General features: G+C 45.7%; 8 non-coding genes across 8 annotated transcripts; 6 read left to right on the top strand and 2 right to left on the bottom strand.

Moving 5' to 3' along the window:
• Positions 1–12,539: 12,539 nt before the first annotated feature.
• Positions 12,540–12,611, top strand: trnag-ucc (transfer RNA glycine (anticodon UCC)). Its single transcript has one exon. It is a non-coding gene; the product is annotated as a tRNA-Gly (tRNA).
• A 10,168-nt stretch (positions 12,612–22,779) lies between these two features.
• trnak-cuu (transfer RNA lysine (anticodon CUU)) lies at positions 22,780–22,852 on the top strand. The gene has a single exon. It is a non-coding gene; the product is annotated as a tRNA-Lys (tRNA).
• A 78-nt stretch (positions 22,853–22,930) lies between these two features.
• trnal-cag (transfer RNA leucine (anticodon CAG)) lies at positions 22,931–23,013 on the top strand. Its single transcript has one exon. It is a non-coding gene; the product is annotated as a tRNA-Leu (tRNA).
• A 7,791-nt stretch (positions 23,014–30,804) lies between these two features.
• Positions 30,805–30,878, top strand: trnas-aga (transfer RNA serine (anticodon AGA)). The gene has a single exon. It is a non-coding gene; the product is annotated as a tRNA-Ser (tRNA).
• Positions 30,879–33,558: 2,680 nt separating this feature from the next.
• On the bottom strand, positions 33,559–33,641 carry trnal-cag (transfer RNA leucine (anticodon CAG)). The gene has a single exon. It is a non-coding gene; the product is annotated as a tRNA-Leu (tRNA).
• A 1,283-nt stretch (positions 33,642–34,924) lies between these two features.
• On the top strand, positions 34,925–34,997 carry trnav-uac (transfer RNA valine (anticodon UAC)). Its single transcript has one exon. It is a non-coding gene; the product is annotated as a tRNA-Val (tRNA).
• A 661-nt stretch (positions 34,998–35,658) lies between these two features.
• trnaw-cca (transfer RNA tryptophan (anticodon CCA)) lies at positions 35,659–35,730 on the bottom strand. The gene has a single exon. It is a non-coding gene; the product is annotated as a tRNA-Trp (tRNA).
• An 8,397-nt stretch (positions 35,731–44,127) lies between these two features.
• On the top strand, positions 44,128–44,199 carry trnae-uuc (transfer RNA glutamic acid (anticodon UUC)). Its single transcript has one exon. It is a non-coding gene; the product is annotated as a tRNA-Glu (tRNA).
• Positions 44,200–67,745: the final 23,546 nt, after the last annotated feature.

Raw genomic sequence — 67,745 nt, 5'->3', positions numbered from 1 at the left:
AGCGCCTCAATACCGAAAGAGCAGAGACTTAACACATTCCATCATTCAACCAATAGAACAGAACAAGTGACTGTGTAAAATATGTAGGGACAAAAAACAATTTTCCAAGTACAGCAGCAGAGTTAACACCGATTTACACCATTAACAGCTGAGATAATGGCTTACCTGGAACTCCAAATGCTGCAAGAACTGGATAATAAATAAGTTCTATCTGATGGATTACTGGATATTCCATTTCTGTGAGAAGCACTGACTTCTGTTACCCTGGAAACCACAGATCCAGCAGGCACTCTGAGCTGATCCATTCCAACAAGCCCTGATTTATACAGGGGATAAGTCTCCACTGACACGGTTATACTCCTGATCATTGCTGTTAGTTACAGTCAGTTTAACAAACACATTATATCAGCAGCTTTGACTCCGCTGTAAATAATGTGGTGAATAAAACACAAACATCTCAAAGTCCACGATATTACTTAGTCAGATCTCTCTCAGGAATAAAGTTTAAATCTGATCTCATACAGGACTGATCCAACAATAATAAACGGCTTCATTTACAGCTTTTATATAACTATATTGACCATGTTCACTCCTGGTGATTCATTTATAATTTAGACAGATGTCTCCGCAGTGTGCACTGAATCCAGGGACACAAGCAGACCCGTTTCACTCTGTTCCTGCAGTTTCCCAGTTAAAATATGAATTGCGAGTCTCTGACACGAGGACAGTTAAAGGGCAGGTTGAGGATTGCAGCCTAGAAATGACTGGGTGATATTAGGGGACGGACACTGAACATGTCATATTGACATTCCTCTCTCCGCTATTTTACTGCAGATGTTTACCCGTTTATTCTACATTGGTTAACGGTTCCAGTAAAATTGGTCCCGTGTAACACCGAGCTGAGCCCATGACCCTTTTTGACCTCCATCACAAAGGCCCCGTAATTCCCTCACCCGCCTCCATTCCTTCCTCAGCCCTTTGCCATTGAAACCCTCATCAATGCCTCTGTCCCCTCCAGACTCAATTCCTCCAATGCACTCCTGACCGGCCATTCAACCTCCACCTTCTTTAAACGTGAGCTCGTCCAAAACTCTTGTCCGTGTCCAACCAGCACCAGGTCCTGCTCGGCCTCACTGACCCTCACTGGCTCCCAGTTGCATATTCATTAAATTTAAAATTCTCATCCTTGGGTTTAAATCCCTCCCCATTTCCATACCGACAGACAACCCACCCGTCAGCATCTCATTCATCGGAAACTGGCCTCTTTTGCTGGGACTCACCTCACTTGGTTCCACTCACCTATCTGATCAGAGCCAGAAGAAGCTTCTCTTCCCACCCTATCACCGTTATCTCTGATGTTTCTAAAGGTTCAATCCTTGGCTCCCTCCTCTTCCTCATCTCCATGCTGCCCTTTGGTGACACAGTCCGCAGACATGGACCAGCTTTCAGATGGACGCTGACAAAACCACCGCCTCTCTTGACCCTTCCAATATATTTGTGTTGCCAGACCCACATTCTGTTTTAGATGAGCCTCCAGTTCCTCCAGTTAAAAATTGGGAAGTCATGATCTTTGGCCCCACAATCTCCACATACTTGCCAGGGATTCCATCCTCACCCCTAGTTTTTTGATTGGTGAGTCACTTTGGATTCCAATCTCCTCAGCCTTTAGTTTATTTTTATTCTTTCTCACACTTGAATCCATCAGGGCCTCACCCCTCCCTATCTCTATAAACTACCAGTTCCGGAAGCCCCTCCCAAACATTCCGCTCCTCCACCTCTGGCCGCTTGTGCATCTGCAGTCCATTTGTCCTACTTCTGACAGCGGTGCCTTCAGCCATATCCACGCTCCTGAATGCCCTCCCTAAGCCGCTCCATCTCCATTCCTCCTTTCACGTGTCAGACGTGGCTCAGTGGGAGCAGTCTCACCTGTGAGATAGAAGTCTGTGCATTGAAGTCTAATTCCAGATACTTGAACATATAATCCCGGCTGACACTGCAGTGCAGTCCTGAGGGAGCACTCGACTATCGGAGGGTCACTACTGAGGGAGCACATTACTCTCGGAGGGTCAGTACTGAGGGAGCACAGTACTCTCGGAGGGTCAGTACTGAGGGAGTGCTGTATGGTCGGAGGGTCAATATTGAGGCAGCACAGTACTGTCTGAGGGTCAGCAGTGAGGGAGTGCTGCAGTGTCGGAGGGTCGGTACTGAGGGACTGGCGCACTGCCGGATGGTCAGTGCTAAAAGAGCGCAGTACTGTCGGACGGGCAGTACTCTGGGAGCGCTATACTGTCGAAGGTGCCGACGGTACGATATTTTAAGCCGAGGGCCCATCTGCCCTCTCAGGCAGATGTAAATGATCCTACAGCAATATTCGAAAAAGAGCAGGGGAGTTCCTTCCAGTGTCCTGGCCAATATTTACCCCTCAACCAATGTTTATAAAACCGACTTTCTGGCCATTTATCTCATTGCAGTGTGTGGGAGCTTCATGTGCGCAAATTGGCTGCCACGTTTCCTACATTAACACAGCGACTACTCTTAACAATGTACTTCATTGACTATTTAGGGACGTCCAGAGGTCAAGAACGGCGCTTGATAAAAGCAAGTTCTTTCCTTCTTTCAGACCTTCCAAGAAACCCGTCTCTTGCTCAAGTTTTTGCCGTCCTTCCTACTATTTCCTTACTTGGTCAGGGGTCGTCGAAATTCTACTCTTGAAAACCAATCATATCCCCTCCGATTCTCCATTTACTTCTCCTCCTTTTACATCCTCCCGAAACCCACTCTTGACCAAGGTTTTCGCCAGTCCTCCTGATATCTTGTTATTCCTTTTACTTCTCCGTGAATCCGCTTGGGAATGTTTATTCCATTAAAGGCGGTCTGGGAATGCAAGTTGTTGTTAACTTTCATTGGAATGTGTTCATTAGTTGTCCACTGTATGAGCAAAAGTAGTTTCTGGGATCATATTCTTGTACCAGAAAGAAATTTATATCAGAGACAGACTTGCTCACATAAATAAACATTGGAAACTGCTCGTGGACACCGTTTTATTCGAACAACATAACTTGGTTTATGTTCAGGCATCGCATTGAAATCGGTTTGTACAATCGTGAGGGAACCTTTAGGGGAACCTTGATCTAATAGGAGACAAGCAACACTGACTAGGATGAAGGTTTATTAGTTATTTGCCTTTTTACTCCATGATTATAACCCGTTTTACTGCTCCCTGGGACTGATGACTATGATGAAGATTTATTAGTTACTCTATTCGGTTAAACCACATAGTTCCAGAGCAGTTTCGGTGTCCCATTATAGAAACAACATTAAAGCCATAGGGAGAGCACAGTGTAGATTCATTCGAATGAGGCCAGGGAAGGGAAACTTATTTGGAAAGACTTGAAAAAACAGGATTATTTCCATGGGAATAGAAAGGACGAGGCTTAAATCTTAAAAAAACAGTCCATTCGGCCCAACTGTTCCATTCCGGTGTATATGCTCCACACGAGCCTCCTCCTGACTTCATCTAACTCTTTCAGAATATCCTTCTGTTCCTATCTCCCTCGTGTACTTATCCAGCTTCCCCTTAAATACATCTCCACTATTCGCCTCAACTACTCCAGGTAGGAGCAAGTTCCAAAATTCCATCCACTCTCATGGTTAAAAAGTTTCTCCTGAATTCCTTATTGGGTTTAATAGTGACTATTTTATATTGATGAGCCCAAGTTTTGGGCGCCCCACAAGTGGAAAAATCTTCCCTCCCTCTAACATATCAAACCCCTTCCTAATTGTAAAAACCTCTATTAGGGCACTCGTCAGCCTTCTCTTCTCTAGAATAAAAATACCCAGCCTGTTCAGTCTTTCCTGATATTTATAACCTCTCAGTTCTGGTATCATTCTAGTGAATCATTTTTTGCACCTTTTCCAGTGACCATGTATCGTTTTTATAATATGGAGACCAGAACTGTTCACAGACCTGAAATGTGAAGACTGTTTCTCTCTCCACAGATGCTGCCTGACCTGTTGTGTGTGTCCAGCATTATCTGATTTAATTACAGTTTACATAGACTGGTCTAAACAAGCTCCTGTACAAGTTCAACATAATATCTCTGCTTTTCAATTCTATTCCTCTAGAAATGTTTGCATTTTTATGGCCTTCGCCCCTCAGCAAGATCGCCAGCTTGCCCCACAGTATGATGGCCGCCTTGCCCCTCAGTATGATGGCCGCCTTGCCCCTCAGTAAGATGGCCGCCTTGCCCCTCAGTGAGATAGCCACCTTGCCCCAAAGTATGATGGCCGGCTTGCCCCTCAGTATGATGGCCGCCTTGCCCCTCAGTAAGATGGCCGCCTTGCCCCTCAGTAACATGGCCGCCTTGCCCCTCAGTAAGATGGCCACCTTGCCCCTCAGTAAGATGGCCGCCTTGCCCCTCAGTAAGATAGCCACCTTGCCCCAAAGTATGATGGCAGGCTTGCCCTTCAGTATGATGGCCGCCGTGCCCCTCAGTAAGATGGCCGCCTTGCCCCTCAGTAAGATGGCCGCCTTGCCCCTCAGGAAGAGAACCACCTTGCCCCAAAGTATGATGGCCGGCTTGCCCCTCAGTATGATGGCCGCCTTGCCCCTCAGTAGGATGGCCGCCTTGCCCCTCAGTAAGATGGCCGCCTTGCCCCAAAGTATGATGGCCACCTTGCCCCTCAGTAAGATGGCCGCCTTGACCCTCAGTATGATGGCCGCCTTGCCCCAAAGTATGATGGCCACCTTGCCCCAAAGTATGATGGCCACCTTGCCCCTCAGTAAGATGGCCGCCTTGACCCTCAGTATGATGGCCGCCTTGCCCCAAAGTATGATGGCCACCTTGCCCCAAAGTATGATGGCCGCCTTGCCCCTCAGTAAGATGGCCGCCTTGCCTCAAAGTATGATGGCCACCTTGCCCCTCAGTAAGATGGCCGCCTTGACCATCAGTATGATGGCCGGCTTGCCCCTCAGTAAGCATTGCTGGCTCCATTTTGTTTTCAGTTCAGGGCGGGAGTGAATGGTTCCCTGTTACCCACTGTGTACTGTTCATGTCCAGGAGCTGACACTGTTCCATACATGGGCCGTAAAGTACCGAGAAGGAGAGACACACTGAGAGAGGCATTTTGTTTAAATGTAAAGGCACTGATTTTTTTACAGGTGTCTGTCTCAATTTTGTGTTTATTCAGGGCCACCATTTTGTGTCAACACAGCACTGGGACATTTATTACAGAGCAGCTCTCCTCACTGGGAAATAAACGCACTGTACAGAGGACAGGAAATATAAAGTGAAACACTGATACAGGTCTGAATGGAGATCAGAAATTGAACAGATAAAACACAGGTGCAGATCTCGTTGTTATGTTTAATAACTGTTTTTTTTATTCGTTCATAGGATGTGGGCGTCGCTGGCGAGGCCGGCATTTATTGCCCATCCCTAATTGCCCTCGAGAAGGTGGTGGTGAGCCGCCTTCTTGAACCGCTGCAGTCCGTGTGGTGAAGGTTCTCCCACAGTGCTGTTAGGAAGGGAGTTCCAAGATTTTGACCCAGCGACGATGAAGTAACGGCGATATATTTCCAAGTCGGGATGGTGTGTGACTTGGAGGGGAACGTGCAGGTGGTGTTGTTCCCATGTGCCTGCTGCTCTTGTCCTTCTAGGTGGTAGAGGTCGCGGGTTTGGGAGATGCTGTCGAAGAAGCCTTGGCGAGTTGCTGCAGTGCATCCTGTGGATGGTACACACTGCAGCCACTGTGCGCCAGTGGTGAAGGGAGTGAATGTTTAGGGTGGTGGATGGGGTGCCAATCAAGCGGGCTGCTTTATCTTGGATGGTGTCGAGCTTCTTGAGTGTTTTGGAGCTGCACTCATCCAAGCAAGTGGAGAGTATTCCATCACACTCCTGACTTGTGCCTTCCAGATGGGGGAAATGCTTAGGGGAGTCAGGAGGTGAGTCAATCGCCGCAGAATACCCAGCCTCTGACCTGCTCTCGTAGCCACAGTATTTATATGGCTGGTCCAGTTAAGTTTCTGGTCAATGGTGACCCCCAGGATGTTGATGGTGGGGGATTCGGTGATGGAAATGCCGTTGAATGTCAAGGGGAGGTGGTTCGACTCTCTCTTGTTGGAGATGGTCATTGCCTGGCACTTATCTGGCGCGAATGTTACTTGCCACTTATGAGCCCAAGCCTGGATGTTGTCCAGGTCTTGCTGCATGCGGGCTCGGACTGCTTCATTATTTGAGGGGTTGCGAATGGAACTGAACACTGTGCAATCATCAGCGAACATCCCCATTTCTGACCTTATGATGGAGGGAAGGTCATTGATGAAGCAGCTGAAGATGGTTGGGCCTAGGACACTGCCCTGAGGAACTCCTGCAGCAATGCCCTGGGGCTGAGATGATTGGCCTCCAACAACCACTACCATCTTCCTTTGTGCTAGGTATGACTCCAGCCACTGGAGAGTTTTCCCCCTGACTCCCATTGACTTCAATTTTACTTGGGCTCCTTGGTGCCACACTCGGTCAAATGCTGGCTTGACGTCAAGAGCAGTTACTCTCACCTCACCTCTGGAATTCAGCTCTTTTGTCCATGTTCGGACCAAGGCTGTAATGAGGTCTGCAGCCGAGTGGTCCTGACGGAACCCAAACTGAGCATCGGTGAGCAGGTTATTGGTGAGTAAGTGCCACTTGATAGCACTGTCGACGACACCTTACGTCAATTTGCTGATGATTGAGAGTGGACTGATAGGGCGGTAATTGGCCGGATTGGATTTGTCCTGCTTTTTGTGTATGAGATTTTTGGACTGGTATGCAATGTGTATCTCAGGCTGCACTAATAGAATTGATACTCTATCTTTAAATCTCATTCTACGAGGACATTCTGAACAAGTATCTAATTTGTTTCTCAGGTTTACTATCTTTCAATATTTCTCAATCTGATACTCTACCTGAGTTTTGGACTTGTATGCAATTTGTATCATATGATACACTTTTCGAATGGATATTGCATGTATTAAAGTCATGTGTGTGAGAGTTCTGGGCTCGTATTCAATTTGAATCTCGGGGTACATTATTGGGATTCATTCAGTACCTTTGAATCGGGTACCATGTGTGATTTCTACCTGGTATTTAATTCGTAGCGAATGTTGCCCTATTGTGAGATTGACACAGTGCCTTTCACTCTGAGTGTGTGATTTTGGACTGGGATTTTTGTATCTACCTGTCAGCGGGACTGAGTTAGGGGGAAATGGAACAGTGTCTGCCTCACCTACTCTGCTTGACTGTTGGATTGAAAATGTGTCTCTGGAAATTGTGATCAGTGTGGGACTGACTACTCCTGCTGTCTGAGACTGTGGAACTGATGACCTGTCTGTGTCTCTGTGCTCTGTGAGTGATAATATACTTACTGTGTGTGAGAAGGAGCTGGCTGCACTGTTCCTTCTGCCTCGGGTGGAGGAAGCATCACATTTATTCTGGATCGTTCAAGGGTTTGCCTGTGGAAAGAAAATTATCTCTTGTTACTCAGGAACATGTGAGGTAGAAAATACAGAAGTGATCAGTTTAATATCTCTCTTAATGATCATTTTGAATATCCACAAATGAAATCCAGTGATACAAACAGTGTCAGTGTCTGACTCCACTGCAGTACTGCAGCAATCAGCTTCTGCATACCAGGTGTGTTGGGCTGTTTTATAACAATTTAATGACATCCAGACACGGCCCAACCCATGCACTGATCCATGAATGGGACGACCCGATGGGGCAGGGACCTTTGCACAGGTCAGGTTTCTAATCCCCTCTCCCATGGGACTAACCGTTCAATCGAAACCAAACAGCCGCTGTTTAAAATGTGTCCTTCACACTTCTCACCTGATGCCTGCAATAGATGCTCTTTGTATAACTCCCCACATCCTTACTGTCCGGCTCTGTTTCCACTCTTCACTGTCCAATAACAATAAACAGGGTGAGGCTGGAACTAAACCAGGACCATTCACTCCTGGTTTGGGGAGAGAAAGCAGCAATGATTTTAATAGCAGGTTCTGCCCATTCTCTCTCCCTTCCCCTGGACACACCCTGTACACACACAGCCCGAGAATGACCTCTCCCTTCCCCCCTCTCACTCCATGTTCCGGGACCAGTTCCTGATCGACTCCGCCTCTTACAAACAGCCCCCGGACTGCCCCTGAACTTCCCCCGGACTCAATGCCGATCTCTGAGCCCATCTGCGGACACGGTCCCGAAGCGATGATCTGCTGTAACGAGGCTGCTCTTTGCTCCCTTCCCCCGGGGGCCGTGATCTCTCCATTCCCGACTGTTTTAAACCATCTTCTTCCGCTCACTGAGGGAATGGCGCCCACAATTCCCAATCCAAAAATCGATGGAAACTTTCCCCAATTGGAATTTTTCCGAGTCTGAGCAAAGGAATTGGGTCTGGGGGAAATGTCAGAGGGAATGGGGTCCACAGGCAGTGCAGGAACAGGCACCAGAATGGGAAACAGATGGGATTCCACCAGTGCCTAACGCTGGAATCCAGACTGACTTTACAATCTCCAACTATTAAACTAGATGTTTCCATCCCTGCTGTTTCTCTCGGAGTCTTTTGATGGGAAATGCCTTTCAGAGATAAAGTGAGCGGCTGTGAAATCAGCCAATGGATTCTCTTCATTAATGGCCCCTATAATGTGTGACTGAGAGAGGATTTCTCAAACCAATCCTGGAGAAACATGGGAGGAAAGTGGGAGTCGGTGTATTTGCTGGGACCGTGTAGGGTTAATATCAGGCAGCAACAGTCGCAGATTAATTTAACCGGAGTGAAACTGTCGGTCACTGAGAGTAATATCGAACAGCCCTGAGCTGTAAAACTGCAGATAGTACAACAGGCATTAGAGGGTTAAATGTGACCCATTGTTTCTGTCCCTCTCTGTACTGTCCCTGGGTGTGGGATTAATAGTGTTTCTGACCCTTGTACAATATCAGTGAGAGATGAGATTGCATCTTCTGTCTCTCCAACGCGATCTTTCTGGATAAAACGGCACTTTCCCGGTAAGTCTGGATCTAATACTGTTAACGTCTGTCTGTCACTGTGTCTCACCGCTCTCTCTGTCTCTCTCACCGTGTCTGCCTCCCTCTCTCTCTATGGTGCTGTATATGAAGGTGGATACTGCTATTGAGCGTGATTTGGACACAGATCGGAAGTGTAAGACTGATACTGTCTCTCTCTCTCTCTCTCCCTCTGTTGCTGGACCTGAAAGTGGGATACTGTCTGATATAAAATAGAGAGAATGAGATGTCCGGGCCGGGCCTCACTGTAACTGGGGATGTGTTCGGCTCCAGTCCCAGTTCATGGTCATAATCTTTTCACAGATTCAGGGCGAGTGTCTCTGTGAGACGGTAACACTGGTGGAGAAACTCCGCGTCATAACTCAAACCCCAACAGATGAGATTCTCCAAATAAGCTGGAATAAGGTGTTTGTGAAACGCTGAACCCGTCTGGGAGGGGATGTGTGGGGAGATAGAACAGGGAAACAGACTGAAATGGAGGAGCCGAGTTGACTTGTTATTGAATGGACTGTATTCAGACAGGAATATTAACGATTTCTCATTGTAACGGGGCTTATTTGAAAGCTTCGGGTTTTGGGAACCCTTGACTATGAAGCCCGGGTCTGTCAGGGTTTGTGCGGAGCGCTGAGGTTCGGTTCTATTATCGATAAACGGTTTGAAACTGTCGGATGGAGAGAACTGGAGGTTGAGTTGGAAGATCAGATGCCGCTCTCCGCTCTGTCACTCTGACTGTCTCCTCCCCTCCCGATTTCTCTGCTTAATCCCCCATATGGAACCAAAGCGGGTCGGTGGACTCTAAACACGGTTTACTCGTTAACAGGACGAAAGGCGAGTAATGTTCCTGATCTCCTGGGCACCAGGCAATTCACTGTTATTTGTTTCTGTACAGAGTTACATTTCAGAGACTCCCCAGTGAGTTTGATGCGTTATGTAAATAATCCAACAAAATAGAACAGAAACAGAGCGAAGCGCTGAATTCCACAGATGTAGAAAGGTTAGTCGAGCAGTTCTGGTGATTCTTTATGAGCCCAGCATGGCAAGTAGTTTAAATAAATACAAGAAACCTGGTGATGTGTGGGCTGGGGTCTATAAGTCACCGTTTAATGTACCGGATTGTGGTCACTGCCCCGACTCCAGTCCCATTAATTCCTCATCTCGTCCACAACGAGACAAAAGCAGCTCAAAGCCTCACTGGTAGCTTGATATCAGCGTCTCCCTTCAGACAGTAACCAGCCCTTTCACAGATACAGAGGGTGGCTCTGAAAAGAGCCTTTACATCCAGTTACATTGAAACTGGAGCACAGAAACAGGCCATACGGCCCAACTAGTCTATGCTGGCGTTTATGCTGCTCATGAGCCTCCTCCTTCCTTACTTCATCGAACCCTATCGGCATATCCTTCTATTCCTTTCTCACTCATGTGCTGATCTATCTTCCCCTTAAATGCCCCGATGTTATTTGCCTCAGCTACTCCTCGTAGTTGCAAGTTCCACATTCTAACCACTCTCTGGGTAAAGCAATTTCTCCTGAATTCCCTATTTAATTTATTAGCGACAATTTTATGTTTATTACCTGAAGTTTTGGACTCCCCACAAGTGGAAACATTTTCTCTACATCTATCCTAACAAACCCTATCATTATCTTAAAAACCTCGATCAGATCAACCCTCAGTCTTCTCTTTTCTAGAGAAACGAGACCCAGTCTGTTCAGTCTTTCCTGATAAGAATATCCTCTCATTTCTGGTATCATTCTTGTGAATCCTGTTTGCACCTTCTCCAATGCCCCTATGTCTATAATATGGAGACGAGCCCTGTTCGCAGTCTTCCAAGTATGGTCTAAACAAGGTTCTATACAAGTTTAACATAACTTCTTTGCTTTTCATCTCTATCCCTCTAGAAATGAATCCTAGTGTTTGATTTGTCTTTTTATGACCTGATTAACCTGGGTCGCTACTTTTAGTAATTTGTGTATCTGTACCACTAGATCCCTTTGCTGCTATATCCCGTTTAGACTCTTATTATCCAAGCAGTGTGTGACCTCCTGATTCTTCATTCTGCAAGTTTATTAATGTCCTCTTGCGTTTTGATGCATTCTTCCTTTGTATTAACTAAATCCCCCAATTGGGTGTCGTCCACAAATTTTGGAATTGTACTTCCGATTCCCGAATCCAAATCGTTAATGTAAATTGTGAAGAACAGTTGTCCCAGCAACTGGAATTCCACTTCCCACCTTTTTGCCAGTCTGAGTCGCAACCCTGAAACTCTATTCTCGCCTGTCAATTTTGTAGCCAACTTCCTATCCATTCTGCCACCTGACCTGACTCCACTTGCTCTGAACTTAGCCATGAGTCTGCAATGTGGTACATTATAGAAGGCCTTCTGAAAATCCAAATATATCACATCTACTGCATTAAACTTGTCTACATTTTCTGTTCCTTCTTCAAAGATTTCAATAAGGTTGGTCCTGTCCTTTGGGTTATCAGATTAAGCCTTGGCCGGTTTACTTGCTCTTGGAGCTCACAATGCTGGTTTTCTTCGGCAGCATCACGGCCTGGATATCAGACAACACCCAGAGCGATGGTCACCCGTCCCGGCAGCTTGTTGAGCTCCTCGTCGTTACGGATGGCCAGCTGCAGGTGTTTGGGGATGATGCGGGTCTTCTTGTTTGTCCCGGGCCGCGTTGCCGGGCAGCTCGAGGATTTCAGCCGTCAGATACTCGATGCACAGCAGCCAGTTAGACCGGGTCTCCGGCACCCACACGTTCAGCATAGTTCCCCTTTCGCAGGAGCCTGTGAACACGGGTAACAGGGAACTGCAGTCCGCCCCGGGATGAGCGAGACTGGGCCTTGGCCCGAGCTTTACCGCCGGTTTTTCCTCTTCCAGACATTTAACACAATCTCACAAACACTTTCACAAAGAATGAAGAAATCCTCCCGCACTCGCCCTTCTTATACCTTCTGGAGGAGTACAGTGGGGGCACTTGTGATGAGTCTCTCTCAGAGTGTTTACACTGCCCGCTCACCCTCACTGATATTCTATCTTTGAACTGCTGTAATATTGACCATTAGTAATATTGCTGCTCCTCCTCCTTTCCCTATTTCCCTGTCCTTTTTAAAGATCTTATGGACTTGAATATTAAGCTGCCAATCCTGCCCAATTGTTCGTCAGGTCTCTGTAATGATTTAATGGAATTATTTAACTTTACTCAATCGCTGATATGAGCTGTGGTAAAATGTATTGCCAGCTGGTCAAGTATTGCCGGTATCGACAATCTCTTCAGTCCGATTTCAGTTGAAGAATTACTGGCTGGTGTGGAATTTCCATTGATTGGGGGTTGGCTCAATCTCCTGGGCGGAAACAGGAACTGCAACAGAGCGAGAAACTATCCGTCAGAAACCAGTTCAAATGAAGAACAAAATCCAACAGCCTGCAGTGTCGGATCAGGATCTGATGTTTGGCAACTATTTTATTGTTGATTATTTTTAGCGATGGCGGTATAGTGGTGATCATAGCTGCCTTCCAAGGAGTTGACCCGGGTTCGATTCCCGGCCATCGCAGTTAAGTGTTTTTATTAGTTTATTTCCATCAGAAACTGTTAAGTTTACAATCGAATTTGATGCAGTTCAGTTGGATATTGTTTCCAAAACATAGTGCAATTATAGTAAAATATTTTCAACCTTCATTTCTTTTCCCGAAAGAAGCAAAAGAGGAATAACATGCTGGAAATACTGATTTACCAAGGGTCGAATGAGAGTGAGGAAGGGAAATGATCTGTTAGCCTTTATTGGAAGCGTGTTGGAATATGAGAGTAAGAAGGTCTTGCTGCAATTGTAGTATGAGGAAATATTGTGTAAAATTGGCCAATTTTCGGTGGAGTTTAGAAGAATGAGAGGTGATCGCATTGAAATGTATGAAATTCTTAGACGGCTTGACAGGGTCGATGCTGAGAGTCTGATTCCCCTGGCTGGAGATTCAAGAACTCGAGCTCATGGTCTCAAGATAAGGGGTCGGCCATTTCGGACCGACATGAGGAAACATTTCTTCACTCAAAGGATTATGAATCTTTGGAATTCTCTACACCCCAGAGGGCTGTGGATGCTCTGTCGTTGAGTTATATTCAAAGCTGAGATCGATAGATTTTTGGACTCGAGGGGAATCAAGGGATATGTGGATCTGGCGGGAAAGTGGAGATGAGATCGAAGATCAGCCATGATCTTATTGAATGGCGGAGCAGGCTCGATAGGCCATATGGCCTATTCTGCTGCTATTTCTTATGTTCTTATGTTGAGAGTTTATTTCCAAGTGTGCTGACGACAATAATTTATGATGTGGAGATGCCGGTGATGGACTGGGGTTGACAAATGTAAGGAATCTTACAACACCAGGTTATAGTCCAACTGTTTTATTTGAAAATCACAAGCTTTCGGAGGCTTTCTCCTTCGTCAGGTGAGTATGGGATTCCATGGAAGGTGACTGCATTTATCGTCAGAGAACACAACCTGGTGATTACAGATAATCTTTCCAACTGCCCGTTGTCAAGGCAATCAACGTGTTCGGACAGATAGATGTAACCGACAGGACCACCGAATATACAAACGGCCAGAACAAAAGACAGAGAGAGAGAGAGAGAGAGAAACTTCCGAAAGGAAGAGAAAGACAGAGAATGACCCGTTGTATTAATAACAGAGAACTTATTTTCGCTGGTGGGGTTACGTGCAGCGTGACATGAACCCAAGATCCCGGTTGAGGCCATACTCATGGGTGCGGAACTTGGTTATCAATTTGTGCTCGACGATTTTGCGTTGCTGCATTTCTCGAAGGCTGCTTGGAGGCGAGTGTAAAGCGACCATTGTGAAGGGCAAGGTTGGGCTAATAACTGGGGAATTAGCTCAAATAGTAGAGCGCTTGCTTAACATGCGAGAAATAGCGGGATCGATGCCTGTATTTTCCCTCACTTCTTTATCTTGGGGTTTTGCAGCGAAACAAAAATGGTGTCAGTTTTCAGCAAATCCATGACCCACGGAAAGCCAAAGCTTCGATAAAGAGAACTCAAGGGGCGATAAATCATTTGGTGTGCTGCAGTCAGCAAAAGTTTTTGATTTTTGTGTTAAGCAAAGATGGAAAGATGAAGTGAGACATGGAAAAAGCTTCACAGGTCCTGATATCTTTTCTGTGGTTTGAACTCAGCATTTCCAAAGATAATAAAACTGATAAATTCCCTGCTGTGTGAGGAGCGCACGAACGGTGGAGACTGCCAGGCAGCACTGACAAGTTGGTCAGTTTACAAGCTATCTAAATTCATAAAGTCATGGACAGTTTGCAAAAACAATCCAGTCAGGTTGGAGTTGACCAGACAATCTTCTGATTTGTCATCAGACACGATATCCGCTGCTCCAATGGCCTTGGTTGTGCAGAGAAAGTAGCAGCTCACACTGCCACAGCGCTGCGGCATGTGCAGGAACCGAGTCAGTCTCGGTCATGCACACGTGACTCCACGAGTCCGGGAGTGTCAAAAGGCGCACAGTGAACATTTACCAAAGAGAGCAATCTTTGTTGCTTGCCTTCGATCGTTCAGCTGGTACAGCGGAGGACTGCAAAACAATTAACAGATAAAAGTCATCCTTAGGTTTCTGGTTGGAACAAGCGAACGTGCTTTTGGAGTAAGCAGAAATTAGCTCAATGCCGTTTTCTTTACTTTACAGACAGCCAAAAGCTTAACATGTTGGCGCTGAGGCACAGGAGACCTCCTTTCCTGTCTGAAACCAAAAGCTTTTTGTGTCTGTCCGAAAACGGCTGTTTTGCTCGAGCGCTCGCTGAGCATGTGAAAAGTAGCGGGATCGATGCCCGCATTCTCCACTCACTTTTTTACATTGGGCAATTGTCCCGAAACAAAAATGGTGTCAGTTTTCAGCAAATCCAGAACCCACGTCAATCCTCAGCTTTGATAAATAGAGATCAAAGAGCAGCAAATCTTTTGGTGTGCTGCAGTAAGCAAAAGTTTTTGATTCTGGTATTTAGCAAAGATGGAAAGATGAAGTGAGACATGGAAAAAAGCTTCACAGGTCCTGGTATCTTTTCTGTGGATTGAACTCAGGATTTACAAAGTTAATAAAACTAATGCACTCCCTGCTGTGTGAAAAGCGCACGAACGGTGGAGACTGCCAGGCAGCACTGCCAATTAGGTTAGTTTGCAAGCTATCTAAAGTCATAAATAATGGGCAGTTGGCAAAAACAATCCAGTCCGGTCGGAGTTGTCCAGACAATCTTCTGATTTGTCATTAGACACGATATCCACTGCTCCACTGGCCGAGGGTGTGCAGAGAAAGTAGCAGCTCACACTGCCACAGCGCTGCGGCATGAGCAGGAAATGAGTCAGTCTCGGTCATGCACACGTGACTCCACGAGTCCGGGAGTGTCAAAAGGCGCACAGTGAACATTTACCAAAGAGAGCAATCTTGGCTGCTTCCCTTCGATCGTTCAGCTGGTACAGCGGAGGACAGCAATACAATTAACAGATAAAAGTCATCCTTAGCTTTCTGGTTGGAACTAGCGAACGTGCTTTTGGAGTAAGCAGAAATTAGCTCAATGCCGTTTTCTTTACTTTACAGACAGCCAAAAGCTTAACATGTTGGCGCTGAGGCACAGGAGACCTCCTTTCCTTTCTGAAACCTGAAAGCTTTTTGTGTCTCCCCGAAAACGGTTGTTTTGCTCGAGCACTTGCTTCTGCTCACCAGCAGGGAGTGCCTTTGAGTAACAACGCGTCAAACCGCGCTCACTTTCAGGCAAATAAGCCTTCCATCAGTCAGACAGACAGACAGACAGACAGAGCTCTCGCTGTTTCCTCAAGCTCGGGCTGCTGTTCTTTTCCGATGACCTTGTCTGCCTTCCGCAGGCTCGGGCTCTTCTCAGCATCATTCACGATGACTGTGCCTTCCCGTTCTGCTGTTACTCAATTGCGAACACTCGTTACCGCGGATTGGAGCAAAGTATTGAATGCATTCAGGGAGTTGGCACTTCGCGGCGCTGCCTGGAGACGAATGTTAAGCGATTATTGTGAAGGGCAAATTCACTGCCTCAACTGGGGAATTAGCTCAAATGGTAGAGTGCTCGCTTAGCATGCGAGAAGTAGCGGGATCGATGCCCGCATTCTCCACTCACTTTTTTACCTTGGGCAATTGTCCCGAAACAAAAAGGGTGTCAGTTTTCAGCAAATCCATTACCCACGTGAATCCTAATCTTCGATAAAGAGAGGTCAAGGGGTAATAAATCTTTTGGTGTGCTGCAGCAAGCAATAGTTTTTGATTTTCGTGTTTCGCAAAGATGGAAAGATGAAGTGAGACATAAAAAAAGCTTCATGGGTCCTGGTCTCTTTCTTGCGGATTGAACTCAGGATTTACAAAGTGAATAAACCTAATGCATTTCCTGCTGTGTTAAAAGCGCACGAACGGTGGAGACTGCCAGGCAGCACTTCCAATTAGATCAGTTTGCAAGCTATCAAAAGTCATAAGGTAATGGACAGTTCGCAAAAACAATGCAGTCAGGTTGGAGTTGACCAGACAATCTTCTGATTTGTCATTAGACACGGTATCCACTGCTGCATTCGCCTCGGGTGTGCAGAGAAAGTAGCAGCTCACACTGCCACAACGATGCGCCATGAGCAGGAACCGAGTCAGTCTCCGTCATGCACATGTGACTCCACGAGTCCTGGAGTGTCAAAAGGCGCACAGTGAACATTTACCAAAGAGAGCAATCTTTGCTGCTTCCCTTCGATCGTTCAGCTGGTACAGCGGAGGACTGTAATAGTATTAACAGATAAAAGTCATCCTTAGCTTTCTGGTTGGAACGAGCGAACGTGCTTTTGGAGTAAGCAGAAATTAGCTCAATGCCGTTTTCTTTGCTTTACAGACAGCCGACAGCTTCACATGTTGGCGCTGAGGCACAGGAGACGTCCTTTCCTTTCTGAAACCAAAAGCTTTTTGTGTCTGCCCGAAAACGGCTGTTTTGCTCGAGCACTTGCCTCTGCTGATCAGCAGGGCGTACCTTTGAGTAACAACGCGTCAAACCGCGCTCACTTTCAGGCAAATAAGCCTTCCATTCTTCAGTCAGACAGAGCTCTCACATTTTCCTCAAACTCGGGCGGCTGTTCTTTTCCGATGACCTCGTATGCCTTCCGCAGGCTCGGGCTCTTCTCGGCATCATTCACGGTTACTGTGCCTTCCCGTTCTGCTGTTGCTCACTTGCGAATACTCGATACCGCGTATTGGAGCAAAGCATTGAAAAAATTCATGGAGGTTGCAATTCGTGGCGCTGCTTGGAGGCGAGTGTAAAGCGACTATTGTGAAGGGCAAATAGATCCGCCAAACAGGGGAATTAGCTCAAATGGTAGAGCGCTCGCTCAGCATGCGAGAAGTAGCGGGATCGATGCCCGCATTCTCCACTCACTTTTTTACCTTGGGGAATTGTCCCGAAACGAAAATGGTGTCAGTTCTCAGCAAATCCAGAAGCCACGTCAATCCTCAGCTTCGATAAAGAGAGGTCAAGGAGCAGCAAATCTTTTGGTGTGCTGCAGCGAGCAAAAGTTTTTGATTTTGGTGTTTAGCAAAGATGGAAAGATGAAGTGAGACATGGAAAAAAGCTTCACAGGTCCTGGTATCTTTTCTGTGGATTGAACTCAGGATTTACAAAGTTAATAAAACTAATGCACTCCCTGCTGTATGAAAAGCGCATGAACGGTGGAGACTGCCAGGCAGCATTATCAATAAGGTAAGTTTGCAAGCTATCTATAGTCATAAAGCAATGGACAGTTGGCAAAAACAATCCAGTCAGGTAGGAGTTGTCCAGACAATCTTCTGATTTGTCATTAGACACGATATCCACTGCTCCACTGGTCTCGGGTGTGCAGAGAAAGTAGCAGCTTGCACTGCCACAGCGCTGCGGTCTGAGCAGGAAATGAGTCAGTCTCGGTCATGCACACGTGACTCCACGAGTCCGGGAGTGTCAAAAGGCGCACAGTGAATATTGACCAAAGAGAGCAATCTTGGCTGCTTCCCTTCGATCGTTCAGCTAGTACAGCGGAGGACTGCAATACAATTAACAGAGAAAAGTCATCCTTAGGTTTCTGGTTGGAACTAGCGAACGTGCTTTTGGAGTGAGCAGAAATTAGCTCAAGGCCGTTTTCTTTACTTTACAGACAACCAAAAGCTTAACATGTTGGCGCTGAGGCACAGGAGACCTCCTTTCCTTTCTGAAACCTGAAAGTTTTTTGTGTCTGCCCGAAAACGTCTGTTTTGCTCGAGCACTTGCCTCTGCTCACCAGCAGGGCGTACCTTTGAATAACAACACGTCAAACCGCACTCATTTTCAGGCAAATAAGCCTTCCATCAGTCAGTCAGACCGACAGACAGACAGAGCTCTCGCTGTTTCCTCAAGTTCGGGCTGCTGTTCTTGTCCGATGACCTCGTCTGCGTTCCGCAGGCTCGGGCTCTTCTCGGCATCATTCACGATTACTGTGCCTTTCCATTCTGCGGTTGCTCACTTGCGAATACTCGATACCGCGGATTGGAGCAAAGTATTGAGGAAATTCAGGGAGGTGGCAATTCGTGGCGCTGTTTGGAGGCGAGTGTTAAGCGACTATTGTGAAGGGCAACTGGTCCCGTTACGCAGGGGAATTAGCTCAAATGGTAGAGCGCTCGCTTAGCATGCGAGAAGTAGCTGGATCGATGCCCGCATTCTCCACTCACTTTTTTCCCTTGGGGAATTGTCCCGAAACAAAAATGGTGTCAGTTTTCAGCAAATCCAGAACCCACGTCAATCCTCAGCTTCGATGAAGAGAGGTCAAGGAGCAGCAAATCTTTTGGTGTGCTGCAGCGAGCAAAAGTTTTTGATTTTGGTGTTTAGCAAAGATGGAAAGATGAAGTGAGACATGGAAAAAAGCTTCACAGGTCCTGATATATTTTCTATGGATTGAACTCAGGATTTACAAAGTTAATAAAACTAATGCACTCCCTGCTGCATGAAAAGCGCATGAACGGTGGAGACTGCAAGGCAGCATTACCAATAAGGTAAGTTTGCAAGCTATCTATAGTCATAAAGCAATGGACAGTTGGCAAAAACAATCCAGTCAGGTAGGAGTTGTCCAGACAATCTTCTGATTTGTCATTAGACACGAAATCCACTGCTCCACTGGTCTCGGGTGTGCAGAGAAAGTAGCAGCTTACACTGCCACAGCGCTGCGGTCTGAGCAGGGAATGAGTCAGTCTCGGTCATGCACACGTGACTCCACGAGTCCGGGAGTGTCAAAAGGCGCAAAGTGAATATTGACCAAAGAGAGCAATCTTGGCTGCTTCCATTCGATCGTTCAGCTAGTACAGCGGAGGACTGCAATACAATTAACAGAGAAAAGTCATCCTTAGGTTTCTGGTTGGAACTAGCAAACGTGCTTTTGGAGTGAGCAGAAATTAGCTCATGGCCGTTTTCTTTACTTTACAGACAACCAAAAGCTTAACATGTTGGCGCTGAGGCACAGGAGACCTCCTTTCCTTTCTTCAACCTGAAAGTTTTTTGTGTCTGCCCGAAAACGGCTGTTTTGCTCGAGCACTTGCCTCTGCTCACCAGCAGGGCGTACCTTTGAATAACAACACGTCAAACCGCACTCATTTTCAGGCAAATAAGCCTTCCATCAGTCAGTCAGACCGACAGACAGACAGAGCTCTCGCTGTTTCCTCAAGCTCGGGCTGCTGTTCTTTTCCGATGACCTCGTCTGCGTTCCGCAGGCTAGGGCTCTTCTCGGCATCATTCACGATTACTGTGCCTTCCCGTTCTGCTGTTGCTCAATTGCGAACAATCGAGACCGCGGATTGGAGCATTGAATGCATTCAGGGAGGGGGCAATTCGTGGCACTGCCTGGAGACGAATGTTAAGCGATTATTGTGAAGGGCAAAGTCACCACCGCAACTGGGGAATTAGCTCAAATGGTAGAGTGCTCGCTTAGCATGCGAGAAGTACTGGGATCGATGTCCGCTTTTTCCACTCACTTTTTTTACCTTGGGGAATTGTCCCGAAACAAAAATGGTTCCAGTTTTCAGCAAATCCATAACCCACGTGAATCCTGAGCTTCGATAAATAGAGGTCAAGGGGCAGTAAATCTTTTGGTGTGCTGCAGTCAGCAAAAGTTTTTGATTTTGGTGTTTCGCAAAGATGGAAAGATAAAGTGAGACATGGAAAAAAGCTTCACGGGTCCTGGTATCTTTTCTTTGGATGGAACTCAGGTTTTGCAAAGTGAATAAAACTAATGCATTTCCTGCTCTGTTAAGAGTGCACGAACGGTGGAGACTTCCAGGCAGCACTTCCAATTAGGGCAATTTGCAAGCTATTAAAAGTCATAAAGTAATGGACAGTTTGCAAAAACAATCCAGTCAGGTTGGAGTTGACCAGACAATCTTCTGATTTGTCATAAGACACGGTGTCCACTGCTGCATTCGCCTCTCGGGTGTGCAGAGAAAGTAACAGCTCACACTCCCACAACGATGCGCTATGAGCAGGAACCGAGTCAGTCTCGGTCATGCACATGTGACTCCACGAGTCCGGGAGTGTCAAAAGGCGCACAATGAACATTTACCAAAGAGAGCAATCTTTGCTGCTTCCCTTTGATCGATCAGCTGGTACAGCGGAGGACTGTAATACAATTAACGGATAAAAGTCATCCTTAGGATTCTGGTTGGAACCAGCGAACGTGCTTTTGGAGTCAGCAGAAATTAGCTCAAAGCCGTTTTCTTTACTTTACAGTCAGCCTACAGCTTAACATGTTGGCGCTGAGGCACAGGAGACCTCCGTTCCTTTCTTCAACCTGAAAGCTTTGTGCATCTGCCCGAAAACGTCTGTTTTGCTCGAGCACTTGCCTCTGCTCACCAGCAGGGCAAGTGCACCTTTGAGTAACAACACGTCAAACCGCACTGACTTTATCACGAACAGAAGACAAACACACGTCTTCGTTCAAAAACCACCCTGCAGGTGGACACGGAGTGAGATAAACACAGGGCAGAGATGCAGACAGTATCCGGAAACATCGGGAAGTAGACAAGAGAAATAGATTGAGCGCTTTGTTATCAGAAAAATGTCTGAACCTCCACGGTCAATGAAAGGGCTTTTGTTGGTCGGTTTCCCATTGAACCGGATAATTCGGGAGAATTTGGTAGATGTTTGGTTTGGTTCCCTTGACCCCACCAGCGGAAAAGGTTTATCGATCCCACCCGACAACTCGTTTTAAAAGCCACTCTGTCCAAAGCAAATGTATCCTTCCAGATTAAAAGGGAATAAAACTTGAAAAGAGCGTCACTGTGGATCAGTTTTCTCTCACTAAAAGTAAACTGTTTAATGAAGTAAAATATGCACTTTCCAAAGAATCAGGGAACAGCCACTGTCTCCCTTTTTGGCAGGAGAAGAAAATCGATGTGGATGTTTATGGAGACCAAGTTCCAACATAATGTTCCTACCCGGAATCGAACTGGGGACTTTTTGCGTACAAAGCAAACGTGATAACCGCTACACTACGGAAATGGATAATATTTCACTAAACAATGGGCAACTGAATGGTGTCCTCTCTCTGCTCGCAGTTGGAATGTGTTGTTTCAAGTGCAGCAAGAGATACAGACAGTGGCTGTTCCCCCTTTGCTTTAAAAACTATCAGGGTGGTGGGTTTGAGCCCACGTTGGGCGAGTACCGTTTTAAACTTTTGTGCTGCTTCCACCGGTGAGCCCCAGCTCTGACACTTCCCCCACCCGCCTCTGTCTCACCGCGCACGATGGGGCCGCGCCCGGGCTGAATCTCTCCAATTAGGTTTCCGCCCCTGTCGCAGCATGAAATGGTCCTTATCAAAGTCACAAATGATACCCTATGTGACTACCACCTTGATAAACAATCCCTCCTCATCCTTCTCAAATACAATATCTCACCGAGCTGTTATGCTGTTAGACTAGTTTCCTCTCTCTGCTCTTATTTGGAATATGTTGCTTTTCCGTCTGACAACACTTGGTATCATCGTATTATGTTAGTCCACAAGAGGAGATCATTCGGCCCGTCGTGCCTGTGCCGGGTCAAACGCACATTTTCGTTCAAAATTCGTTCAGGAATAGATTGAGTGCTTTGTTATCAGAAAATTGCCTGAACCCCGACAGTCTACAGTTTTCCACCTCGATATCAACCACACGGCCTATTTTTGTGTCACCCGCAAATTTCTTCATCATGCCCCCTACGTTTAAGTCTAAATCGTTAATGTATACCACAAAAAGCAAAGGACCAAGTACCGAGCCCTCAGGCACCCCACTGGAAACAGCCTTCCAGCCGCAAAAACACCCATCGACCATTACCCTTTGCTTCCTGCCACTGAGCTAATTTTGGATCCAACAAGCCACATTCCCTTGGATCCCATGGGCCTTTAATTTTTCGATCAATCTGCCATTTGGGAATTTTTCAAAAGCCTTGCTAAAATCCATGTCGACGACATCAATTGCGCTACCCTCATCGATCCTCCTTGTCACCTCCTCGAAAAATTCAATCAGGTTAGTCAGACACGACCTCCCCTGAACAAATCCATGCTGACTGTCCTTGATGAGTCCGTGCCTTTCGAAGTGACAGTTTATCCGAGCCCTCAGAAATTATTCCAATAATTTGAAATGGAGTCTTTCTCCTGGTTGCTGCAATAACAGACAAGGCGATTAAAGTAACCATGCCCGGCTAGCTCAATCGGTAGAGCATGAGATTCTTAATCTCAGGGTCGTGGGTTCGAGCCCCACTTTGGGCGAGTGCGATTTTCAAATTTTATGCTCAGTTCACTGACCAACAGTGCAGAAATAATGCAGAATGGAATATGCATTCGGTAGTCAGGATGGCCGAGCGGTCTAAGGCGCTGCGTTCAGGTCGCAGTCTCTTCTGGAGGCGTGGGTTCGAATCCCACTTCTGACATTCCTTACTTTTACTAAGACGTGAAAATATTTTATTGGTGGATTGGGCTGCAGCTGATTTTTCGACCAAGTTGAGTTGCTCCTCCCACAAAAGCAACTGGCTTTGTGATGGAAATGTGACTTGAGAAGTTTCAAACGGTGAAATGTTTGACATATTAATGACCTGGACAAAGAAATAGAACAGCAGTGGGAAACATTTAAAACGGTGATCAATAGAGTCCAGGAGAAATATATCCCACTGAAAAGCAAGAACAAACTAGCCAGAAATGACACACCAGGGATGAATAAAGAAATAAGGGTAAAATTGAAACTGAAGAAAAAGGCACACACTGGACAATAAAAGAGAGAGGGGAATGTGAAAAGACTGGGAAAGAAGTCTAAAGAACTATTGGAAAGGCAAAAAGGAATATAAAAAAAAGCAAAGTATTCGAGACACAACAACAGCCAAAGAAAATTTAGGACAGGAATCGGGTCACTTAGCGAGACACACGACAAACTCACAGGCAATGACAGCGAAATGGCAGAAATATTAAATAATCACTTTGCTTCAGTATTTACCAGGGAGACTGGTATTGTGGGCATGGCAGTAGAAGAAGAGATCAAAAAATATGTAAAGACATTTAAGATGGAAAGCGGGGAGATAATTGATAAACTAATCAAACTCAGAGAGGAAATTTCCTGTTAGGAGCCTAACCAGAGTTTCAAACCGCTCAGCCACGCTAATTTCCGTATTACTGTTCAGGAGCTCATTTCACAGGGACACGATTACTGCGCTCCATTTAGGGAGGCTCAGTGAAAGGCGGAAATTGATCTATTAATCGAATCATAGAATAAGACAGCGCTATTCGGATACCATTCGGCCCATCGTGCCTGTGCCTGCTCTCTGAACGAGCTGTCCAGTTAGTACCACTCGCCTGCTGTTTCTCCATTGCCCTGAAAATGTTTCCATCCAAGCGTTTATCCAATTCCCTTTTGAAAACTGTGAGTTAAGAAAAACAATATTGAAAGGGGTGATGGGGTCTCTGCACCGTCGATGTAGAGTGTGTGATGATTGAAGTTATCAAGATGGTTGCTTTACACATGGTATGTTGTGCAATCATCCTGAAATATCTTCAACATCCAATACAAATTGAATTGCAAACCTGACGGACAAACACTGGAAAACAAGTCACGAGTGAACGCAAATCATCTGGGACCCGTTTTCAGCCTCACGGCACTTTAAATAAAGTGAAATAACTTTGCATTGAAAATATTTGGAACTTGCATCTGTGCCTTTATCTGTTCCATTTGTAAAAGTTGCTGGTGTCTGATGATGTACACGCCTCTGCTCCCTCCATTGAACAAGAAAGGAGGTGTTTGACGATGACGGGACCTGTTGCTTATGAGCTCATCCTTTACATTGAGTGGGTTCGCGTTTTTTAAACGGCGTCAGCTTTAGCCCAGCGGTGAACTTCACAACAAACAAGTTCGACACCGTCTCACCGCGGGCATTGACTGACATGTTTATTGTTATTTCTTTCAGACCAAAATGAATAGTGACCGTGATTTTAAATTTGCACTAAGTGATTTTTAGATAGTCGCCTTTAAATGTTTCAAAGGCGACTCCTAATTTATGATAGTCCGGCCATTTCACCAGCCGTGTTGAAAACAAAACATGTCTCTGCTTTTCGCGTCTTTTTTCGAAAGGCAAAACATATATTTCCCCTGGCCTCTGAAGGATGGACAAGTACATTTCAGAAAGCTGAAGCAAGTTCACCGAGCTTAAATCGTCTGACCACGTTAAAGGCAATGTATACAGATATATATGCAAGTAGTTGCTGCCTGTTTCTGTGGTTCTCTTTCTTCTGTGTGTCCATCTGCAGGTCGATTTTGAATCAATACCAGTGTTCGTGTCAGTTTGTTGCATGAAATAAATGAGGGTATCAGGCGCTCCCCTCCCTGCCACTGGGTCGGTACTGAGTCAGGTTTTAGGCCAAACACCTGTTTCTTTTCTGTGAAAAAGCAATTAAAACCTTCATTCGAGAATTATCCAGTCTCATGTGAGCGGTGAAAGAAACAGTGACCCCGATGTGATGTGAACACGCAGACTTTTGATCTGGAGTCAGAACTTTGCGCCACGCACTCTGAAGACAGGATCCAGGATGTTATTGTCTGTATGAATGTTTCTCAAACATCGTTTCATTTATCCCACCTTGGTTGAATAGATAGGACTGACCAAATTTCCGCCAGGTCCCACCGGGTGTGGGACAGTATTGGAAGCAGCCTTCACCCCCAATATCACGGGTCTTTCATCGCCTGCTCTCAGCGGGCTGCAAGTTATGGACTTTGTTCACATTTCATCAGCAGTGTGAATCGTTAAATATTCACTCATTTTTAATGGGAACAAGGTTTACGCCCGGTTTCGAACTGGGGACCTTTCGCGTGTTAGGCGAACGTGATAACCACGACACGATGGAAACCTGAAGCTTGCAGTCCCGTGCTCGGGACATAACGCCTCAGCCAAGCTGATTTCACAGGGATACATTTACTGCGCTGTATTTCGGAAGGCTGCAGAGAAGGATCGGTGGCGATGGTCAGGCAGGGAATCCCAGAGCATCGCGCTCACACAAACATTTCACTGTTTTTCATGTGCCTGATATCCGACCGCAGTTTGAACTGTAGCGAATCCGGCATGCTCAGATGACATTGTTCACAGAGTGTTTTCTTGCAGCCAAATCACACATTCGAAAACTTGAAATGAGATTACGAGATCGGAGCCAATTAAAGTGCTCCCAGTTACTGCAGATCAGGAATTAAAACCTGGCACCGGCTTCAGGACTATCAGAATGAGGCAATGAATCCGAAAGTGGGAAGAGAAAGGTGCAACTTTCGTCCCTGGGTGGGCTCAAACCACCAAAGCTTTTGATTAACATCCGAACGCGCTAACCGATTGCGCCACAGAGACCACCCAATACATGTGTTTGCAAGATACACGAAAGCAGCTTGTCACCTTGCCAAATTTACAGCCACAGAAATGCAATTGTCCACGATCAGTGTTACTTTTCCAGAAGCAAAGGATGGGACATTGTTTGTGGAAACATGGAAACGATCTGGTCTCGCTCACAGCATCGATATCACCGCCAACCAGCTCTCCTGCAACCGGCGCGCCCACCGGTGTTTTGTCTGTTACTCAGCAGCACTGTGGGAGAACCTTCGCCACACTGACTGCAGCGGTTCAAGAAGGCGGCTCACCACCACCTTCTCAAGGGCAATTCGGGATGGGCAATAAATGCCGGCCTCGCCAGCGACGCCCACATCCCATGAACAAATAAAGAAAAAGTATTCTAAGCGTCCTGACGCTGATGTCAGGTTTTGATCCCTGATCTGCAGTAACTGGGAGCGCTTTAAATGGCTCCGAACTCTTAATTTCATCCACAACATCAGAGTAACTGTTCCAGGAGGACATGCCGACTCAGCTGCGTCTTGGCCGCCTGTCTGGTCAGTCTTTTATTCGCCTCCAATTCCGTTTCCCAAAGCGTATCTGCAGATTCACAAAGCTGTTTGTCATTTCGGTTCCTTTCGATTTGTCCAGCTCCCGACTGGCAATAATTTGCAAACCTGGTTGCAAACCTCCGCCTTGCATCGTGTCCAGGGATGGGTTATGTGGAGAGACTGGACAATCTGGGATTGTTCTCCTTCGAGCAAAATAAGGTTAAGGGGAGATTTAATGGAGGTATTCAAAATTATGAGGGGATTTTGATAGAATGGATGGGGAGAAGCTGTTTCCATTGGCAGGAGGGTCCATAACCAGAGGATGCAACCTGCATTTGTCGAGCGCCTTTAACGTAGTAAAACGTCACAAGGTGCTTCACGGGAGCGTTATTGAACAAAATTTGACACGAAGCCACATAAGGAGATATTGGGACAGGTGACCAAAAGCTTAGTCGAAGAGGTAGGTTTTAAGGTATGTGTTAAAGGAGAGAGAGGCGGAGAGGTTTAAGGAGGCATTTCCAGAGCTTAGGTTGCTGAAGGCACAGCCGCCAATGGTGGAGCGATTTAAATCGGGGATGCGCAAGAGGCCAGAATTGGAGGAGCACAGAGATTTTTTTTATTCGTTCATGGGATGTGGGTGTCGCTGGCAAGGCCAGAATTTATTGCCCAAACCTAATTGCCCTTGAGAAGGTGGTGGTGAGCCGTCTTCTTGAACCGCTGCAGTCCGTGTGGTGAAGGTTCTCCCTCAGTGTTGTTCGGTAGGGAGTTCCAGGATCCAACGGCGATGAAGGAACGGCCGATATATTTCCAAGTCGGGATGGTGTGTGACTTGGAGGGGAACGTGCAGGGTGGTGTTATTCCCATGTACTTGCTGCCTTTGTCCTTCTAGGTGGTTGAGGTCACGGGTTTGTGAGGTGCTGTGCAAGAAGGCAATCGAGTAACAAGTCGAGCAATGTATTCCGCTCAATCATTGATCATTCCATTCAGATCTTCTGCTTTTCAGCTGCACTTCCCCCCAAACATTGCAAATAATTTTGCTCAGTATTTGTTTCGCTTGTTGAATATTTTGTTCTCCGGCTTAGCCAGATTAATATTTCATTTCAATTATCAATGACAGGGAGCAATGAACAATGAACTAGTGAGCAAAGTTTCGTTTATTATTAAAAAGCAGTGATTCCGAAATTATCCAGGCTGATATGAATGGTATAAGAAGTAGTGATTTCGACATGATTTAAATACGCAGCCTTCAGAGTCAGACGCGCTACCGTTTCACCACGAGGTCTACTGATGGCATAGATTATATATATATATATATATATATATATTATATATACTTATTATATACTTAAATATATATGTTTGATGCAGTGTTCCCTTGTGGTTGGGAATAGTTCATTGCACAAAAATAATTCAAGTCTGTGAGACATTTAATGTTTTTTTAATCGCCATTAATACGTTCTGTTGCACACTGAAGTAAATGCTAACTTGTTTGCCAAGTGACAATTAAAACGTCAATAAATCTTTGTGTTTTGTATGTCATGAACTTTTATCCCTTCCCGTTTTACATACTGTATTTTAGGAGTCTGCTTAAAAGTGTTTAGTGCTTATTATACCAGGAATCTGGTGTAGCCGTTGTTAAATTAAAAAAGGTTTGTAGCCCCTTTCATGCATGAACAAACTCGACCCTGAAGGTTTATGGGGAGCACGTCCCAACAACATGCTTCCCTCCGAGGTTAAATCGGGGACTTTCTGCGTGTAACTGGTGAACATGATAACCGCTGCACTATGGAAATGAGAAACTTTTCGTTCTTAGCTCTGAAGGAAGTGTCTCGGGAAAACATGTACTGTTGACTCTCTTTGCACTGACTCTTTTCACGAATATTTCATCGATCGAAACTCTCCAATTCACAGGGAAAAAATGTCAGTCATTAAACTCCCGAATTAGCCCCAAAATCTATCAATCTCAGTTTTTAAATTTTCAATTGACCCCCAGCCTCAACTGCTTTTTGAGGGAGAGAGTTCCAGAATTCCACTCCCCTTTGTGTGAAGAAGTGCTTCCTGACATCAACCCTGAACGGCCCAGCTCTAATTTTAAGGTTATGACCCCTTGTTCTGGACTCTCCCCACCAGAGGAAATAGTCTCTATCTGCCCTGTCAAATCCTTTAATAATCCAAACACCTCAATTAGATCACCCCTTAATATTCTGCACTCAAGGGAATGCAAGTCTGGTCTTTGCAACCTGTCCTCATAATTGCTTATCAAGGATAGCCAACAAAAAGGGTTTTACGACGGCTGGCTCTTTAATGCGTTCGGTTTTGTCAACGGGCTCGTTGGTCTAGGGGTATGATTCTCGCTTCGGGGTTGTCTGTCCAAATATTTGAGAGGTCCCGGCTTCAAATCCCGGACGAGCCCTTATTTTACTCTTCAACTTCTAAAGACAGAAAAGTACCCAAATCAACCCACATGAGTGAAACAATTCCAATGTTTCATCCTATTCCCAAACACAACTGCCCAACGTGGTTCTGATGAAAGGTCATTGACCTGAAACATTAACTCTGTTACTCTCTCCACAGATTCTGCCTGACCTGCTGAGGGTTTCCAGAATTTTCGATGTCATCAGAGTATCACTTCCCTCATCACCGAACTACACTCCTCCACTAGATGCAGCCTTGTGGTGCAAGCAGGCTCCTTCCGCACAGCCAGGTGTTCTGCTTTAGGCATTAATTATAACTATAACTTTGGAACTTGTTAGTTAAAACATATGGCCTTGCCCATTGACCAGAGAGCAGAATGGTGTTTGTCTCTCACCAGTGCAGCCCTTTCCCGCTTCGTCAGCTTGGAATGATACGTAGCTATCATACATATCTCACACCTCTCCTGCTTCCCTGTGAAGCTGGTAAGACGAATAGCACACAATGCTGTCTGACACACATACACACCAGCTCTGAATGATTTAAAGGCCTTGTTATGATTGTCAGAGAATTGTTTATATCAAAAGGATAATTAAACTTATGAGTAATATGATATCAGCTCCGATCCAAGAGTTTCTGGACTTCAGAATCTACTCGTCTCTATATTAAACATATGCATGCATATAAAATGAAGCAAATCTGTCTGATGATTGTAGTTTCGTTCTCCCAACAGAGATTTATACTTCCTTACTTAAGAGGCAAATGGTAAAGGTTAATATTAATTCAATATAAAGACTAATTCTTTCCTTACAATACAGATACCCCAAACTAATATAACACTTCAAACTGATAGAGCTTCTCAAATTAAAAGAGTACCTCAAACTAATACGGTACCTCAAGCTAATACAATACCTGAAACGGATAGAGAATCTGAAACTAATATAATACCTCAAGCTAATACATCATCTCAAACTAATAAAGAACCTCAAACTAATGCAGTACCTCAATCAAATACAACACCTTAAACTAATACAGTACCTCAAACCGATACAGAACCTGAAACATAAATTAATACCTCAAACTAATACAGCATCTCAATCTAATACCGTATCTCAAAGCAATAAAGTACCTCAAACAAATACAACAGCTTAATCCAATACAGCACCTCAAACTGATGCAGAATCTGAAATTAATATTTTTTTTATTCGTTAATGGGATGTGGGTGTCGCTGGCGAGGCCGGTATTTATTGCCCATCCCTAATTACCCTGGAGAAGGTGGTGGTGAGCCGCCTTCTTGAACCGCTGCAATCCGTGTGACGAATGCTCTCCCGCAGTGCTAATAAGTAACAGACAAAGCAGCGATTAGCGCGCCGTTTGCAGGAGAGCTGGTTGGCGGTGATATCGATGCTGTGAGCGAGATCAGACCGTTTCCATGTTTCCACAAACAATGTTCCTTCCTTTATTTCTGGAAAAGTAACACTGATAATGGACAACTACATTTCTGTGGCTGCAACATGAAACTTTGGCCAGGTGACACGCTGCTTTCGTGTATCTTGCAAGAAACCGCACCGGTTGGTCTCTGTGGCGCAATCGGTTAGCGCGTTCGGCTGTTAACCGTAAAGGCTGATGTTTCGAGCAAGAAAGCACTCAATGAACAATATCATCTGCGCATGCCATTCGCAATAGTTTAAACTGCGGTCGGATAACAGGTACATGAAAAAAACAGTGAAATGTTTGTGTGGGCGCGATGCTCTGGGATTCCCTGCCTGACCATCGCCACCGATCCTTCTCTGCAGCCTTCCGAAATACAGCGCAGTAAATGTATCCCTGTGAAATGAGCTCCTGTACAGTAATACGGAAATTAGTTTGGCTGAGGGGTGATATCCATATCACAGAGCTTGAAGCATCAGTTTTCCGTAGTGTAGTGGTTATCACGTTTGCCGAGAAAGCGAAAGGTCCCCGGTTCGAAACCGGGCGGAAGCATTTTGAAACCTTGTCCGCATTAAAAATGATGAAATATTTAACGATTCACATTGCTGAATGATGTGAACAAAGTCCATATCTCCCAGCCCTGTTCATGCAGTCCGCTGGGAGCAGGCGATGAATGCCAGCGTGATATTAGGGGTGAAGGCTGCTTCCAAGACTGTCTCACACCCGGTGGGATCTGGCGGAGATTTGATAAGCCCGATCTATTAAACCAATATATGAAACGGTGTTTGAGAAACATTCAAAAAATATAATAACATCCAGGATCCTGTCTTCAGAGTGCGTGGCGCAAAGGTCTGACTCCAAATCAAAAGGCTGCGTGTTCACATCACATCGGGGTCACTGTTTCTTTCACCGCTCACATGACACTGGATAATTCCCGAATGTAGGTTTCAATTGCTTTTTCACACAAAACAAAACAGAAGTTTGGTCGAAACCCTGACTCAGTACCTACCCAGTGGCAGGGAGGGGAGCGCCTGACACCCTCATTTATTTCATGCAACAAACTGACACGAATACTGGTATTGATTCAAAATCTACCTGCAGATGGACACACACAGAAAAAAGACAACCACAGAAACAGACAGCAACTACTTGTATATATATATATACAGATATATATATATATATCTGTATATATCGCCTTTAACGTGGTCAGACGATTTAACTCGGTGAACTTGCTTCAGCTTTCTGAAATGTACTTGCCCATCCTTCAGAGGTCACGGGAAATATATTTTTTGCCTTTCGAAAAAAGCCGCGAAAAGCAGAGACATGTTTTGTTTTCAAAACGGCTGGTGAAATGGCCGGACTATCATAAATTAGGGGTCGCCTTTGAAACACTGAAAGGAGACTACCTAAAAATCATTGAGTGCAAATTTAAAATCACGGTCACTATTTATTTAGGTCTGAAAGAAATAACAATAAACATGGCATGATGTGGAGATGCCGGTGATGGACTGGGGTTGACAATTGTAAACAATTTTACAACACCAAGTTATAGTCCAGCAATTTCATTTTAAATTCACAAGCTTTCGGAGGCTTCCTCCTTCCTCAGGTGAACGTTTGTTGGAAACGTTTTCATTTCCAACAAACGTTCACCTGAGGAAGGAGGAAGCCTCCGAAAGCTTGTGAATTTAAAATAAAATTGCTGGACTATAACTTGGTGTTGTAAAATTGTTTACAATAAACATGGCAGTCAGCGTCCGCGGTGAGACGGTGTCGAACTTGTTTGCTGCGAAGTTCACCGCTGGGCTAAAGTTGAAGGACGCGAACCCACTCAATGTAAAGAATGAGCTCAGAACCAACAGGTCCCGTCATCGTCAAACACCTCCTTTCTTGTTCAATAGAGTGAGCAGAGGCGAGTACATCATCAGACGCCAGCAACTTTAAGAACTGGAACAGATAAAGGCACAGATGCAAGTTCCAAATCTTTTCAATGCAAAGTTATTTCACTTTATTTAAAGTGCGGTGAGGCTGAAAACGGGTCCCAGATGATTTGCGTTCACTCGTGACTTGTTTTCCAGTGTTTGTCCGTCAGATTTGCAATTCAATTTGTATTGGATATTGAAGATATTTCAGGATGATTGCACAACATACCATGTGTAAAGCAACCATCTTGATAACTTCAATCATCACACACTCTACATCGACGCTGCAGAGGCCCCAGCACCCCTTTCAATATTGTTTTTCTTAACTCACAGTTTTCAAAAGGGAATTGGATAAACGCTTGGATGGAAACATTTTCAGGGGTATGGGGAAACAGCAGGCGAGTGGGACGAACTGGACTGCACTTTCAGAGAGCAGGCACAGGCACGATGGGCCGAATGGCATCCGAATGGCGCTGTCCTATTCTATGATTCTATTAATAGGTCAATTTCCACCTGTCACTGAGCCTCTCGAAATGGAGCGCAGTAATCGTGTCCCTGTGAAATGAGCTCCTGAACAGTAATACGGAAATTAGCGTGGCTGAGCGGTTTGAAACTGTGGTTCGGCTCCTCACAGGAAATTTCCTCTCTAGCTTTGATTAGTTTATGAATTATCTCCCCCCTTTCGATCTTAAATCTCTTTATATTTTTTTTGATCTCTTCTTCTCCTGTCATGCCCACAATATTAGTCTCCCTGGTAAATACTGAAGCAAAGTGATTATTTAATATTTCTGCCATTTCACTGTCATTGCCTGTGAGTTTGTCATGTGTATCCCTTCGTGGCCCTATTCCAATCCTAAATTTTCTTTGGCTGTTGATGTGTCCAGAATACTTCGCTTTTTTGATATTCCTTTTTGCCTTTCTAATAGTTCTTTCGACTTCTTTCCCAGTCTTTTCACATTCCCCTCTCTCCTTTATTGTCTCGTGTGTGCCTTTTTCTTTAGATTCAATTTTGTCCTTATTTCTTTATTCATCCCTGTTGTATCATTTCTGGCTAGTTTTTTCTTGGTTTGTCGTGGGATATATTTCTCCTGGACTCTGTCGATCATCGTTTTAAATGTTTCCCACTGCTGTTCTATTTCTTTGTCCCGGTCATTAATATGTCAAACATTTCACCATTCAAAACTTCTCAAGTCACATCTGCACGACAAAGCCAGTTGCTTTTGTGGGAGGAGCAAATCAACTTCGCAGAAAAATCAGCTGCAGCCCAATCCACAAATAAAATATTTCCAGGTCTTGGTAAAAATCAGCAATGTCAGAAGTGGGACTCGAACCCACGCCTCCAGAAAAGACTGCGACCTGAACGCAGCGCCTTCGACCGCTCGGCCATTCTGACTACCGATACCATACTTTATTCTGCATTATTTCTGCACGGTTGGCCAGTGATAGCAGCGTGAAACTTAAAAATGGTCCTCGCCGACTGTGGGGCTCGCACCCACGATCCTGAGATTAATAGTCTCATGTTCTACCAACTGAGCTAGCCAGGCCTGAGTACTAATAACCGCCTTATCTGTTATTGCAGCAAGCAGGAGAAAGACTCCATTTCAAATGAGGGACAGGATCAACTGTCACTTCGAAAGGCACGGACCATTCAAGGGCAGTCAGCATGGATTTGTTGAGGGGAGATCGTGTCCAACTCACCTGATTGATTTTTTCGAGGAGATGACAAGGAGGATCGATGAGGGTAGCGCAATTGATGTCGTCTACATGGATTGCAGCAAGGCTTTTGAAAAATTCCCACATGGCAGATTGGTCGAAAAAGTAAAGGCCCATGGGATCCAAGGGAATGTGGCTTATTGGATCCAAAATTAGCTGATTGGTAGAAAGCAAAGGTTAATGGTCAACGGGTGTTTTTGCGGCTGGAAGGCTGTTTCCAGTGGGGTGTCGCAGGGCTCGGTACTTGGTCCTTTGCTTTTTGTGGTATACATTAACGATTTGGACTGAAGCGTAGGGGGCATGATTGAGAAATTTGCGGTTGACATAAAAGTAGGCCGTGTGGTTGATAGCGAGGAGGAAAGCTGTGGACTGTGGGGGTTCAGGCAATTTTCTGATAAAAAAAACACTCAATCTGTCTCTGAACTTATTTTGAACGAATACGTGTGTTTGACCCGGCACAGGCACGATGGGCCGAATGATCTCCTCTTGTGGACTAACATAATACCATGATACTAAGTGTTGTCAGATGGAAAAGCAACACATTCCAAATAAGAGCAGAGAGAGGAAACTAGTCTAACAGCATAACAGCACGGTGAGATATTGTATTTGAGAAGGATGAGGAGGGATAGTTTATCATGGTGGTATTCCCATAGGGCATCATTTGTGACTTTGATAAGGACCATTTCATGCTGCGACAGGGGCGGAAACCTGATTGGAGCGATTCAGCCCGGGCGCGGCCCCATCGTGTGCGGTGAGACGGAGGGGGGCGGGTGGAAACAGCATGAAAGTTTAAAACGGTACTCGCCCAACGTGGGGCTCAAACCCACTACCCTGTGAGTTTTTAAAGATAAGGGGGAGCAGCCACTGTCTGTGTCTCCAGCTGCAATGGAAAGAACACATTCCAAGTACGAGCAGAGAGAGCACACCATTCAGCTACCCATTGTGTTACATACCATGCCATCGGTTTCCGTAGTGTAGCGGTTATCACGTTCGCTTTACACGCGAAAGGTCCCCGGTTCGATCCCGGGCAGAAACATTATGTTGGAACTTGGTCTCAACAAACATCCAGACCGATTTTCTTCTCCTTCCATCAAGGGAGACAGTGGCTGTTGCCGTATTCTTTGTCACCTGCATATTTTACTTCATTAAACAGATAATTTTGAGTGAGAGAAAACTGATCCACAGTGACGCTCTTTTCAAGTTTTATTCTCTTTTAATCTGGAAGGATATATTGGCTTTGGACAGAGTGGCTTTTGAAAGGAGTTAGTCGGGTGGGATGGGCAAACCTTTTCCAATGGTGGGGGACAATGGAATACGAACCAACCATCTCCCAAGTTCTCCCGAATTCTCCGGTGCAATGGGAAACCGGCCAACAAAAGCCCTTTCATTGACCGTGGAGGTTCAGACAATTTTCGGGTAACAAAGCGCTCAATCTATTTCTCTTGTCTCTTTCCCGATGTTTCCGGATACTGTCTGCATCTCTGCCCTGTGTTTATCTCACTATGTGTCCACCTGCAGGGTGGTTTTTGAACGAAGATGTGTGTTTGTCTTCTGTTATTTGCATTAAATAAATGAGGTCATCAGGTGATTCCCTCCCGGCCAGAGGCAGACTTTCGAGCAGGGTTCTGTTAATTGTGAAGACGCAAAGAAAACTTGAATTGCAGAATTGTTCAAACCGGCTCTCAGGGAAAAAACTGTGACCCCGACGTGATTTGAACACGCAACCTTCTGATCTGGAGTCAGACGCGCTATCGTTGCTCTACGAGGCCTGGATGCTACATTGTGTATTTGTTTCAATCAATGTTTGTCAAGCACCGCTTCAGAGCTCCGAGATTGGTGGAATGGGTTGGCTTTCAAATCCCCGCCCACCCCCACCGGATGTCAGGCAGCATCAGAAGTCGCCGTCACCTGTCAGCGGCAGCATGGCGCTCGCTTCCATCGCCTGCTGTCAGCGGACTGCAGCAAATCCAATTACATTCATCCTGCACCCAGAATTATCACATCACAGGAAATGGATGTGGGAAACTGCTCAAGGTACATAACAGGAGGGGATCTTCTGAAAAACACTTAGACTTTCGGTGTTTAGACTTCGATTAGAACTGCAAAAAAGAACGTGTGAAAATATAAACTATGGGTGTGATGTTTATACATGTAGGAAACTGCTCAAAATACATAACAGGAGTGGAAACTTCTGAAAAACACGTGGACTTTCGATGTTTGGACTTTGGTGAGAACTGCAAAAATGAACGTGTGAAAATATAAATTGTGGGTGTGATGCTTCTATTTAAAGTGAATGTTTGTTTGCGGATTTCTCCCGTTACTGTCGCAACTATGGGTTGTTAATCCATCAACAATAACTTCCGCTTGATTTTAGCCCGAGTGGTTACAAAATAGCAATTTTAATAGACTGATTACAACAGAGTTGCACTACAGGTGTCTTCAACATTACATTCAACAGTATTATTATTATAATACAACTGTCTACAGGTTACATTAATGACAAGCAATCAACACAAACTGACCTGTCTGCGAATCCAGGTAGATCAGACCTGACCTTTGCGGACTGCCTGTGGCGATGGGCTTCTGACTGTCCCCTATTGAGAGCTCTAACATTTGAGAAGGGAGCATGCCCTATCTTTATACGATTCGGCTGCATTGTTCTGTACGTAAGCACCACTGATCTTAACTCATGGTCGTAAACCATCCCACTTTGCTGACTCTCAGAAACCACCAAGGGTTGATTATTGTCATAGTTTTTTTTAGACTTTCTCCGTCATCAGGTTTTGGATGATTATACTAGGTTAGCACAACCTGGAGTTCAGGTGTCCAGGCACTCAAGTTTCTCTGGACATCAACATTTCATAGTTTCTCACCATTTCAAAAATATTCAGTTCTCTGTTCTTCCTACCAAAGTGAATAACCTCACATTTCCCCACATTATACTCCATCTGCCACATTCTTGCCCACACACTTAACCTGTCTGTATCCCTTTGTCGACTCTTTGTGTCCTCTTCACAGCTTACTTTCCCACCTAGATTTGTATCTTCAACAAACTTGGATACATCACACTCGATCCCTTCATCAAGTCATTACAAGTCGTCTATAGGCATATAAATAGTAAACTGGTAGTGAGAGGAGGGGTAAGACCGATTAGGGACCAAAAGGGAGATCTACACATGAAGGCACAGGGCATAGCTGAGGTTCTAAATGAGTATTTTGAATCTGTCTTTACTGAGGTAGAAAATGCTGCCTAAATCACTGTAAATCACATTAAATGGGGAGGTAGTTGAGATACTGGATGGGGTGAAAATTGATAAAGAGGAGATCGTAGAAAGGCTGGCTGTACTTAAAGTAGATAAGTCACCTGGTCCGAATGGGATGCATGCTAGGTTGCTGAGGGAAGTGAGGGTGTAAATTGCAGAGGTCCTGGCCATAATCTTTCAATCCTCCTTAGATACAGGGTTTGCTGCCACAGAACTGGAGAATTGCAGATGTTACACCCTTGTTCAAAAAAGGGTGTAAGGATAAACCCAACAACGAGAGGCCAGTCAGTTTCAGCACGATGGTGGGAAGGTTTTAGAAATGATAATCTGGGACAAAATTAATAGTCATTTGGACAGGAAAGCCACTTTGGATTTGTTAAAGGCAAATCGTGATTGAGTTTCGTGATGAATTGACAGAGAGGGCTGATGAGGGCAATGTGGTTGATGTTGTGTAAATGGCCTTTCAAAAGACGGTTGATAAAGTGCCACAAAATAGACTTGTCAAAATGGGCGATAGTGGATGCTTCCTTATTCTTTAAAAGCACTTTCTTTTATTTCACTCAACAGATAACTTTGAATGAGCGAAAACTGATCCACAGTGAGGCTTATTTCAAGTTTATACCCTTTTAATCTGAAAGGATATATTGGCCTTGGAAGGATGGCAGCAAAAATTCACCAGATTGTTATCAGGGTGCAATAAGTTAAATTATGAGAAGATGTTGTATAAATTAGGTTTAAAATCACATAAGTCACACTGCAAAACGTTTTCATTTTTGATACATACATTAATGACCTGGACATGAGTATACACGGTATAATTTGAAAGATTGCAGATGACACGAATCTCGGGAATGTAGTAAACAATGTGGTGGATCGTATCAGACTTCAGGAGGACATAGAAAGCCTGGTGAAATGGACTTTAATAATAGAGGCATAGAGTACAAAAGCAGCACAGTTATGCTAAACGTTTATAAAACACTGGTTAGACTGCAGCTGGAGCATTGTATTCAATTCTGAGCACCGCACTTTAGGAAAGATGTCAAGGCCTTGTAGAGGGTGCAGAGGAAATTTACTGGAATGGTAACAGGGATGAGGCACTTTAGTTATGTGGTGAGACTGGAGAATCTGCGATTATCCCCTGAAAGCGCAGAAGATTAAGGGGAGATTTGAAAGAGTTGTTCAAAATAATGAAAGGTTTTGACAGAGCAAATAAGGAGAAACTGTTTTCAGTTGCAGAAGGGTCGGTAACCAGAGGACACAGATTTAAGGTAATTGGCAAAAGAGCCTGTGGCGACATGGGAGAACATAATTTACACAGCGAGTTGTTATGATCTGGAATGCGCTGCCTGAAAGGCCGGTGGAAGCAGATTCAATAGTTATTTTCAAAACAATTTGCAGGGCTTATGAGGAAAAAGCTTATGGTGGTGAGACATCTTGGATAGCTCTTTCAAAGAACTAGCACAGGCACGATGGGCCGAATGATCTACTTCTGTGTTGTAACATATTAAGTTTTGCTGGACGGAGAAGCAACGCATTCCAAGTCAGAACAGAGACAGGTGACTAAGTCAGTTCCCCATTGTTTTTAATGGGATAGCAGCGCTTTCCGTAGTGTCGTGGTTATCGCGTTTGCTTCACATGCGAAAAGCTCCCGAGTGTAAACATTGTTTTGAAACTTGCTCTCCATAAACATCCACGGAGGAGATTTTTTCTCGTGCCAAAAAGGGCGACAGTGGCTGCTCCCTTATTCTTGAAAAGCTGCATCTTTTAATTCACGAAACAGATAACTTTGAGTAAGAGAAAACTGATCCTCAGTGACGCTCATTTCAAGTTTTATTCCCTTTTACTCTAAAAGGGTACATTGGTCTTGGAAGGAGCGCAGCTCAGATTCAACAGAATGTTAGCAGAGCACGAAGGGTTAAATTATGAGGAGCGGTTACATACTTGTATCCCCTGGAATATAGAAGTCTTTTTATGATTTTGAAAGGTAGATAGACAAACCCTTTCCGCTGGTGAGGGAGTCAAAGACAATATCACAATATGACAATAGCTGTTTTACGAGTGAAAACGGCCCGACGCATCACTGTGAGTGTAAGAGACGAGCCTCTTGGTGCTGCGTCCTGTGCAGTGAATGTCAAAACTTTTAAAAGGTGAAGAAAGTGTTTGGGGTTCAGATACACAAACCTCTAATGGGAATGAGATTTTGTCAGAGGTTGCAGCCTTCCCCACTTCTCTTGCCCTTTGCGAGACACCTGTTCCGGTTTAAATTTACAAACTGGGTGAGTTGGTGATCACGGTACAGCAGACTCAGCGGTCCCAGGTGAGAGAGAGAAATCAGCCCGGGCGCGGCCACAATGTGCGCGGTGACACTGCACGGGAGGTCGGGTGGAGTCAGAGCTTGGGTTCACCCCTGAAAGCAACATTAAAAGTTTAAAAGCGAATTCGCCCAACGGGGAGCTCGAATCCACGATTCTGAGATTAAGAGTGTTATGTTCCACCGACTGAGCGAGCCGGGCCTGAGAAACCCAACCACTCTTGTCTGTCATTGCAGTAAACTCGCCCCTGGGTGTCCATGTGCATCAATCCCAAAATAACGTCCATTTCATTGGCTGTGTTTATCTATGTGTGTGTGTGTCCACCTGCAGGTTGATTTTGAACGAATACGAGTGTTTGTCTTCTGTTGGGAACATTAAATAAAAGAGCGCATCAGACACTTCCCTCCCCGACACTGGGGAACCAGTGAAAACGCAACTAAAGCATGAATTGCGGAATTATACAGACTCTTATCAGCGCCAAAAGTAGCTTTAGTATATATACACCCCAATAAATAAATAAATAATACAGGTGTATGTAAATACATTTGCAACGAAAAGAGTCACAAAACCAGAAATATTATTTGAACCTAATACAAACACTCCCAGATATATTTAGAAACCTGACATGTGTTTTCTGGTGGTGTCGTGGTTAGGATTCGGCATTCTCACTGTTATAGCCTTGGTTCGATTCCTGATCAGAGGACTTGCTGTTACAAAAAACAAATGCCAATTTTGGAGAATCACAGCAAATGTTCGACACAGAAGGAGGCCATTCGGACTATCATGTCCGCGCCGGCCGAAAATGCGCCACTCAGCCGAATCCTACTTTCCAGCGCTCGGTCAGTAGCCTTTTTGGTTACGCCACTTCAGGTGCATATCCAAGTATTATTTAAATGTAACGAGGGATTCTGCCTCTACCATCCTTTCAGGCAGTCAGTTCCAGACTCCTACCACTCTCTGGGTAAAAATAATTCTCCTCAGCTCCCCTCTAATCCTTCCACCAATCACTTTAAATCTATGCCGCCTGGTTATTGACCTCCCTGCTAAGGTAAATAGGTCCATCCCATCCACTCTATCTCGGCCCTTCATAATTTTGTACACCTCAATTAAATCACACAACACCCTCTGAATACCAACATATATTGGACTCTCACCTTTTAAAAAGTATTCTGCTTTTCTATTATTCCTACCAAACTGGACAATTTCACATTTTCCCACCTTATACTCCAACTGCCACATTCTTACCCAATCGCTTAACCTGTCCACCTCCCTTTGCGTCCTCCTCACGGCTCACTTTCCCACCGACCTTTGTATCATCAGCAAACTTGGATACATTACACTCGGTCCCCTCATCTCAGTCATTAATATAGAATGTAAACAGCAATTGCAACATAAATTGCAAGGGCCGTTCGCGTGTAAAGCGAACTGGTAACCACGACACCACAAAAAACCGCTGGTGATTTATACTAGACAGAGGGGAACTGACCAGTCACCTCTCTCTGCTCTGATTGGGACAGTTTCACTTCTCTTTAAACAACATCTCTCCTGTCCCACATTAAAATCATGGAATAGAATCATGGACTATTACAGCACAGAAGGAGGCCATTCGGCCGTATTGCCCTGCCTACTCTTTGAAAGAGCTGTCCAATTTGATCCAAAAAACCCAGCCTTTTCCCCGTAACCTTGCAAATCAGTCCTCTTCAAGTGCCTGTCCAACTGCCTTTTGAAAGTTCCTTTGAAAGCTGCTTCCATCACCCTTTCAGGGAGTGGCCACCAGATCGTAACAACCCTCTGTGTGAAAAAAAATCTTCTCATTTCCACTCTAGTCCTAAAAGCTCTCAATCCTTCTCCACGGATGCCTTTTTACAAACATTTCATTCATCAAAACTACACAAGTTACACAGGAAGAAGACTTCATTTTCAATTAATTAACGTTCCGAAGGAGCTCCCTAATCTCCCTCTCCTAACCTTATGAATCAGATCATTCGCTCGGGATCCTTTTCCACATGAAACGGCCACCCCCCACCTCAGGAGTAGCCATTCAGATTCTGTGACTGTGGCCAGCTTTGTTCGGGCAGTTGGTTTGACAGGGACCTCACACCGCACCCGCCTCCCGTGTTTTCTTCCACATCCGCAGATTGGGGACGGGCCGAGACTGATTTATTTTCTCTGTCTCACCCGGGGCCGCTGAGTCTCCGATTCAGATCACAAACCAGCTCTCCCACACCGATCACCAACTCACCCAGTTTGTAAATTGAAACCGGAGCAAGTGCCTCCTCAGAGAGCAAGAGATGTAGGGGAGGAAGCAACCTCTGACAAAATCTCAGGCTCATCAGAGAGGTTTGTGTATCTGAACCCCAAATAACTTTCTGCTCCTATTAAAGTTTTGACCATTGCACACTCCGCGGCACTTACAGACTCGTCTCTGACACTGACAGTCAAGCATGCGGAGGGTTCACTCGCGAAAGCAGCGGAAAAGTTTAAAACACATTTCGCCCAACGTGGGGCTTGAACGCACGACCCTAAAATTTAGAGTCTCATGTTCTACCGATTGAGCTATCCAGGCCGTTACCAAATCCTCAGCCACTCCCACCAGGTGTCAGGCAGCCTCAGAAGCAGCCTTCACCTGTCCGCGGCAGCATGACTGCAGCAAATCCAATTACACACACCCGGCACCCAAATTACCACATCACAGAAAAGGAACTGCTCAAAATGCAGAGAGACCTTAGGGTATACGTACACAAATCTTTGAAAGTGGCAGGACAAGTTGAATAGATTGTAAAAAAAAAGTATTCGGAATCGTTGGTTTTATTAACAGAGGCATAGAGTGCAAAAGCAAGGAACTTATGTTAAACCTTTATAAATCACTGGTTCGGCCCCAGCTGGCCACCACACAATTCTGCCCACCACACTTTTGGAAGGATGTCTAGGTCTTGGAGAGGGTGCAGAGGTGATTTACTAGAATGGTGCCAGGGATGAGGGACTTCAGTGAGGTGGAGAGACTGGAGAAGCTGGGGTTGTTCTCCTTTGAGCAGAGACGGTTCAGGGGAGATTTAAAAGAGGTGTTCAAAATCATGAACGGTTTTGATAGAATAAATAAGGAGAAACTATTTCCAGTGCCAGAAAGGATGGTAACCAGAGGACACAGATTTAAGGTCATTGGCAACAGAGGTGAGACGGGGAGAATGTTTTTATGGAGCGAGTAAGGGTGGTGGAAACAGATTCAATAATAACATTCAAAGGGGAACTGGATAAATACTTGAAGGGGGAAATTTTGCAGGGCTATGGGGAAAGGGAAAATGAGTGGGTCTAATTGGATAGCTCTTTCAAAGAGTTGGCACAGGCACGATGGACCGAATGGCCTCCTTCTATGATGTTTCCATGCTGTGATTCTATGTTATGGAGGATTTTCTGAAGCAGTAGATATTCGGGCAGAGGACCAAGTGGGGATTGAGCTCGACGGCAAGTGTATACAGTTCGTTCAAAGGACTGAAGCCGATGGTTTCATTCTTCCCGTCATTTAGCAGCAGGAAATTACTCGGCCATGCAGGCGACATTTTTTGTCTTCATTCATGGGATGTGGGTGTCAATGGCAAGGTCAGCATTTATTGCCCATCACTAATTGCTCTTGAGAAGGTGCTCGTGAGTCGCCTTCGTGAACTGCACCTTTCATTGACTGTGTCATTGACATTTTATGGACAGACATAAACTATTTCCGCTGGTTGGAGATTCCAGGACGAGGGGGCACAGTCTAAAAATTAGAGCCAGATCTTTCAGGAGTGAGATTAGAAAACATTTCTACACACAAAGGGTGATAGAAGTTTGAAACTCTCTTCCGCAAATGGCAATTGATGCTAGCTTCATTGCTAAATTTAAATCTGAGATAGATAGCTTTTTGTCAACCGAAGGTATTAAGGGATATGGGCTGAAGGCAAGTATATGGAGTCAGATCACAGATCAGCCATGATCTTATCAAATGGCGGAGCGTGCTCGAGGGGCTGAATGGCATTCTTCTGTTCCTATGGTATATTTCCCCAAGTGTCTGTTCTCTCCATCGTTGTTGAATTATCGCCTTGTTTTTCCAGCATATTTTCGTTTAAAGCTCGGTTTAGGGATGAGCCGGTGGGCGTCAAAACGTGCCGTGGACGGAGACCGGGTTGGTTATTGCGGGAAAAGTAAATCAACTGGGCCGAAAAATCAACTGCAGCTCAAGCAACAAATAAAATAGGAGTCAAAATAACCGATGTCAGAAGTGGGATTTGAGCCCACACCTCCAAAGGAAACTACGACTCGAACGCAGCGCCTTCGTCCGCTCGGCCATCCTGACTGATAAATAACTTTTTCACTGGTCACCCTTTCCACATTGAGACCCCCCTGGAGAAAGTTCCACTCACTCCAGTGCTTGGTAAGATAAATGCTGCTTTTGAGGCTCGGTGAGCGGGATGCCACCTCTTTGGGTTTTCCTGAGCCTATTGTACTTTATTCCTATTTAATCACGGGAATATCCGCAATCAGGAGCTAAAAAAAATTAAAAACTGAATCACAGAGAAAGGGAAATCCATATTACATCTGATAAACTAACCAACAGCGCTCCCTGGTGGTCTAGTGGTTAGGATTCGGCGCTTTCACCGCCGTTGCCCGGGTTCGATTCCCGGTCAGGGAAGCAACTTTTGAACACTTGTTATATTCGTCGCATGAACTGACTCAAAGTCTGTGGGAAGAGAAAAAACAATCATTGTTTTAATCACCATTAATTAACCGATAACGTTATTTTGTGCGATGAACTTTTTATCCCTTCTCATTTTACACACTGTATTTTGAAGGGCTCGGTTTTAAATGTTCAATGCTCGTGAGACCACGAATTTGTGTTAAATTTAACAGACCGGCTATTTCACAGAGAAAAAATAAATTTGCCCCAACATAATGTTTCTGCTCAGGATTGAACCAGGGACTTTCCATGTATAAAGCAAACGTGATAACTGCTACATTGCAGAAACCTCTGTTTGGGTTATCAGCCAGAAGTTCGAATGACTGCATTGATTCTCTTTCATAACGATTCAATTGATCGAAGTTGCACAAGTCACAAAAGAAAAATGTTCATTTCAAAGTTATTAAACTCCCAAATGTGACCTGCCTTGTTTGGACAGGGGTTGACCCTGACGTCACAGCCTCAACAAAACATATTCTCAACATTTACATTGGGAACAGGAGGAGGCCATTCAGCCCCTTGAACCTGTTCCGCCCTTCAATTAGATCAGAGATGATCTGTACCTCAAATCCATTTCCCCACCTTTGCTCCAGATCCCTCGATACCGTTACCCAACAAAAATCTACCGATCTCAGTCTTGAAAGCTTCAATTGACCCCCAGCATCCGCAGTCTTTTGGGGGACAGAGTTCCAGACTTCTACTGCCCTTTGTGTAAAAAAGTGCTTCCTGATTTCGAACCTGAATGGCATGGTTCTAATTTTCAGGCTCTGTCCCCCTCGTTCTTGATTCCCCAGAGGAAATTGATTCGATCTCTGTTTATTCTATCGAATCATTTAAACATGTCAAACACATCGCTCAGGCCGCCCCTCAATCTTCTATACTCGAGGGAATACGAGCCGAGTCTTTGCAGCCTGTCCTCATAATTTAACCTTTTTAGCCCCGGTAACATTCTGGTGAATCTGCTCTGCACCCCCTCCAAGGCCAATCTATCCTTCCTGAGGTGCAGTGTCCAAAACTGAACGCAGTTACTCCAGACTCAGTCGAACCAGAGCTTTATATAACTGGAACATAACTTCCACTTCTTTATATTCCAGCCCCCTGAGATAAAGGCTAACAGTCCGTTAGCCCCTTAAATTATTTTTGGACCCGTCCGTTAGCTTTTACTGATTTATGGAAATGAACCCTTAATTCTCTCTGCTTCTCCACAGTTCCAAGCTTCTTACCATTTGTAAAATACCCTGACCAAAGGTCCAAAGTGGATTACCCCATATTGAACTCCATCTGCCATAGTTTTGCCCACTCACTTAATCTATCAATGTCCCTTTGCAACTTTACACTCGCATCCACACTACATACTGTACCACCTAACTTAGTGTCATCAGCAAACTTGGATCCTCTGTTCCTTCATCTAAGTCATTGATAAATATGGTGGCAAGCTGAGACCCCAGTTACAGATCCCTGGGGGACACCACTATTCACATGCTGCCAATTGGAGTAAGTACCCATTATCCCTACTCTCTGACTCCTATCTCCTAACCAATTCTCTCCCCATGTCAATACATTGCCTCAAGTTCCATGCGCTTTCATTTTTGCCAACAGTCTCTTGTGTGGAACCTTATCAAATGCCTGTCGGAATTCGATATGAATAATATCATAGGGACATCGGAACAGGAGTAGGCCATTCAGCCCCTCGTTCCTGCTCAAACATTTGATAAGATCATGGCTGATCTGTGATCTAACTCCATATACCCGCCTTTGGCCCAAATCCATTAATACCTTTGGTTGCCAAAAAGCTATCTATCTCAGATTTAAATTTAGCAATTGAGCTAGCATCAATTGCCGTTTGCGGAAGAGAGTTCCAAACTTCCACCACCCTTTGTGTGTAGAAATGTTTTCTAATCTCGCTCCTGCAAGGTCCGGCTCTAATTTTTAGACAAAATGGTGGCAAGTACGGCGGCCAACTTTGACAAAATGGCGGCAAGTCCTTCACGGATGTTCGACAGGAACAGAAGGAGGCCATTGAGCTCCTCAAGCCTCTTATATGGGAACTGAAGGCCATTCAGCCTCTGAAGGCTGTTACACAGGAAAAGAAGGAGGACATTCAGCCCCAAAAGCCCGTTACATCGTTACTGGAGGCCGATCATCCCCTCAAGCCTGTTACATAGAATCACGAGAGGTCATTCAGCCCTTCGAGCCTGTTATAAAGGAATTTGAGGCCAATCAACCCCTCAAGCCTGTCAAATAGCAACAGGAGGAGGCCATTCAGCCCCTCGAGCTTGTTATCTGGGAACTGAAGACCATTCAGCCCTTCGAGCCTGTTGTACAGGAACAAGACGCCAATCAACCCTTCAAGCCTGTCAGATAGCAACAGGAGGAGGCCATTCAGCCCCTCGAGCCCCTTACACCAGATCTGGTGGCCAATCAGCCCCTCAAGCCTGTTACATAGAAGCAGGAGGAGGACACTCAGCCCCTCGAGCGTGTTATACGTGAACTGAAGGCCATTCAGCCCCTCGAACCCATTACACCGGAACTGGAGGCCAGACAGACCTTCAAGCCTGTTACAGAGGAATAGGAGGAGGCCATTCAGACCTTCAAGCCTGTAATACAGGATCTAGACGCCAATCAACCCTTCAAGCCTGTCAGATAGCAACAGGAGGAGGCCATTCAGCCCCCGAGCCCGTTACACCAAACCTGGAGGCCAATCAGCCCCTCAAGCCTGTTACATAGGAACAGGAGTAGGCCATTCAGCCCCTCGAGCGTGTTATACTGGAACTGAAGGCCATTCAGCACCTCGAGCCTATTACACTGGAATAGGACTCGGCCATTAAAACCCTCGAGCTTTTTGCATTGGAACGGAGGAGGCCATTCAGCCCTTCGAGACTGTTAGACAGGATCTGGACGCCAGTCAGCCCCTCGCGCATGTTACATAGGAACATGATGAGTCCATTCAGCCCCTCGAGCATGTTACATAGGAACAAGAGGAGTCCACTCAGCAACACGAGCCTTTTAATTAGGAACAGGAGTAGACAATTCAGCTACTCAACCTGTTCCGCCATTCAATTAGATCATAGCTGATCTGTATCTTAACTCCATCTGCCAGCCTTTGTTCCAGAATCCTTAATACCAAAGCCTAACAAAAGTTTATCAATCTCCGTTTTGAAATTTCGGATAGACCCCCAGCCTCAACAGACTTTTGCGGGAGAGAGTTCCAGATTTCCACTACCCTTTTGTGAAGAAGTGCTTCCTGACATCACCCCTGAACGGCCGAGCTCTAATTTTAAGGTTATGCCCCCTTGTTCCAGACTCCCCCAACGGAGGAAGTAGTTTCTCTCTATCTACCCTATCAACTCCTTTCATCATCTTAAAAACCTCAATTCAATCACGTCTTAATCTTCTATATTCAGGGGAATACAAGCCTTGTCTGTTCAACCTGTCCTCATAATTTAACCCTTTTAGCCCCGATATCATTTTGGTGAATCTGCGCTGCAGCCCTTCCAAGGCTAATATATCCTTCCTGAGGTGCAGTGCCCAGAACTGAATGCAGTCCTCCAGATGGGCTCTAACCAGAGCTCTGTACAGCTGGAACATAACTTCCACCCCTTGATATTCCAGCCCTCTTGAAATACAGGCCGACATTCCATTAGCCTTTTAAATTATTTTTGTAACTGTCCACTAGCTTTTAATGATTTCTGTACTTGGACCCTAAATCTCTCTGCTCCTCCACAGTTCCGAGCTCCTCACCATTTAGAAAACTCTCTGATCTATCTTTCTTAGATCCGAAGTGGATGACCTCACATTTCCCCACATTGAACTCCATTTGCCACAGTTTTACCCGTTCACATAATCTCTCAATGTCCTGGGAATGCTTGGTGCTTTTGTTTGGTTGGAGAATGCTTCATATCAGATCGTTATCATAAAATGATTACAATTGATTTTTATTTTGTACGGTTTGAACAAGATCATTATTCTCCGATCAGTAAAATGTCTGTGTTTCTCAGATAGTGGCGACAGTTCAGATATCGTTGCCTTTTTGCCGACTTTAATCAAATTTTGCTGATATAAAATCAGCTGTATTTCTAAGCTTGAAAAAGCAGCTCCTCTGTTAGGTGAGGCTTCACTCCCAATGTCTCAGTGTTTCCGCTTGTCCTGATATCAATGTAACATTTGAAGGGCTCCAGGTAATGAACAGTGAAACCCCTTCAGATTATCTCAGCCCACTCGTTCTATCCAGTGCCTAATAGTGCCTGCTCTTCAGAGAGTGACAGAGTCAAACTACACTGGACCTTGTTTTAGACTTTAACTGCCAAACAAATTGATGAAATAGTAAGAGAACAAACAAATAGTAGCAGTAAGACAACAGTTTTACTGTAAAGCTCAACCAGATCCTTATTGGAAAAAAAATTATAAATAATTCACAAATACTATACGAAACTGTGACCGAACTTTCGAACATCCTGGTTCTTTGTTGTCTTTTTCTCACAAACTATGGAAGCTGTCGACTTGATTAACATTCTCAGAGATTCCAAACAGACTCACCAGTTTGAAAAAGGCAGGCTGATAAATGCCTTCAATTCAGTGACTGGGAGCCAGTCATTTTAAGCAATGGTCTGTTTAATTCAAAAGAAACTGCCAATCAAAATTGTACGAGAAGAAATGACCCCGGAGGATTGTATCTGAATCAAATGTTTGACTTTGTGAGGTGCAGGTTGCCTTTCAGAGGTGCTGACCACTCACACAATATCGACCCCCTGCTGGTGAGAAGCCGCTGAACAGCGCAGGCAGGCCTGACTGCTCGCAGGAATCAGGTGAATCACCAGGCAGCACCAATCTCACGGACTGTCTGCATCTCAATGACCGGGTTCAGGTTAATCACGTGGGGGTTAATCGACCCCCGCTCCCGGATTCGGGGGTTATCGAATTTAACCCCGTACATATCTTTACATATATTTTACATAGAACAGCACAGCACAGAAACAGGCCATTCAGCCCATCTGGGTAAAGAAGTTACCCTGAATTTCTTATTTGACAACAACTTCTGGAGTAGAAAATATAATACAATATATAATCTAATAATATATTTATATATATATATATATTTAACATCGAATGTACAGTACAGCACAGTACAGTGTCCATTCGGTCCGACTACTATTTCTGTTTTCCAACAGCTACTTCTTTATATAAAATACAATAAAATATATATTATACAAATATTACATAGAATTCAGCACGTCACAGAAACAGGCCATTCGGCCCATTTGGGTAATTAAATATCCCACAGTGTTCCTACAATGACCAAGTGATCCCACAGTGCACTCAGTGAGAGTGCCCCATTGATCCAAAGTGTCCCAGTGATCTAAAGTGCACCCAGTGATCCCACAGTGATTGCAGAGTGACCCATTGATACCACAGTGCATTCGTGATATTGCCTCAGTCATGCACAGTGTCCCAATGATCTACAGTGCACCCAGTGATCCCACAGTGAACGCAACGTGACCCACTGATCCAACAGTGCACGCAGTGATATTGCCGCAGTGATCCAAAGTGTCTCAGTGACCCCAAAGTGCCCCAGTTCTCTCAAAGTGATCCCACTGATCCCACAGTGTCCCAGTGATCCCAAAATTACCCCAGTGAACCTGCAGTGTCCCAGTGATCCCACAGCAACCTGTGACCCCACAGTGCTCCCATTGATCCCACAGTGACCCAAACAAATCTCACGTGAGTCTCATTGGGTGCAGCCTGTGTTGAAGGCCTCGGTCAGTGCCCTGTGGAGAGAAAGCCTGTAGTTTGTGGTCAACTTACAGTTTGTGGCTTTTTCCTATCATCCAAAGAGTTCAAACACATTCATGACATTTAAAAGAGCCAAAGCAAAAAGTTTTTTTTAAAAAAACCTAACACACAGCATGATCCCTCAGTCAGTTACAGGGACAATCTCTCAGCAACATTCAATTACACAGAAACAAAGCCCAGTTTATAAAGGAGAAGAATCTAAGTAGTAAAAGATTGAGAGACAATGTTTATCGACAACAACTTGTATTTATATCTCACAGCAACTACTACAACATCAATATGCATTATCACATATATATGTATTTGCATAATACAATTACTATTACAAAGCCTCCATAAAGGATGTGGGGAAAAAGCAAAGGGGGAAATAGGACGAATTCGACAGCCCTTTCAAAGAGCTGGCACAGGCACAGTGGGGCGAAAGGCCTCCTCTTGTGCCGTAGTTACCATGAAACCTTAAATCTATGAAAAACAACTTCAATGTCATGAACCTGAAACAAAATGGACACCAGTAAGGCAGTCATCTTACTGAGAGGCAAGGCTGCCATTTAACTGAGGGGCAAGGCGGTCAAATTACTGGGGGACAAGATGGTCATATTGAACAAATTGGCCGCCATGAAGCTTAAACAAAATGGCCGCCTTGATCCTGAAACCGAATGGCCACCAAATTGGCAGTCATCTTACTGAGGGGCAAGATGAAGCTTGTTCTGGTGTGAGATACGGAGAGTGTTCATTTGCTGTTCCTGTTAAATCACTGTTGAACTACAGTTAAAGATACAAACGGAGTGTGACTGGCACTAGCTGGTGTTTAACACAAAGACAGCAGAGCAGTGATGAAATCAAGGACCAAAATGTGAACTTCTGCAAAAAAATGGATTAACATTTGATTATTTGGACCTAATGCTTATGGAGAAGGAAAGACCAAGCATTCGGAAGAAAGGTCAAATGAGCCATTTTGTGTAGAGTTTGCAATTCTAGCTTCTATTAAATAAATCAGAGTAGAATTGGACTCAATCTGAATGCAGGATTTGGTTCATTTCTCTATTATTCATATTTTTCTTTAATCTGAAACAATAACAGTATTTGTAAGAGTAACAGAACAGGAGAGTGCTGCGGGACACTGTCCAGTTTAGTAAGATAGCAGAAGGGGTAAGAGTACATTGTGATTTATTACAGAATCCAGCAGCTCACTGGGAAAGTTACACATGGTCCAGATGGAGGAGCAAAAAGGTGCCAAGTGATTTTACACTTTAATTTGGGGCAGTGCCTTTTTATCTCCAAAAGGTTAAAATTTATATTTAAATAATGGGCTCTTTATCCTAAAGAAACTTTAGGCACAAACCATGGCTTTCTGAAGAAAGCAATCATTTATTATTCTTAATACACTAGAAAGATTTACATTCGAATTTAATCAACATCTTGGGATTATACCCGATTTAGAATTGCTTTTACACCAATAAAACAACACATTCTGAATTCCCAAAATGCATAACCGTTTGGAAATCCAATGTCTATCTTCGACGAAGCTGATAACGAAAGTTATATCCTCATGGTTGACTCAAACTTGTCTGGAAGATTCCAGGCGTTTTGATGGATACCGTTGTAGTGTAGCCTGTCTTTCTCTTGTATCCAGGTCATCTGCTTCACAGGCAATCTGTAAACCAGCATCGAGGCATCAAGTTGGGAGGTAGCGAGCAGTCAGGAAGATTCCAGGTGAGGTGGTGCTGCCAGGAAGCGAAAGGTGAGTTTGGAGCAGCAGTGGTGGATCTGTGTCTCTCTCCACTCAACTTCTGCCCAGCTTCTTTGTAACATAGAACCACACCTCTGGGGACAGTACGTTATCAAAAATAGGTTCCTACAAATACAACCCATGATTGATTGACACTTCACTTGTTTTCTCTCAGTGTCCACAACGTAACCAACTCAAGCCGGCAGGAGTTCAAACCATCTCCAGCCCTCTTGGAATCGTTATTATTGCTATGGTGATCTATCCTCTGCTGTGTGGTCTTTCACAACGTGTCATTAACAGTCCTTCTAACAGCCCTTCCTCCTTTTAATCGTTCTGTTCCTTCAGACATGCTGAAGCCGATTTAGTCTCAGGCTTTCGTTTATCAGATGAATGTTCACTACACAGAGCAGCTGGGAAACTCCTGCAGTAAGTAATGGTCAGGGTCAGGTACACATGGCTGAGTGACTTTATTGTGCAGCCTCCCGGCATCACCTCTATCTTTGTTTCTCTCTGTGGATCTACTTTTCCATTTTCCTTCTTTCTATCTGTCTCTCCCTCCTTCCCTTTCCATCTGTCTTAATTTCATTCTCTTTGCTTCTCACTCTCTCGAGTTTTACTTCTGTCTACTTCTTTCTCTCTGTTTCTATTTGACTTCTCGAACTCTTCTTTGCATCTGTTTCTGTATTTCATTCCATCTCTCTCAGTCTCTTTTTTAATATTTGCATTTCTCCTCCTCTCTCCTGTTTTCTATTTTCTCCCTGTTTTCTGTTCCTCTTTTTCTTTTTCTCTTTGTCGTTTTATGTCTGACACCCTCCTGCTCTGACTCTCCCTCAGTCTCTAGTGACTTTGAATTGATTTCTGTCTATTTACCTCTCCTCTCCAATCACTTTGTAATTATTTGGCAGTGTCTCTCTCTCTCTCATTATATATAAATATATGCTTTCTTTCTCTCTTTATGTTTCTCTCTTGTATTAATAATTTACTCTTTATTTCTCTCCGTCTCTGAGTAACTCTGCCTCCGTCCCTCTTTCTTTCTGGTACATAATTTGTACATTTATTTTGTCCTTGTATTCTCTGTCTGTCCCTCTCTCTGTCTCTCGTCTCTCTCCCTCTGCATCTCTATCTATCTCTATATCTCCATCTCTCTGCCCTCTCTGTCTCTCCCTCCCTCTGTGTCTGTCTCTCCCTGCCTCTCTTTTTGTCTTTCTCCTGGTCTCTCTCTCTGTCTCTCTCTCGGCCTCTCTCTGTGCCACTCTCTCTGTCTCTCTCTCTCTTTTCCTCGCTTCCCTCTCTCTATATCTCCCTCTCTGTCTCTCTGCCTCTCCTTCTTTCTCTCCCTCTCTCTCTCCCACTCTCTCTCCCTCTCTCGCCTTTTCCCTCTCTCGTCCCCTTTGTCTCTCTTTCTCTGTCTCTCTCTACCTGTCTCTCTCCAACTCTCTCTTTGTCTCTGCCTCTCCCTCTCTCATTCTCTCTGTCTCCCTCTCTCTGTCTCTGTCTCTCTCTAATTGCTTCGCCCTTTCTCTCCCTCTTTCTCGCTCCATCACTCCCTCTTTCTCACTCTCTCTCTGTCTCCCGTTCTCCCCCTCCCTCTCTCTCTCTCTGTCCCGCTCTCTCCCTGCCTCTTTCTCTCTCCCTCTCCCCTTTCCTCTCTCACTCTCTCTCAACATTTATGTGAAGTACACACATCCTGATCAGGTCCACAGAAGAGACTTTGATTTCCAGCTTTGCCCATTTTGTCTTGCGGTCAGTTAATTAAAGTCCAGTTAATTAGTGCCCTCATTTTGAACAACAATTCACGTGTTGTCTGCAAAGCAAATCCCGCCTCAATACGTCAGATTATCAATAAAATATAATCTCAGAATCAGATTTAAGATCATTTCAGGACTCCGTGCTGCTAATATAATATGTACTTTCCGTCGCCTGGGAAGTGTAGTGGATGGAGAATGAAATGGGATTTGGTTCTAGTGCTTGAAACCCTTCAGCTCTTTCTATGATTTCACTAATTTAACAATTAGATTGAGTGGGTATTTCACCGCGTTCTTCAGCTCCTCTCTGAATTTAGTCTGGGTCAGGACATAAATACACGTGTTTGTGCAGGAACTGAGAAGCTGCAGCATCTTTGCTGTGTGATCTGTGAGGTAAACAGGGTCAGTGAAGGAGTAATAAGACCGAATGTCTGCAATTCGCACATAAATGTAAAATACAACATATGTCAGCCACAACAGTACAAAACTGCCCGATATACTGAAGAGTAAAATGATGGATTTCTTTCGGTTCTCCATCTCTGGGTCCTTGTGATTCACTCCATTGCTGCGGCTCCGGAGTCCTCCGCGGACTCGACTGGACACTAAAATACTCCTGACAGTCAGAACATTGAGCAGCAAAATCAGACAGAACGGGACACAAGGGGTTAAAATGAGGTGAAACATGTCAAATGCGGCCCACGCGGGGGAAATACGGAAGCTCGGTTTAGTCTCACAACCCCAGGGAACATTATCAATTATATATTCAGGTTCAAATGCAAAGTTCCAGGGGACATTCACCAAACAGCCCAGCACACTCACTGTTCCCAGAACCACAGCCGCCGTTCTCTCGGTGCAATATTTAGTTTTCAGCTTCTCACAACAAATAGCCACAAATCGATCAAAGGTGAAAGCGACCGTGAACCAAACAGAAACCACGATGGCTGCATTACTCAAGAAGATAATCGAACTACACACAGGGGTAATGCTCAGGAATGACCATGGGCTATACATCGCATTAATTGCCACTAATATCACACGAATGATAACGACCATCAGATCGGCCACTGCCATTCCCACCAGGTCGACACTGATACATTTGGAGAGACCGCACTTTCCTCGGGACAGGATCACAATCGCCACCAAGTTGACTATATGAGAGAGAAAAAAAGTCAGGGAAATTACTGATCAGACCTGGAGCCAAAGCAGCAGTTTGAGAGGATCTGGGCTGAAATTTCCAGCTTCGTTGCTGCATCGAAGGGTGGAAAGTGATTGATTGACCTGGGCAGCGCTTTCGGGCAGAGAGATGTTTTTAAACACAATGATCAATAATGAATTGGGAGATGGATACAGAAAGTGAATAAAGTGAGCACCGGATCCACTGGAAGGGCTGAGTGAGGGCGCAGTGCCGGTGGGGAAGGGAGAAGGGGTTTAACAGACCGGGAATCCAGCGGATTAAAGCCGGATTTGGGCTCCAGACGGACGGGGAAAGAGAGCGTAGGGTCAGGAAGTTGAGGGGACGGGGGAGGTACAGCTGGTTTATTTTGCTGGGTTAAGAGAGCCGACAGTGGCTGGCACGAAACGGGAAAGGCAGCTGGAGACCGAGCGAGTGAGTGAGATTGGGAGGGAGACAAGGAAAAGGACATGTAAGAGCTGGAGGGGAGTCAGGAGCAGATGGTTTGGGAAAGTGGACAAACTGAAGCAAGGGATGAGGAGACAGAGGATTGAATGCAATGGGAGGAGAGGCTGGGATTAGCAGGGAGAGACTGCAGCAGAGTGTGAGAGGAAATCTAATCTATCGGTCCCACTAAAACAATCCAACTAATACATTCAACAGTTCATTTCTGTGGTTATTGATGTCAGGGAAACTGTGCAGTTATAAAATGTGTACAATAAATTTACTTTGTAATTCACTTGAAATTAAATTTATTGAATTCAGCCTAACTTTAACGTACAGTGTCCGAACAATTCATCACGATCAAGACATTTCTGATTCTATTTTATTCAGCAAATTTTAATTATGTTTCGTGTTAAGTTGGAAAACAAGGAACATTCACAAAAACAGACTGAGGACCTGACAGGGATATAAACATGAGGAGCAAGTCCCACAATAAAAACTCACCCAATCTGAAAATACCATAATAACACATTCAATTCATTTTTTCTCCGTTTAATTGTACTGGAAGTTTCAGTAGTTCGTTCTGATGAATTATTCACACCACAGCCTCTCGCTTTCCCTCTCAGTCTCCCTCTCTATCACTCACTCTACTCTCTTTCTCAAGTCCATTTTCATATCCGATTAAATCCTATCATCCTGTGTCTGCATTCTGTTCACCAGCCCCGTGTTCCACCGATCCTATTCTCAGTGTCAGTTTGCTAAATAATGAAGCCTCTGTGGAATAGTTTAATATTTCTACAGATCACCCAATTCTCCACCTGTTCAGCTACACTGTTCACTTCATCTGCAAGTCATGGAATAAACAGAATCGAATCCCTCTCCCAGACAGATCTCACAATAATTGAGATTCCTTCTCCTGTAATTATAGGGTACAGGGATAGATGGCGGGATTGTTCAATTAACAAAACACCAACATCATACTTATAATCTACAGGTACATAGAAGGGCTGCTGATTTCAACAGGGACAGTGCAAATTGAGACCACAAAACATCAAAACATTTCATTTTACAGTGATGTCCAGTGACAGTCAGTGAATTCATCCACAGTGAAGCAGAGAAGGAGATGTGAAAGAGTCAGCAGAAAACTCAGTTCAATATCCAGACATCTGAAGCGGCGTCAGATACACACATAATGAAATAATATTTCATAACAGTGATCACCAATAAATACATTGAAACCCCAGTTGAACTGAAGCATGTTATTGGGGAGGGAGGACATTCCGCTGCCTCCTTTTAAAACCGAGACCTTCAGCTGTCTCATTATCAATCACTGAAAACACATTGATGAAAACATATTCCAGGACAGGTTAGTTCCACAACAAGAAACTGTTATCAGCTCCTGATGGTCTGATACCAACTCTTAGCCCAATACATTCAGTACAGAGAATAATGCAGTAACAATGCCAGGGTTGGATAGACAAATTCATGACAGATATAATGCAGCGCCTCAATACCGAAAGAGCAGAGGCTTAACACATTCCATCATTCAACCAATAGAACAGAACAAGTGACTGTGTAAAATATGTAGGGACAAAAAACAATTTGCCAAGTACAGCAGCAGAGTTAACACCGATTTACACCATTAACAGATGAAATAACGGCTTACCGGGAACTCCAATTGCTGCAAGAACTGGATAATAAATTAGCATTATCTGATTGATCACTGGATATTCCATTTCTGTGAGAAGCACTGACTTCTGTTGGCCCGGAAACCACAGCTCCAGCAGGCACTCTGAGCTGATCCATTCCAACAAGCCCTGATTTATACAGGGGAGAAGTCTCCACTGACACGGTTTTACCCCTGACCATTGCTATTAGTAACAGTCAGTTTAACAAACACATTACATCAGCAGCTTTGACTCCGATGGAAATAATGTGGTGAATAAAACACAAACATCTCAAAGTCCACGATATTACTTAATCAGACCTCTCTCAGGAATTAAGTTTAAATCTGTTCTCAAAGAGGGCTGATCCAACATTAATGCGCGGGTCCACTTACAGTTTTTTTACAATTGTATTGACCATGTTCAATCCTGGTAGTTCATTTACAAATGTTACAGGTTCCCTGCAGTGTGGACTGAATCCAGGGACACAAGCAGACCTGTTTCACTCTGTTCCTGCAGTTTCCCAGTTAAAATATGAATTGTGAGTCTCTGACACGAGGACAGTTAAAGGGCATGTTGAGGATTGCAGCCTGGAAATGACTGTGGGTGATATTAGGGGACGGACACCTTGGACAAAATGGAGGACAGCGCGGCCAACCTTTTGGAAAAAGGCGGCTGCGCCGCTGCCATCTTGTTCAGATGGCGGTAAGTCGCCAACAGAGTGTCCCCAGTGATCCCGCAGTGAACCCAGAATGATGCCAGGGTGCAGCCAGGGTGCCCAGCTTGCACCCAGTCATGCCAGAGTGGCGGTCTTTATCATCAGACCACCACCACCAACAACAACGACATGTGATTAACATATATATATATATATTACCTGTATATTTATGATGTGTTTATATATTTTGAAGTGTATTTGCACAGGGGCAGCCGGGCTGGGACCGAATGGAGGCCAGCGGGGAGTCAGTCCCGGACAAAATGGGGGCGAGCGCGACCACCACTTTGGAAAGAAAGGCCGCTGGCGCGGCTTCCAAGCCAAAATAGAAGCCAGCTTGGCCTCCAACTTGGACAAAATGGAAGTCAGCTTGGCCACAACCTTGGACAAAATGGAAGTCAGCTTGGCCACAACCTTGGACAAAATGGAGGACAGTGCGGCCAACCTTTTGGAAAAAAGGCGGCCGCGCCGCCGCCAACTTGGTCAGATGGCGGCAAGTAGCCAACAGAGTGTCCCCGGTGATCCCGCAGTCAACCCAGAATGATGCAAACAAGCCCTGATTTATACAGGGGATAAGTCTCCACTGACATGGAAATATTCCTCACCATTGCTATTAGTTACAGTGCCTTTAACAAATACATTACATCAGCAGCTTTGACTCCGATGTATATAATGTGGTGAATAAACAGATCTCAAAGTCCAGGTTATTATCTTAATCAAACCTCTCTCAGGAAAAAAGTTTAAATCTGTTCTCATACAGGACTGATCCAATAATAATGAGCTGGTCCATTTACAGTTTTTATATAATTTTGTTGACTAAGTTCACTCCTGGTGATTCATTTATAAATGTTACCGATTTCTCCGCAGTGTAAACTGAATCCAGGGACACAAGCAGACCCGTTTCACTCTGTTCCTGCAGTTTCCCAGTTAAAATATGAATTGCGAGTCTCTGACACGAGGACAGTTAAAGGGCAGGTTGAGGATTGCAGCCGAGAAATGACTGTGGTGATATTAGGGGACGGACACTGAACGTGTCCCATTGACATTCCTCTCTCCGCTATTTTACTGCAGAAGTTTATCCGTTTATTCCACATTGGTTAACGGCTCCAGTAACACTGGTCCCGTGTAACACCGAGCTGAGCTCATGACCTGATTTGACCTACATCGCAAAGGCCCCGTGATTCCCTCACCCGCCTGCATTCCTTCCTCAGCCCATTGCCATTGAAACCCTCATCAATGCCTCTGTCCCCTCCAGACTCCATTCCTCCAATGCACTCCTGACCGGCCACCCAACCCCCACCTTCCATAAACGTGAGCTCGTCCAAAACTCTGTAGTCTGTGTCCAACCAGCACCAGGCACTGCTCGGACTCACTGACCCTCACTGGCTCCTAGTTCCATATCCCTTAAATTTGAAATCCTCATCCTTGGATTTAAAACCCTCCATGGACCACCCCTCCCCGTCTCCATACCGACAGACAACTCACCCGTCGCCTTTTCATTCATCAGACACTGGCCTCTTTTGGCGGGACTTCCCTCACTTGGTTCCACTCACCTCTGTCTGTGGAATTTGCTGCCCGAGGAAGATGTGTAAGCTACATCAATAAACAAATTAAAAACAGAAATAGACAGTTTCCTGGAAGTAAAGGGAATTAGGGGTTACGGGGAGTGGGCAGGAAATTGGACATGAATTTAGATTTGAGGTGAGGATCAGATCATCCATGATCTTATTGAATGGCGGAACAGGCTCGAGGGGCCGATTCGCCTACTCCTGCTCCTATTTCTTATGTTCTTATGTTCTTATTTGATCAGAGCCAGGAGAAGCTTCTCTTCCCACCCTATCACCGTTTTCTCTGATGTTTCTAAAGGTATAATCCTTGGCTCCCTCCTCTTCCTCATCGACATTCTGCCCTTTGGTGACACAGTCCACAGACATGGACCAGCTTTCAGATGGACGCTGACAAAACCACCGTTTCTCTTGACCCTTCCAATGTCTTTGTGCTGTCAGGTCCACATTCTGTTTTAAATGAGCCCCCAGTTCCTCCAGTTAAAAATTGGGAAGTCATGATATTTGGCCCCAAAATCTCCACATCCTTGCCAGGGATTCCATCCCCATCCCTGGCTTTTTGTTTGGTGAGTTGCTCACCAACCACCGAAGCCCTTACTGACCTTCTTTTGATTCCAGTCTCCTAAGCCTGTAATTTATTTTTATTCTTTCTTACACTTAATTGAATCAGAGTCTCAACCCTCCCTGTCTCTGTAAACTCCCCAGTCCGACAGCCCCTCCCAAACACTCCACTCCTCCACCTCTGGCCACTTGTGCATCCGCAGTCTATTTGTCCTATTTTTGACAGCCGTGCCATCAGCCATGGCCACGCTCCTGAATGCCCTCCAGAAGCCCCTCCATCTCCCTCTCCTCCTTTCAGGTGTCAGACGTGGCTCAGTGTTCGCAGTCTCATCTGTGTGTTAGAAAGCTGTGCATTGAAATCCAATTCCAGAGACTTGAACACATAATCCAGGCTGACACTGCAGTGCAGTACTGAGGGGCCACCAGTACAGGTTAGTAGTGAGGTAGTGGTGCACTGTCGGAAAGTCACGACTGAGGGAGTGTAATACTGTCAGAGGCTCAGTACTGAAGGAGTGCTGCATTGTCGGGCGGTCAGTACCGAGGGAATGTTGCAATGTCGGATGGTCAGGACTGAGGGAGTGCTGCATTGTCAGAGGGTCAGTAATGTGGGAGTTTTGAACTGTGGGGAGAGTCAGTACTGAGGGAGTGTTACACTGTCGGAGGGTTAGTACTGAGTGAGTTCTGCACTGTCGGAGAGTCAGTACGAAGGAAGTACTGCACTGTCGGAGGGTCAGTACTGAGGGAGTGCTGCACTGTCGGATAGTAAGTACTAAGGAAGTGCTGCACTTTCGGAGGGTCAGTACTGAGGGAGTTTTGCACTGACGGATAGTAAGTACTAAGGAAGTGCTGCACTGTCGGAGAGTCAGTACTGAGGGACTGGCACTCTGTTGGATGGTCAGTGCTGCGGGAGCTCAGTACTGTTGAGGATCAGTACTGAGGGAGTGCTACACTGTCGGAGGGTTAGTACTGAGGGAGTGCTGCACTGTCGGAGGGTTAGTACTGAAGGTGTGCTGCACTGTCGGAGGGTTAGTACTGAAGGATTGCTGCATTATAGAATCATAGAATCATAGAATCATAGAAGTTACAACATGGAAACAGGCCCTTCGGCCCAACATGTCCATGTCGCCCAGTTTATACCACTAAGCTAGTCCCAATTGCCTGCACTTGGCCCATATCCCTCGATACCCATCTTACCCATGTAACTGTCCAAATGCTTTTTAAAAGACAAAATTGTACCCGCCTCTACTACTGCCTCTGGCAGCTCGTTCCAGACACTCACCACCCTTTGAGTGAAAAAATTGCCCCTCTGGACCCTTTTGTATCTCTCCCCTCTCACCTTAAATCTGTGCCCCCTCGTTATAGACTCCCCTACCTTTGGGAAAAGATTTTGACTATCGACCTTATCTATGCCCCTCATTATTTTATAGACTTCTATAAGATCTCCCCTTAACCTCCTACTCTCCAGGGAAAAAAGTCCCAGTCTGTCTAACCTCTCCCTGTAAGTCAAACCATCAAGTCCCGGTAGCATCCTCGTAAATCTTTTCTGCACTCTTTCTAGTTTAATAATATCCTTTCTATAATAGGGTGACCAGAACTGTACACAGTACTCCAAGTGTGGCCTCACCAATGCCCTGTACAACTTCAACAAGACATCCCAACTCCTGCATTCAATGTTCTGACCAATGAAACCAAGCATGCTGAATGCCTTCTTCACCACCCTATCCACCTGTGACTCCACTTTCAAGGAGCTATGAATCTGTACTCCCAGATCTCTTTGTTCTATAACTCTCCCCAACGCCCTACCATTAACGGAGTAGGTCCTGGCCCGATTCGATCTACCAAAATGCAGCACCTCACATTTATCTAAATTAAACTCCATCTGCCATTCATCGGCCCACTGGCCCAATTTATCAAGATCCCGTTGCAATCCTAGATAACCTTCTTCACTGTCCACAATGCCACCAATCTTGGTGTCATCTGCAAACTTACTAACCATGCCTCCTAATTTCTCATCCAAATCATTAATATAAATAACAAATAACAGCGGACCCAGCACCGATCCCTGAGGCACACCGCTGGACACAGGCATCCAGTTTGAAAAACAACCCTCTACAACCACCCTCTATCTTCTGTCGTCAAGCCAATTTTGTATCCAATTGGCTACCTCACCTTGGATCCCATGAGATTTAACCTTATGTAACAACCTACCTTGCGGTACCTTGTCAAATGCTTTGCTGAAGTCCATGTAGACCACGTCTACTGCACAGCCCTCATCTATCTTCTTGGTTACCCCTTCAAAAAACTCAATCAAATTCGTGAGACATGATTTTCCTCTCACAAAACCATGCTGACTGTTCCTAATTAGTCCCTGCCTCTCCAAATGCCTGTAGATCCTGTCCCTCAGAATACCCTCTAACAACTTACCCACTACAGATGTCAGGCTCACTGGTCTGTAGTTCCCAGGCTTTTCCCTGCCGCCCTTCTTAAACAAAGGCACAACATTTGCTACCCTCCAATCTTCAGGCACCTCACCTGTAGCGGTGGATGATTCAAATATCTCTGCTAGGGGACCCGCAATTTCCTCCCTAACCTCCCATAACGTCCTGGGATACATTTCATCAGGTCCCGGAGATTTATCTACCTTGATGCGCGTTAAGACTTCCAGCACCTCCCTCTCTGTAATATGTACACTCCTCAAGACATCACTATTTATTTCCCCAAGTTCCCTAACATCCATGCCTTTCTCAACCGTAAATACCGATGTGAAATATTCATTCAGGATCTCACCCATCTCTTGTGGTTCCGCACATAGATGACCTTGTTGATCCTTAAGAGGCCCTACTCTCTCCCTAGTTACCCTTTTGCCCTTTATGTATTTGTAGAAGCTCTTTGGATTCACCTTTGCCTGATCTGCCAAAGCAATCTCATATCCCCTTTTTGCCCTCCTGATTTCTCTCTTAACTCTACTCCGGCAATCTCTATACTCTTCAAGGGATCCACTTGATCCCAGCTGCCTATGCATGTCATATGCCTCCTTCTTCTTTTTTACTAGTGCCTCAATCTCCCGAGTCATCCAAGGTTCCCTACTTCTACCAGCCTTGCCCTTCACTTTATAAGGAATGTGCTTACCCTGAACCCTGGTTAACACACTTTTGAAAGCCTCCCACTTACCAGACGTCCCTTTGCCTGCCAACAGACTCTCCCAATCAACTTCTGAAAGTTCCTGTCCAATACCATCAAAATTGGCCTTTCCCCAATTTAGAATTTTAACTTTTGGGCCAGACCTATCCTTCTCCATAGCTATCTTGAAACTAATGGAATTATGATCACTGGTCCCAAAGTGATCCCTCACTAACACTTCTGTCACCTGCCCTTCCTTATTTCCCAAGAGGAGGTCAAGTTTTGCCCCCTCTCTAGTCGGGCCATCCACATACTGAATGAGAAATTCCTCCTGAATACACTCAACAAATTTCTCTCCATCCAAGCCCCTAATGCTATGGCTGTCCCAGTCAATGTTGGGAAAGTTAAAGTCCCCTACTATTACCACCCTATTTTTCTTGCAGCTGTCTGTAATCTCCTTACATATTTGCTCCTCAATTTCCCGTTGACTATTTGGGGGTCTGTAGTACAATCCGATCAAAGTGATCTCTCCCTTCTTATTTTTCAGTTCTACCCATATAGACTCAGTGGGCGAACCCTCGGATATATCCCCTCTCACTACTGCCGTGATGTTCTCCCTAATCAAGAACGCAACTCCCCCTCCTCTCTTACCTCCTGCTCTATCTTTCCTATAGCATCTGTACCCTGGAACATTGAGCTGCCAGTCCTGCCCCTCCCTTATCCATGTTTCAGTAATAGCTATAACATCCCAGTCCCATGTACCCATCCATGCCCTGAGTTCATCTGCCTTGCCCATCAGACTTCTTGCATTGAAATAAATGCAGTTTAATCTAGACTTCCCTTGGTCTTTGCCCTGCTTTCTCAGACCATCTGTCCGGTCATGTTCTGTACACTCTCCCTTACTGCCTTTTGTTTCTGTCACCACTTTATTTCCCACTGACTTCCTGCATCGGTTCCCATCCCCCTGCCACATTAGTTTAAACCCTCCCCAACAGCACTGGCAAACACTCCCCCTAGGACATTGGTTCCAGTCCTGCCCAGATGCAGACCGTCCAATTTGTACTAGTCCCACCTCCCCCAGAACCGGTTCCAATGCCCCAGGAATTTGAATCCCTCCCTCTTGCACCATCTCTCAAGCCACGTATTCATCTTAGCTATCCTGTCATTCCTACTCTGACTAACCCGTGGCACTGGTAGCAATCCTGAGATTACTACCTTTGAGGTCCTACTCTTTAGTTTAACTCCTAACTCCCTAAATTCAGCTTGTAGGACCTCATCCTGTTTTTTACCTATATCATTGGTGCCTATATGCACCACGACAACTGGCTGTTCACCCTCCCCCTCCAGAATGTCCTGCAGCCGCTCCGAGACATCCTTGACCCTTGCACCAGGGAGGCAACATACCATCCTGGAGTCTCGGTTGCGTCCGCAGAAACGCCTGTCTATTCCCCTTACAATCGAGGCCCCTATCACTATAGCTCTGCCACTCTTTTTCCTGCCCTCCTGTGCAGCAGAGCCAGCCACGGTGCCATGAACCTGGCCACTGCCACCTTCCCCTGGTGAGCCATCTCCCCCAACAGTATCCAAAACGGTATACCTGTTTTGGAGGGAGATGACCGCAGAGGACCCCTGCACTGCCTTCCTACTCTTCCTCTGTCTGTTGGTCACCCATTCACTATCTCCCTCAGTAATTTTTATCTGCGGTGTGACCAACTCACTGAACGTGCTATCCACGACTTTCTCAGCATCGCGGATGCTCCAAAGTGAGTCCATCCGCAGCTCCAGAGCCGTCAAGCGGTCAAACAATAGCTGCAGCTGGACACACTTCCCGCAGGTGAAGGAATCAGGGATACAGGAAGGAGCCCTGAATTCCCACATCCCACAAGAGGAAAATGACATGGCGCTGGGATCTCCTGCCATGACTTAACCCTTAAATTAGCTTAAGAACAACTACAATGTCAAGAGAAAAAAAAAGGAAAGAAAAACTACTTACCACTCCCTTTAAGGAGTTTACTCCTTTAAATTGTTCTCAATTTAGAGAATGTTAACTACACTAGGGACCTTGATTCACTAAAAAATAAACGCTACTTCCGATAAGACCTGCAGACCTTCCCTTTCCTTTTACTTCAGTTACTGTAGATAAGGAGAAATACTCACCTGAACCTACTCACCAATCAGGTGCCTCCCCTGTGTCGCGTCCCGATCTGATTCCTGACGTCACTTCGAACTCGGTCGCAGCTCCGCTCCGCTCCTCTCAGCGCTCTGAAATCCCGCCTTTTATCGGACGCTCCCTCCGCTCGGCTCGGCTCCTCTCAGCTGTTCTCAGCGCTCTGAAATCCCGCCTTTTATCGGACGCTCCCTCCGCTCGGCTCGGCTCCTCTCAGCTGTTCTCAGCGCTCTGAAATCCCGCCTTTTATCGGACGCTCCCTCCGCTCGGCTCGGCTCCTCTCAGCTGTTCTCAGCGCTCTGAAATCCCGCCTTTTATCGGACGCTCCCTCCGCTCGGCTCCTCTCAGCGCTCTGAAATCCCGCCTTTTATCGGACGCTCCCTCCGCTCGGCTCGGCTCCTCTCAGCTGCACTCAGCGCTCTGAAATCCCGCCTTTTATCGGACGCTCCCTCCGCTCGGCTCGGCTCCTCTCAGCTGTTCTCAGCTCTCTGAAATCCCGCCTTTTATCGGACGCTCCCTCCGCTCGGCTCGGCTCCTCTCAGCTGTTCTCAGCGCTCTGAAATCCCGACTTTTATCGGACGCTCCCTCCGCTCGGCTCGGCTCCTCTCAGCGTTCTGAAATCCCGCCTTTTATCGGACGCTCCCTCCGCTCGGCTCGGCTCCTCTCAGCTGTTCTCAGCGCTCTGAAATCCCGCCTTTTATCGGACGCTCCCTCCGCTCGGCTCGGCTCCTCTCAGCGCTCTGAAATCCCGCCTTTTATCGGACGCTCCCTCCGCTCGGCCAGAGCGGGGATATAAACAGTGCGGAGAGAGCGAGACCAGAGCAGGGATATAAACAGCGCGGAGAGAGCGAGACCAGAGCGGGGATATAAACAGCGCGGAGAGAGTGAGACCAGAGCGGGGATAAAAACAGTGCGGAGAGAGTGAGACCAGAGCGGGGATATAAACAGTGCGGAGAGAGCGAGACCAGAGCGGAGATATAAACAGCGCGGAGAGAGCGAGACCAGAGCGGGGATATAAACAGCGCGGAGAGAGTGAGACCAGAGCGGGGATATAAACAGCGCGGAGAGAGCGAGACCAGAGCGGGGATATAAACAGCGCGGAGAGAGTGAGACCAGAGCGGGGATAAAAGCAGTGCGGAGAGAGCGAGACCAGAGCGGGGATATAAACAGCGCGGAGAGAGCGAGACCAGAGCGGGGATATAAACAGTGCGGAGAGAGCGAGACCAGAGCGGAGATATAAACAGCGCGGAGAGAGCGAGACCAGAGCGGGGATATAAACAGTGCGGAGAGAGCGAGACCAGAGCGGGGATATAAACAGCGCGGAGAGAGCGAGACCAGAGCGGGGATATAAACAGCGCGGAGAGAGCGAGACCAGAGCGGGGATATAAACAGTGCGGAGAGAGCGAGACCAGAGCGGGGATATAAACAGCGCGGAGAGAGTGAGACCAGAGCGGGGATATAAACAGCGCGGAGAGAGCGAGACCAGAGCGGGGATATAAACAGCGCGGAGAGAGTGAGACCAGAGCGGGGATATAAACAGCGCGGAGAGAGTGAGACCAGAGCGGGGATATAAACAGCGCGGAGAGAGTGAGACCAGAGCGGGGATAAAAACAGCGCGGAGAGAGCGAGACCAGAGCGGAGATATAAACAGCGCGGAGAGAGCGAGACCAGAGCGGGGATATAAACAGCGCGGAGAGAGCGAGAGTTCAGTCGGTGAGCGGCGGGAGAGAGCGAGACCAGAGCGGGATATAAACAGCGCGGAGAGAGCGAGACCAGAGCGGGGATATAAACAGCGCGGAGAGAGCGAGACCAGAGCGGGGATATAAACAGCGCGGAGAGAGCGAGACCAGAGCGGGGATATAAACAGCGCGTAGAGAGCGAGACCAGAGCGGGGATATAAACAGCGCGGAGAGAGCGAGACCAGAGCGGGGATATAAACAGCGCGGAGAGAGTGAGACCAGAGCGGGGATATAAACAGCGCGGGGAGAGCGAGACCAGAGCGGGGATATAAACAGCGCGGAGAGAGCGAGACCAGAGCGGGGATATAAACAGTGTGGAGAGAGCGAGACCAGAGCGGGGATATAAACAGCGCGGAGAGAGCGAGAGTTCAGTCGGTGAGCGGCGGGAGAGAGCGAGACCAGAGCGGGATATAAACAGCGCGGAGAGAGTGAGACCAGAGCGGGGAAATAAACAGCGCGGAGAGAGCGAGACCAGAGCGGGGATATAAACAGCGCGGAGAGAGTGAGACCAGAGCGGGGATATAAACAGCGCGGAGAGAGTGAGACCAGAGCGGGGATATAAACAGCGCGGAGAGAGTGAGACCAGAGCGGGGATAAAAACAGCGCGGAGAGAGCGAGACCAGAGCGGAGATATAAACAGCGCGGAGAGAGCGAGACCAGAGCGGGGATATAAACAGCGCGGAGAGAGTGAGACCAGAGCGGGGATATAAACAGCGCGGAGAGAGCGAGACCAGAGCGGGGATATAAACAGCGCGGAGAGAGCGAGACCAGAGCGGGGATATAAACAGTGCGGAGAGAGCGAGACCAGAGCGGGGATATAAACAGCGCGGAGAGAGCGAGACCAGAGCGGAGATATAAACAGCGCGGAGAGAGCGAGACCAGAGCGGGGATATAAACAGCGCGGAGAGAGTGAGACCAGAGCGGGGATAAAAACAGTGCGGAGAGAGTGAGACCAGAGCGGGGATATAAACAGTGCAGAGAGAGCGAGACCAGAGCGGAGATATAAACAGCGCGGAGAGAGCGAGACCAGAGCGGGGATATAAACAGCGCGGAGAGAGTGAGACCAGAGCGGGGATATAAACAGCGCGGAG

This window comes from Heptranchias perlo, unplaced genomic scaffold (assembly GCF_035084215.1).
Source record: "Heptranchias perlo isolate sHepPer1 unplaced genomic scaffold, sHepPer1.hap1 HAP1_SCAFFOLD_47, whole genome shotgun sequence".
Classification (NCBI taxonomy): domain Eukaryota; kingdom Metazoa; phylum Chordata; class Chondrichthyes; order Hexanchiformes; family Hexanchidae; genus Heptranchias; species Heptranchias perlo.
This window is presented reverse-complemented; position numbering and strand designations above follow the sequence as displayed.